The sequence below is a fragment of the Megalopta genalis genome, unplaced genomic scaffold (genome assembly GCF_051020955.1).
Source record: "Megalopta genalis isolate 19385.01 unplaced genomic scaffold, iyMegGena1_principal scaffold0185, whole genome shotgun sequence".
Taxonomy (NCBI): Eukaryota; Metazoa; Arthropoda; class Insecta; order Hymenoptera; family Halictidae; genus Megalopta; species Megalopta genalis.
The window spans coordinates 87,340-156,144 of record NW_027476254.1 but is presented as its reverse complement, the minus strand read 5'-3'; the positions used below and the strand labels follow the sequence as shown (position 1 = coordinate 156,144).

General features: G+C 37.9%; 2 protein-coding genes across 2 annotated transcripts; both read right to left on the bottom strand.

Moving 5' to 3' along the window:
• Positions 1-13,635: 13,635 nt before the first annotated feature.
• Positions 13,636-48,884, bottom strand: LOC143262692 (uncharacterized). Its single transcript, XM_076528243.1, has 3 exons — positions 48,804-48,884; positions 47,614-47,872; positions 13,636-13,821 (listed from the first exon to the last, which is right to left on the bottom strand). The coding sequence occupies exons 1-3, from the start codon at positions 48,809-48,811 to the stop codon at positions 13,636-13,638; spliced, it is 453 nt and encodes a 150-aa protein (XP_076384358.1). The 5' UTR covers positions 48,812-48,884.
• Positions 48,885-61,894: 13,010 nt separating this feature from the next.
• On the bottom strand, positions 61,895-63,643 carry LOC117228205 (uncharacterized). The gene is made up of 2 exons (XM_076528242.1): positions 63,317-63,643; positions 61,895-62,504 (listed from the first exon to the last, which is right to left on the bottom strand). Exons 1-2 carry the CDS (start codon positions 63,626-63,628, stop codon positions 61,950-61,952), a joined length of 867 nt encoding a protein of 288 aa, XP_076384357.1. The 5' UTR covers positions 63,629-63,643; the 3' UTR covers positions 61,895-61,949.
• Positions 63,644-68,805: the final 5,162 nt, after the last annotated feature.

The window sequence follows — 68,805 nt, the reverse complement described above, 5'->3', positions numbered from 1 at the left end:
AATTGGGCTAGTTTCGAGTCATTCGTCGACGCGGAAACATTAGTAACATCGAGTTTCAATTCTTCTTCCGCGAAAACTTACTTACAGTTGTAAAACCCAACGCGTAATAATTTAGTTTTTACCAGTTTTCTTTGGTTTCAAGTTTAATCATTTCCACCTCCTGTTTCAAACCAGTAGTTGGTATAACCCACCAAGATATATCTTAACCGCTCGAGGTATATCTTTATTTCTTTTCTAACCCTAATATCAATTTCTCCAAACACCTTATCCTAATTTTAAAGGTAGCTACCCGTGTCGAAATAAACATCGGCTGGTCTACGCACCTCATCCAAAAATTCCAATTACATGCAACCTCCGGCCACCCAAACTGCCTGGCCCTCGGCTCGTAACAAGAGCATGATAAGACGAGTAGTATTGTGGTCATTTAATCCTGAGATAGTAGCGTCTGAAAGCAGAGGAACTTAAATATTTTTGATAAATTATTTTCGTTTAATTTTAAATAGAATCGTACGTGTTTTGATGAAGGGCGAAGAAACGAATCCAACAAGTATAATGATTGAATACTTTCGATTGTTTAACCTCGATATGTTTGCGTTTGAAAGTTGATTACTTAATGTTTCGGACACGATATTGTTACAAGAATTATATCTCTTTTTTAATGTTTATGATAATATTGTTACGGCGACTTGTCCAAATCAAGTGGCTGTAATGTGAAACAGCCCTGTTGTGAACACCTCCTTAAAGAATAATAGAAGAGAGGGGTTGCCACGGAGGTGTGTTATCAACGGACAATCGAAGAGTCGGGATCGGACCGTCGAGCGGTCCAAAGATCTCAAACATAATTGAATTGAGTTGTATTATAGTTTATGTACTTTATTGTAAATAAAATGCCGCGACGCGAAAGAAATGCAGTAATTCGCAACAATATTATTGAATCAATTGTTTTCTCATATAATAAAGCACTCCTTAAAGTAAGTAGAAACATAAATTTTGTTTATTTATTGCACATGTCCTTTTGTATAATAAGCGATAAACAAGATAGTGACGAAATTTAACGTCACAAAAATAATCGGACAGTCCGTAGGTATAGGTGAACTAGTTTTTATCGATGGTATTATGGATAAAATGAAATATTTGGACATTTTTTAAAGAAAATTTAATTACAAGTGTTATAAATATGGGTGTACGTACAGTTTTAAGTTTTATTAGGACAGTGATCCTAAACACAAGGTCAGAATTGTACAGGAATATTTGTTAAACAATTGTCCAAAAGTACTGCATCCTTCTCCTCAATCGCCTGATTTAAATCCAATTAAAAATTTATGGGATCAACTGGACCACAAAATTCGTACAATACTTACAAAGACAACAACAAAGATAAAACAACGTTTGTTAGACGAATGGAAACGAATTTCGTCGGATTATTTAAATAAAGTCATCTGTAACATGACCAAGCGATTACATGAAGTAATAAAACAAAAGGGTCAACCGACAAAATATTAATATTATGATAACGTGATTAAAAAGATTTTCATTTTATATAAAATTAATGTAATTCATTCACTGTCCGAATATTTTTGTGACGTTAAATTTCCTCACAATCTTGTTCATCGCTTATTATACAAAAGAACATGTGCAATAAATAAACAAAATTTATGTTTCTACTTACTTTGTATGAGAAAACAATTGATTCAATAATACTATCATAAACAATAAAAAGGAGCAATTGTTCTTGTATCAATATCGTGTCCGAATATTAATGCGAGTCACTGTATATATTCATTATACTCGTTGCATTTGTCTTTCGATACTCTACAAGAATATCGGTAACAATATACAGAGTGTTGTATAAAAGTGTGCTGGAAACAGGAGTAGTCCTCAGGAGTAGTATCTTTTTTTCAGATACAAATATCAAGCGGATTACGAAAAAAAACCGAAAAAATGGACGTCGGATCTGTTGTACATACGAAAACCACACAATGGAGCGATAGAAAAAGACATATCCCTAGTTAACAATACATATGTAACAATAATTTAAACAATATTTATAATTGATTATGTTTTTCTTATTACATTGTCTATAATCATATTGTTCATAACTGATAATATTCTTTATTACTACTTTAGACAATATATTTGTACTACGTGACCTATAATATTATTTTAAAAAAATTGGTTAAGTAAACATTTTTATCACAATTAAATACAAAAATTACTTAACACGAAGATCGTCGTATGAAATTTTATATTCCAATCATATAATTGTAGTCAAAAATCGTAGGCAAATATTGTAGCTAAAATAGAAAAATATTGACATCCACAAAAAATAAGTACTTGGTCAATGAAAATATATAAAGTAAAATGTACAACTAAAATGTTTAGAATAAAATGTTCAAACAAACTGTTCGATAAACATGCTTAAAATAAAATGTTCAACTAAAATGTGTAAAATAAAGTATTCACAACCAATATGTTTAAAATGAAGTGTTCAAAATAAAATGTTCAACTAAAATTAACATCTACGAAAAATAAGTTCGAAACAATGCTTGTGTACGTCGATAGCGTCTGGTGTCGCATTTCGTATCGACAGCGCATTCAAATTCAGGAAACCTCGAAAACATGAAAACACCGATTTTCATAAAAGTCGCACGAAGTTGTGGATTGTGGCCAACTCTTTGAGCGAAAAGTGCGACGTGTGGCGTCGGGTGTCATCTGTCGAAGGAACGTGCAAACGTCGGAATACAAAAATTCTCCCCTCCACACTCTCGCCGATCCCATCGCACACTCTAACCGCCATTTCTGGCGCGGCTCCTATCGGGTCCCTTATTTCGTCGACGAAAAAATGGGGAGGTGGGTGAACTGGAAGAATGCAGTCTCAAGCCTCCGCGACCTAACCCAGTGAAATGAATTGGAGGATCGTGCCCCGACCGTGAAAATCGACGCCAGAAAAATATTTTCCTGGCCTTCGTGCTCCGGGCAACGAACGATGCCGATCTTTTGCGTAAGCCGCTTCCAGATATCTCGCAGAGTCGCTGAGATCGCTCGGTCCCCGAAAAATTCCGTTGGAAAAGTCGTTCGCCCATCAATAGCAAAGATTTCTCGCAGACGGAAGTGGTCACGATTTTTTTTCTTGCGGATTTTAGGGTCGAAGGTTTAGGTTAGGTGGACGGGTTTTTATGGAGCTTGGTGGATGGCGTATGAAATGGAGGGTTCGGGGTGTAGTGAAAAAAAAAGATTGCAAATTGAATTGATATTTTATATTGCTAGTAATAATAAAATTTTTTATTTCATTAAAAAATCATTCAAATAATTCGACAAATTATTTATTTATTATTGCAAATGATAAAAAAAATATTTATTATGCAAATAAAATGTTATTTTTCATTTGGGTTTTAGAGAGGGACGAAAAGATTTAGAATACTATTTGCGCTGATATACATAAGTATACTTAGTGAATAAATTTAGGATAATGTAAATTAAAGGGTTGGAACTTGAGTTCCAATATATCAATTACTAAAGAATTGAATTTGTATTACAAAGTTTCAATTATTTAAATCTCAAAATTTTAATTGTTTAAATTTTAATTTAAATATTAAGTTACACTTCTGCTTATGTCTACATGCTCCTATGTATTCAATAAATAGATTTTGTCTAGATTTTCTTTCTAATGTAAATTAAGGGTTGTTGACCAAGGTGATAATTACTGAAGGGGTGAATTCGGAGTGCATAGTTAATATTTAAAATAATTTCGAAATATTGATGAGTATTGATTTATTTTTGTCAATAGATTTAAGCTAGAACTCCATTTCCTTATAAATTTAAAGGTCCAGGGTTAATGACTGACGTGTATTAGTTACTGCTGAAGTAAATTTGGGGTGTAAGGTGAGTATTTTAAATTACTGTGAAATATTCACGAATGCTGATTTCAGTCAATAAAGGTCCGGCTTCCCTTTTCGATGTGAATGGAATGGTCGAGGGTTAATGACCGATTGATCGTGGGCAAAGTGAACATTTACAATCATTCCGGAATATTTCTGCATGCCGACGTATTTTTATAAAATCGACTTAGACCAGGTTTGCTAATACATTTCTATTAAATACGTTAAATAAATTTAAGTTAGCTTTCCTTTATTTTCTGAATCAGGGCGCCGAGGCTTGATGATAAAGATATCAACTATTGAAAGGGTGATTTTGAGGTGCAAAATTGACAGTTAAGATTATTCTAAGACACTCCCTGCGCTCTGATAATATTTTCTTGTCTACACGTATTCTGTAAGCAAGGGTTCGAGGTTCCCCTCTTGTACACAAGTTACCCAAAGGGGTGAGTTTGGGGTGCAAAGTTGGCAGTTTGTATTATTTTGGAAAGTTTGTTGATACTAATATTATTTATGTCATGTAAATTTCGGCTGGGTTCTCCTCTTTTTAATGTAAATCAGCTGGTTGCGGGGCGGTGTTGTACATCTAATTTACAGTAGGGACGAATTTTGGGGTGGAAAATTCACATAATTTTCGGAAGCTCGCAGATACTTACATATCTTTATTATGTAAGTTCATGTTGTACTTCCCTTTTAATATAAATCGGGGGATTGAGGGTTGAAGCTTCAAATGTTGATTGCCGAAAGGGTGAATTAGGGGTAGAAAGACTACGGTCTAAACTATTCCAAGATATTTCTTCGTTCTTAGAAAAATTAATTGACTAAATGTGTCGTAAATTAGCTTCCCAATATGCGTGCAAGGGTTGAGTGCGGTATGTTTAAGGCATCAGTTACTAGAAGGGTGAATTTAGGGTGCGAGGGTTTACGTAGTTTCCGAGGAGGTCGTAGACTCTATTTTTATGCGGGTACGTTTATGTGGTAGCCAGTAATTTTCATGACGTTGTAATGACCAGAACTATAATTCTAGGCAATCATAGGTCTGTTGAAGCTGGTGATACTTCTGATTCTAACCGCATTCCTGTTCTCTCTCGCTGCCGTAACACGGTTGATGGAGCTGACTGTCATCGTAATGTATCCGGTGCCCATTTTCGTGCTCAGACTATTTTCGAGAGTAGTCGTGAGTACATGTATAAAGGCAAATCTTACTTTCTGAAACATTCGCTCTTCCCATAAATCATCTTAATATTATGCTAATTTCTTAACATAACATTGGCTATTAACTTTTTAGTTTATCTAACAAGTAACTTACGTGGTCAGCATTAGTAAAATTAAGAAATTATTAATCACTGTCTCGAAACCATTTTTATGCAAAATAATCGAATATTCTTGGTAGTTGATTGTGATAATTTTTCAGCATTTTGCTAGTGGTTTTTCGGTTGATTTAGTAACTTCTGCGGTCGTCGTTAAAAAATTTAATATAAATTATATTATTCATAATCACTAAACCATTTTTATGCAAACTTCTGGTCAAAATATTTTAAAAGTTGATGGACAATTTTGTCGTGCCTCGCTAGTGACTTTTCAGTTTACCTAGTAACTTCTGTGATCGACGTTAATAAAGTAAATAATAAAATGAATTGCACACTACGAACGTGGTCCAAAAGTATCAATAACGTCGGGGTAATTATACATACTCGATCAGCAACAAGCGGTCCGAAAGCGTTCGTTGCTCGCTTTTTATTTAAACATTCGCGCTGGTGTCGACCCCGTGTATTTTCTCGCGGCATAAGCGCCCAGGAAAATGGAAAACTGTCATCGTGACTGAGGGAAGTCTGGTGAAATATTAGGTTATTACGCGATTTGGTAATCCCATATCGTCCCAGAATCCGTCGCGCGAGTAATTCGGTGAAATTAGATCAGCCATTATGCCGATCCGCAAAATTCCATCTTAAGAGAGATATTTCGGGCATTCGAAGGGATCATTAAACTCTCTAATTGTAAGTCGGCTTCATCAAAAACATCACTGACTTCTAATTTTTCTGAAATTTTAATTTCTATAATATTTTCAGACGCGTTTATAAATTCATTTCAAAAGGACATTCTATTTAAGCGTTTCAAATAAAATGTTTCACTAAAATGTTTAACTAAAATGATCATCTAAAATAATCACACACACACACACAACTAAAATGTTTACAATTAAATGTTTGAAATGAATCATTCGTCTAAAATGTTTGAAAAAAGATTATCAATGAAAATGTTGAACTGAAATGTTTAAAATTAAATGTTGAACTAAAATGTTTGAAATAAAACATTCAACTGAAACGTTAAAAATAAAATTATCAATTGAAATGTACAACTAAAATGTTTAAAACAAGATACCAAAGAAAATGTACAACTGAAATGTTTAAAATTAAATGTTCAACAAAAATGTTTATGTAAAATGTTTAAAAGAAAATGTTAAACTAAACTGTTTAGAATAAAGTTGTCAATTGAAACGTTTAAGATAAAATTTTCAATTAAAATGTTTAGGATAGAATTGTCAATTGAAACGTTTGAAATAAAATGTTCAACGAAAACACGTTTACAAAAAAATGTTCAACTAAACCGTTTAAAATAAAATGTTTAATTAAATCCTTGATACCATAACGTTATCAGAAATATCAGTAAAGAAGATTTCTGTAATCTCTAGCAAGATGATGATTAATTAAAGGCATTTACTCTTGAAATAGTATCCGCCATCGAAGTATTTCACAGGGAACGTTCTTTTCCGTTTAAAGGAATGAATGTATTTATTTAAAGAGTCGGCCACTTTCCGGTTCCGTTAAATAAGCTTCCGCTGGCACGAATATTTAAGTGCTTTCTCTTGCAGCTTATCAAAGAAAACCTGGGGTATGTCGAGTCCGTCCGGCACCTCTCTTCCCCCCACCCTCTCTCTCTTGTTGTAAGAATACCTCGAACAACTCGGCAATGCTGCTACTTATTTCTTAATTGTTCGCCGGTCGATTCACTGGTACGAAATAATTACACGCCACCATATTGTAATCCTCGTGCAACGCTCGACTCTAATTTTCATTGGGTAAGAAATTCAAATTTGGACAATTGGATGCAAAATGATACTTCAGTAGCGCGAATTAATGTTATATTCATAAGAAAAAATTTAAATTCAGTAACATTGAATAACCTGAAATTCAAATAATACGAAATAATTATTCTACGTCACTGTATTAGATATTTAATCATTATTTGTTGTTTTTTTAATGATATAAATATAAAAACAATATAATATAAATGTAATATAAATATAATAATATATAAATACAGCAGTATAAATATAATAATATATAAATACAGTAATATAAATTTAACATATGTATAGTATACATAAATATGATTCGAATATTTTGTATAGGTAGGAACAAAAATATTAGTAAGCTTCAAATACTAAAATTTTTATTTTTACTTGGATATTATATTTTTTATTTCTATTTTTATTATTGTTGTTGTTATTATTATTATTGTCATATAAAAATATGTCTTAAATACTTTGTGTAGAAAACGACAAAAATATTTGCAAGCAACAAATACACAAATTTTTCTTTTTTAACAATTTTATATTATTATTATTATTATTATTATTATTATTATTATTATCACTATCATTATCATTATCATTATCATTATCATTATCATTAAACATTAATCATTAATCGTTAATCGTTAATCGTTAATCGTTAATCGTTAATCGTTAATCGTTAATCGTTAATCGTTAATCGTTAATCGTTAATCGTTAATCGTTAATCGTTAATCGTTAATCGTTAATCGTTAATCGTTAATCGTTAATCGTTAATCGTTAATCGTTAATCGTTAATCGTTAATCGTTAATCGTTAATCGTTAATCGTTAATCGTTAATCGTTAATCGTTAATCGTTAATCGTTAATCGTTAATCGTTAATCGTTAATCGTTAATCGTTAATCGTTAATCGTTAATCGTTAATCGTTAATCGTTAATCGTTAATCGTTAATCGTTAATCGTTAATCGTTAATCGTTAATCGTTAATCTTTAATCGTTAATCGTTAATCGTTAATCGTTAATCGTTAATCGTTAATCGTTAATCGTTAATCGTTAATCGTTAATCGTTAATCGTTAATCGTTAATCGTTAATCGTTAATCGTTAATCGTTAATCGTTAATCGTTAATCGTTAATCGTTAATCGTTAATCGTTAATCGTTAATCGTTAATCGTTAATCGTTAATCGTTAATCGTTAATCGTTAATCGTTAATCGTTAATCGTTAATCGTTCATCGTTCATCGTTCATCGTTAATCGTTAATCGTTCATCGTTCATCGTTCATCGTTCATCGTTCATCGTTCATCGTTCATCGTTCATCGTTCATCGTTCATCGTTCATCGTTCATCGTTCATCGTTCATCGTTCATCGTTCATCGTTCATCGTTCATCGTTCATCGTTAATCGTTAATCGTTAATCGTTAATCGTTAATCGTTAATCGTTAATCGTTAATCGTTAATCGTTAATCGTTAATCGTTAATCGTTAATCGTTAATCGTTAATCGTTAATCGTTAATCGTTAATCGTTAATCATTAATCATTAATCATTAATCATTAATCATTATCATTAATCATTAATCATTAATCATTATCATTATCATTATCATTATCATTATCATTATCATTATCATTATCATTATCATTATCATTATCATTATCATTATCATTATCATTATCATTATCATTATCCCCCGCGTCGGTCGGCACCTTGTCGTGGTGCGGGGGCTCAAGTAGCCGCAATGATGCCTGGAGCAATGCCGACGGGAACTTCGGTTCCTGGCAGGGGCTCCCTAGTCGGTAAGGTTCAGGTGGAGTAGTGAACAACCAAGTACGACCTAGTACGACTAGTCGGGAAGGTACCCCGAATAATAAACCAAAAATGGAGAGAAAACTGAGAGAGAGAGGAACTAGGGTGCAGGGGGTCGGATCCCCAGTACCGGCGTCTGGTGAGGGTGTCAAAGCGGGCCCCCAGACGTCGTTATCCAACGACCGCAATGCTGCAGGAGTGGTCCGCTCGGCTCCCGTCGAACTGACGAGGATAGCGGCGGAACTGCAATATCTTGATGTCTTGCGGAGCTCGCTACGCGATTTGCTTGGCAAATGCCGCGACATCATGGTCGAGATGGAAACGGCGACCACAAAACAGAGAAATGTGGCCATGCCGATTAAGAGCGGGCTACCGAGGTGCGTCGAGCTGCTCGACGCCATGGAGGCTGCGCTTCTAGCTCAGCCTGCGCGGGAGCAAGACAAGGAGTCGGGGAAGCGCCCCCGTAAGATCCGGGAAAGTCCTTCTTCTCAGTCATCGCCGCCAGAGAAGAAGAGCAAAGGAGAAGAAGATGGGCCATGGAGCGTCGTCTAAAAAAAAACGGAGGGAAAAAGAGCTGAAGTCTCACCCCGTCTCTGCCGGGCCGAAATTGCCCTCGGTCACGGTGTGTGCCTCCTGCAGGAAGCATGAGGAGGGGGCGATAACAGCAAGGAGGGAAAGGAAGAAGAAGAAGAGGAAGAAACGGCCCCGGCGGCTGAGAACGGCCGCAGTGATAGTACGACCGGCAGAAGGGAAGACCTATGCCGAAGTACTTGGAAGACTCCGGTCCCTGGTCGCCCCAGAACTGACCGGGGTGCAAGTAAAGAGTGTTCGGCAGGCCCGCACAGGAGATATGATCCTCGAGCTCGACGCGAAGACGAAGCAGGAGGAGAAAGTCGCCTTCAGTGAGGCGATCAAAAGCGCAATCGGGCAGGAGGGCTCCGTGAGGAGGATCGAGCCCCGGACTACGGTGGAAATTAGGGATCTAGACTGCCTCACAACTAGCGAAGAGGTTACTAATGCCCTAAGAGAGGTCCTGGGAGAGGCCAGTGGTGACGCCAAGGTGATCGTCACTAAGGCCAATACAAGGGGCCAGAGACTTGCCATCGTCGAGCTGGGCGAGGGGGCAGCGAGCAAATTGCTCAGCAGTGGCCCCGTCCGGATCGGCATGGTAAGATGCCACCCCCGGCGAAGAGCTGCAGTCGCCAAGTGCTTTAGGTGCCTGGCGTTCGGGCACCTTGCGCGGTGATGCAAAGGAGTCGACAGGAGGGACGCGTGCTTCCGCTGTGGCACCACGGGCCATCAAGCAACGTCGTGCAAGGCGACCCCCAAGTGCGTTATCTGCGCGGAACGCGGGGTGGACATTGCCAGGCTGGGGCATGTGACAGGATCCAGCGCCTGTAAGACGTACCGCGACGCCCTGACGGCGGCGAAGGCGAGACTCTCCGGGAATGGCTAGAGTTCTCCAAGCCAACTTGCACCGGAGTAGAGTCGCGAATGCCCTCCTTGAGCAAATGCGGCTCGAGCGGAAGATCGATATTCTTCTGCTCAGCGAGCCGTACAGATCTCAAGAGGGCCCTGCGTGGTTTTCCGATGTGACAGGAACTGCTGCCATCTGGATTCCGGACCCGTCCAGATTCCGGGTGCAGACGTGCGGTGCAGGGGCGGGATACGTCTGGGTGAAGGGCGAGGGCCTGACGCTGATTAGCGTATATCTTTCCCCCAATGATCGCATCGCGGAATTTCGCGATAAGGTCGGGGCCCTGGAGGACGCCATCCGCGAGCTGGATGGGGGATGCGTCGTCGGGGGGGGGGGGACCTCAACGTGAAAGCGGTGGAGTGGGGTATGCCCAGACCGGACACCAGAGGCAGGCACCTGATGGAGATGGCGGCCCGACTTGGACTGGTGGTGCTAAATCGGGGGACCTCTACGACCTTCCGGAGGTTTGGCTACAACGAGACCATCGTTGATGTAACCATGGCTTCCGAGGATGTCGCCCCCCGTATAGATGACTGGAGGGTCATCGAGGACTACACGGGGAGCGACCACCAATACGTGGCTCTCCGTATAACGAAGAAGCAAAGATGGAGCCGGGCTCCGCTCTCCTTCCGAGGGTGGAACATCAAATCGTTAAACCAAGAGATGTTCCGAAACGATTAACGATTAACGATTAACGATTAACGATTAGCGATTAACGATTAACGATTAACGATTAACGATTAACGATTAACGATTAACGATTAACGATTAACGATTAACGATTAACGATTAACGATTAACGATTAACGATTAACGATTAACGATTAACGATTAACGATTAACGATTAACGATTAACGATTAACGATTAACGATTAACGATTAACGATTAACGATTAATGATAATGATAATGATAATGATAATGATAATGATAATGATAATGATAATGATAATGATAATGATAATGATAATAATAATAATAATAATAATAATAATAATAATAATATAAAATTGTTAAAAAAGAAAAATTTGTGTATTTGTTGCTTGCAAATATTTTTGTCGTTTTCTACACAAAGTATTTAAGACATATTTTTATATGACAATAATAATAATAACAACAACAATAATAAAAATAGAAATAAAAAATATAATAGCCAAGTAAAAATAAAAATTTTAGTATTTGAAGCTTACTAATATTTTTGTTCCTACCTATACAAAATATTCGAATCATATTTATGTATACTATACATATGTTAAATTTATATTACTGTATTTATATATTATTATATTTATACTGCTGTATTTATATATTATTATATTTATATTACATTTATATTATATTGTTTTTATATTTATATCATTAAAAAAACAACAAATAATGATTAAATATCTAATACAGTGACGTAGAATAATTATTTCGTATTATTTGAATTTCAGGTTATTCAATGTTACTGAATTTAAATTTTTTCTTATGAATATAACATTAATTCGCGCTACTGAAGTATCATTTTGCATCCAATTGTCCAAATTTGAATTTCTTACCCAATGAAAATTAGAGTCGAGCGTTGCACGAGGATTACAATATGGTGGCGTGTAATTATTTCGTACCAGTGAATCGACCGGCGAACAATTAAGAAATAAGTAGCAGCATTGCCGAGTTGTTCGAGGTATTCTTACAACAAGAGAGAGAGGGTGGGGGGAAGAGAGGTGCCGGACGGACTCGACATACCCCAGGTTTTCTTTGATAAGCTGCAAGAGAAAGCACTTAAATATTCGTGCCAGCGGAAGCTTATTTAACGGAACCGGAAAGTGGCCGACTCTTTAAATAAATACATTCATTCCTTTAAACGGAAAAGAACGTTCCCTGTGAAATACTTCGATGGCGGATACTATTTCAAGAGTAAATGCCTTTAATTAATCATCATCTTGCTAGAGATTACAGAAATCTTCTTTACTGATATTTCTGATAACGTTATGGTATCAAGGATTTAATTAAACATTTTATTTTAAACGGTTTAGTTGAACATTTTTTTGTAAACGTGTTTTCGTTGAACATTTTATTTCAAACGTTTCAATTGACAATTCTATCCTAAACATTTTAATTGAAAATTTTATCTTAAACGTTTCAATTGACAACTTTATTCTAAACAGTTTAGTTTAACATTTTCTTTTAAACATTTTACATAAACATTTTTGTTGAACATTTAATTTTAAACATTTCAGTTGTACATTTTCTTTGGTATCTTGTTTTAAACATTTTAGTTGTACATTTCAATTGATAATTTTATTTTTAACGTTTCAGTTGAATGTTTTATTTCAAACATTTTAGTTCAACATTTAATTTTAAACATTTCAGTTCAACATTTTCATTGATAATCTTTTTTCAAACATTTTAGACGAATGATTCATTTCAAACATTTAATTGTAAACATTTTAGTTGTGTGTGTGTGTGTGATTATTTTAGATGATCATTTTAGTTAAACATTTTAGTGAAACATTTTATTTGAAACGCTTAAATAGAATGTCCTTTTGAAATGAATTTATAAACGCGTCTGAAAATATTATAGAAATTAAAATTTCAGAAAAATTAGAAGTCAGTGATGTTTTTGATGAAGCCGACTTACAATTAGAGAGTTTAATGATCCCTTCGAATGCCCGAAATATCTCTCTTAAGATGGAATTTTGCGGATCGGCATAATGGCTGATCTAATTTCACCGAATTACTCGCGCGACGGATTCTGGGACGATATGGGATTACCAAATCGCGTAATAACCTAATATTTCACCAGACTTCCCTCAGTCACGATGACAGTTTTCCATTTTCCTGGGCGCTTATGCCGCGAGAAAATACACGGGGTCGACACCAGCGCGAATGTTTAAATAAAAAGCGAGCAACGAACGCTTTCGGACCGCTTGTTGCTGATCGAGTATGTATAATTACCCCGACGTTATTGATACTTTTGGACCACGTTCGTAGTGTGCAATTCATTTTATTATTTACTTTATTAACGTCGATCACAGAAGTTACTAGGTAAACTGAAAAGTCACTAGCGAGGCACGACAAAATTGTCCATCAACTTTTAAAATATTTTGACCAGAAGTTTGCATAAAAATGGTTTAGTGATTATGAATAATATAATTTATATTAAATTTTTTAACGACGACCGCAGAAGTTACTAAATCAACCGAAAAACCACTAGCAAAATGCTGAAAAATTATCACAATCAACTACCAAGAATATTCGATTATTTTGCATAAAAATGGTTTCGAGACAGTGATTAATAATTTCTTAATTTTACTAATGCTGACCACGTAAGTTACTTGTTAGATAAACTAAAAAGTTAATAGCCAATGTTATGTTAAGAAATTAGCATAATATTAAGATGATTTATGGGAAGAGCGAATGTTTCAGAAAGTAAGATTTGCCTTTATACATGTACTCACGACTACTCTCGAAAATAGTCTGAGCACGAAAATGGGCACCGGATACATTACGATGACAGTCAGCTCCATCAACCGTGTTACGGCAGCGAGAGAGAACAGGAATGCGGTTAGAATCAGAAGTATCACCAGCTTCAACAGACCTATGATTGCCTAGAATTATAGTTCTGGTCATTACAACGTCATGAAAATTACTGGCTACCACATAAACGTACCCGCATAAAAATAGAGTCTACGACCTCCTCGGAAACTACGTAAACCCTCGCACCCTAAATTCACCCTTCTAGTAACTGATGCCTTAAACATACCGCACTCAACCCTTGCACGCATATTGGGAAGCTAATTTACGACACATTTAGTCAATTAATTTTTCTAAGAACGAAGAAATATCTTGGAATAGTTTAGACCGTAGTCTTTCTACCCCTAATTCACCCTTTCGGCAATCAACATTTGAAGCTTCAACCCTCAATCCCCCGATTTATATTAAAAGGGAAGTACAACATGAACTTACATAATAAAGATATGTAAGTATCTGCGAGCTTCCGAAAATTATGTGAATTTTCCACCCCAAAATTCGTCCCTACTGTAAATTAGATGTACAACACCGCCCCGCAACCAGCTGATTTACATTAAAAAGAGGAGAACCCAGCCGAAATTTACATGACATAAATAATATTAGTATCAACAAACTTTCCAAAATAATACAAACTGCCAACTTTGCACCCCAAACTCACCCCTTTGGGTAACTTGTGTACAAGAGGGGAACCTCGAACCCTTGCTTACAGAATACGTGTAGACAAGAAAATATTATCAGAGCGCAGGGAGTGTCTTAGAATAATCTTAACTGTCAATTTTGCACCTCAAAATCACCCTTTCAATAGTTGATATCTTTATCATCAAGCCTCGGCGCCCTGATTCAGAAAATAAAGGAAAGCTAACTTAAATTTATTTAACGTATTTAATAGAAATGTATTAGCAAACCTGGTCTAAGTCGATTTTATAAAAATACGTCGGCATGCAGAAATATTCCGGAATGATTGTAAATGTTCACTTTGCCCACGATCAATCGGTCATTAACCCTCGACCATTCCATTCACATCGAAAAGGGAAGCCGGACCTTTATTGACTGAAATCAGCATTCGTGAATATTTCACAGTAATTTAAAATACTCACCTTACACCCCAAATTTACTTCAGCAGTAACTAATACACGTCAGTCATTAACCCTGGACCTTTAAATTTATAAGGAAATGGAGTTCTAGCTTAAATCTATTGACAAAAATAAATCAATACTCATCAATATTTCGAAATTATTTTAAATATTAACTATGCACTCCGAATTCACCCCTTCAGTAATTATCACCTTGGTCAACAACCCTTAATTTACATTAGAAAGAAAATCTAGACAAAATCTATTTATTGAATACATAGGAGCATGTAGACATAAGCAGAAGTGTAACTTAATATTTAAATTAAAATTTAAACAATTAAAATTTTGAGATTTAAATAATTGAAACTTTGTAATACAAATTCAATTCTTTAGTAATTGATATATTGGAACTCAAGTTCCAACCCTTTAATTTACATTATCCTAAATTTATTCACTAAGTATACTTATGTATATCAGCGCAAATAGTATTCTAAATCTTTTCGTCCCTCTCTAAAACCCAAATGAAAAATAACATTTTATTTGCATAATAAATATTTTTTTTATCATTTGCAATAATAAATAAATAATTTGTCGAATTATTTGAATGATTTTTTAATGAAATAAAAAATTTTATTATTACTAGCAATATAAAATATCAATTCAATTTGCAATCTTTTTTTTTCACTACACCCCGAACCCTCCATTTCATACGCCATCCACCAAGCTCCATAAAAACCCGTCCACCTAACCTAAACCTTCGACCCTAAAATCCGCAAGAAAAAAAATCGTGACCACTTCCGTCTGCGAGAAATCTTTGCTATTGATGGGCGAACGACTTTTCCAACGGAATTTTTCGGGGACCGAGCGATCTCAGCGACTCTGCGAGATATCTGGAAGCGGCTTACGCAAAAGATCGGCATCGTTCGTTGCCCGGAGCACGAAGGCCAGGAAAATATTTTTCTGGCGTCGATTTTCACGGTCGGGGCACGATCCTCCAATTCATTTCACTGGGTTAGGTCGCGGAGGCTTGAGACTGCATTCTTCCAGTTCACCCACCTCCCCATTTTTTCGTCGACGAAATAAGGGACCCGATAGGAGCCGCGCCAGAAATGGCGGTTAGAGTGTGCGATGGGATCGGCGAGAGTGTGGAGGGGAGAATTTTTGTATTCCGACGTTTGCACGTTCCTTCGACAGATGACACCCGACGCCACACGTCGCACTTTTCGCTCAAAGAGTTGGCCACAATCCACAACTTCGTGCGACTTTTATGAAAATCGGTGTTTTCATGTTTTCGAGGTTTCCTGAATTTGAATGCGCTGTCGATACGAAATGCGACACCAGACGCTATCGACGTACACAAGCATTGTTTCGAACTTATTTTTCGTAGATGTTAATTTTAGTTGAACATTTTATTTTGAACACTTCATTTTAAACATATTGGTTGTGAATACTTTATTTTACACATTTTAGTTGAACATTTTATTTTAAGCATGTTTATCGAACAGTTTGTTTGAACATTTTATTCTAAACATTTTAGTTGTACATTTTACTTTATATATTTTCATTGACCAAGTACTTATTTTTTGTGGATGTCAATATTTTTCTATTTTAGCTACAATATTTGCCTACGATTTTTGACTACAATTATATGATTGGAATATAAAATTTCATACGACGATCTTCGTGTTAAGTAATTTTTGTATTTAATTGTGATAAAAATGTTTACTTAACCAATTTTTTTAAAATAATATTATAGGTCACGTAGTACAAATATATTGTCTAAAGTAGTAATAAAGAATATTATCAGTTATGAACAATATGATTATAGACAATGTAATAAGAAAAACATAATCAATTATAAATATTGTTTAAATTATTGTTACATATGTATTGTTAACTAGGGATATGTCTTTTTCTATCGCTCCATTGTGTGGTTTTCGTATGTACAACAGATCCGACGTCCATTTTTTCGGTTTTTTTTCGTAATCCGCTTGATATTTGTATCTGAAAAAAAGATACTACTCCTGAGGACTACTCCTGTTTCCAGCACACTTTTATACAACACTCTGTATATTGTTACCGATATTCTTGTAGAGTATCGAAAGACAAATGCAACGAGTATAATGAATATATACAGTGACTCGCATTAATATTCGGACACGATATTGATACAAGAACAATTGCTCCTTTTTATTGTTTATGATAGTATTATTGAATCAATTGTTTTCTCATACAAAGTAAGTAGAAACATAAATTTTGTTTATTTATTGCACATGTTCTTTTGTATAATAAGCGATGAACAAGATTGTGAGGAAATTTAACGTCACAAAAATATTCGGACAGTGAATGAATTACATTAATTTTATATAAAATGAAAATCTTTTTAATCACGTTATCATAATATTAATATTTTGTCGGTTGACCCTTTTGTTTTATTACTTCATGTAATCGCTTGGTCATGTTACAGATGACTTTATTTAAATAATCCGACGAAATTCGTTTCCATTCGTCTAACAAACGTTGTTTTATCTTTGTTGTTGTCTTTGTAAGTATTGTACGAATTTTGTGGTCCAGTTGATCCCATAAATTTTTAATTGGATTTAAATCAGGCGATTGAGGAGAAGGATGCAGTACTTTTGGACAATTGTTTAACAAATATTCCTGTACAATTCTGACCTTGTGTTTAGGATCACTGTCCTAATAAAACTTAAAACTGTACGTACACCCATATTTATAACACTTGTAATTAAATTTTCTTTAAAAAATGTCCAAATATTTCATTTTATCCATAATACCATCGATAAAAACTAGTTCACCTATACCTACGGACTGTCCGATTATTTTTGTGACGTTAAATTTCGTCACTATCTTGTTTATCGCTTATTATACAAAAGGACATGTGCAATAAATAAACAAAATTTATGTTTCTACTTACTTTAAGGAGTGCTTTATTATATGAGAAAACAATTGATTCAATAATATTGTTGCGAATTACTGCATTTCTTTCGCGTCGCGGCATTTTATTTACAATAAAGTACATAAACTATAATACAACTCAATTCAATTATGTTTGAGATCTTTGGACCGCTCGACGGTCCGATCCCGACTCTTCGATTGTCCGTTGATAACACACCTCCGTGGCAACCCCTCTCTTCTATTATTCTTTAAGGAGGTGTTCACAACAGGGCTGTTTCACATTACAGCCACTTGATTTGGACAAGTCGCCGTAACAATATTATCATAAACATTAAAAAAGAGATATAATTCTTGTAACAATATCGTGTCCGAAACATTAAGTAATCAACTTTCAAACGCAAACATATCGAGGTTAAACAATCGAAAGTATTCAATCATTATACTTGTTGGATTCGTTTCTTCGCCCTTCATCAAAACACGTACGATTCTATTTAAAATTAAACGAAAATAATTTATCAAAAATATTTAAGTTCCTCTGCTTTCAGACGCTACTATCTCAGGATTAAATGACCACAATACTACTCGTCTTATCATGCTCTTGTTACGAGCCGAGGGCCAGGCAGTTTGGGTGGCCGGAGGTTGCATGTAATTGGAATTTTTGGATGAGGTGCGTAGACCAGCCGATGTTTATTTCGACACGGGTAGCTACCTTTAAAATTAGGATAAGGTGTTTGGAGAAATTGATATTAGGGTTAGAAAAGAAATAAAGATATACCTCGAGCGGTTAAGATATATCTTGGTGGGTTATACCAACTACTGGTTTGAAACAGGAGGTGGAAATGATTAAACTTGAAACCAAAGAAAACTGGTAAAAACTAAATTATTACGCGTTGGGTTTTACAACTGTAAGTAAGTTTTCGCGGAAGAAGAATTGAAACTCGATGTTACTAATGTTTCCGCGTCGACGAATGACTCGAAACTAGCCCAATTCCCGGTCGCGTTTGGGCCCTTTATATAGTCAGTTTTTCTGTGGAAAAATGGTAGTGGGGATGATCCTATGTGGTCCGACTCCAGAAATGTTCGTCGTCGTACTCTCTCGGAGGTACTCGACTCGCGATATACAAATGAATCCCCGGCTGGCTGGCGCCAGCCTGGCGTATGCCTTCAGGAGGGAATATAAAAAATTCGTGGGAAGATTCTCCGTACGTTACACTCTAAAAGGCTCTTGAAAGCAAGCTACAAAATTCTTTTATTTCCGAATACCATAATCTGCGAAGCTTCAGAAAATCGGGTCTGCTTTATTCTACGTCCACCGAGATGGATATCCGGCGATCGTAATCCGCCGTTCGCAGAAGTCAGGAGACCAGAAACATAAAAACAACCGTGTCGCTGAAATTTCGCAACTCCATGTATCGGATTAACCGTCGGAAGACGGTTTCGATGGTCGCGGGCAACGTCTTACGACCGTTAGTCTATACGTACTCCGAATATCGCTTTCCGGCAAATTTTTTTTTTTTGGGGGGGGGGATAGTACTGCTATGCTCCATAAGGTACGGAAGAAAGCGGTGGAGGGGGACGGAACTAAAGGAAACCAGAAATCCTGCTGGATGATTGGCTTCTATCTTCAGTACGATCGGGTCGCGCCGTTTATTTACAACACAGAGGCAACCTTTAGCGAACACCAACGACGACCCCCCACCCCACCCCGATCCAGCACCTAAAGGTGTCGGTGATGCAGCCACGTAGTGTTTGCACTCGTGGTTGGAGTGGCGAAAGCGACGATTCGTTACCGGGAAACACGCGAGTGTCGATCGAGTTTTCCATCTTCGGTTTCGGCGGCGCTGTTGGTGCGGCGAGTTTATTGGAAATTTGTGGCGACGGCGGGGAATATCAATTTTGGTGGGACGTGACTGGGAACAGGTTTTTGGCAGCGTTAAAAGGAACGCATTGAAATTGCGTATCGCTTCTAACGGTTAAGATTCGAATTAAAAAATGCGATCAATTACGAAGAATATTATTTTTGGTTTATGGACCGTCGAGGTCATTTCAACCCGTGGCGTTTGGATCATTGCTTAACACGTTCGCCCGCAGCATAAAGAACGTCATATTAATGTTCTGAATATAATTATTTAAAATTATAGCACATAGCATGATATTTAGAGAATTGATGCCTTCACTTTGGCGGCATTTTCATCATGTCGCGTAAGATGATACAATGTATTTAATGCAATAAATACAATAAATATAACTATGCTGATAGCGAACGTAACATAATTTAATTACTCAGCTTTTGGCAATTATGTAAAATACTAGAAATAGTATTTAATGTATTACATTATATTATATATAATGTACAGTTTTTAGTATGATATACAGTATAAATGTATTTAATTATACTATATAATACACGATATAATAATTTAGTATAATATACAGTATAATATATATATATATATATTTATATACCATATATATATTATACTGTATATTATACTAAATTATTATATTGTATATTATATAGTATAATTATATATATATATATATATATATATATACATAATTATAATTATATATTATAAAATATAAAAAATGTTAATTTAATAATATTTTATTAATTATATATATATATTTATATATAAAATATATATAATTAATAATATTATCAAATTTACATTTTTTATATTTTTTTATTGCTGCAGCATTTAATACATTATTACCGTATTAAATTATGCATTAACCTAATAAGAATGGTTTAGTACGATTACATTGTGTATAATGTTATTGATCCTGGAATTCCTAATAAATTAAACATTATTTAAAATCATGGAAATTTGAGTTCCTCGTTGTATTATTCAAATATTTTAATGATGCAACAATCTAGTTATCGTTATTTATGCGATAGTAATTATTGATATCTAAATTCCTCATAAATGTGATATCAATAAATAATCATTGTACGTCATATAACAAACATTGTTAAAAAGAACAACATGAGACAATTTTAAACAATATCATATGAAAATATAACATTGAGCATCATATATCCCATAAATTTAATATAAAATTCGTATCGATGTTATTATAATTCCGTTCAATATTATTGGAGCTTTAATACCTTTTTTTTTTTTTTTTTTTTCTTTTTTTTTTTTAACGTGGGGGAAATCTGCAGGTCAGACAATCCGAAGGGCGGGGCGGGGGTAGTGCGGGTTTCGACCCGCTAAAACCCCCACGGCGGCCTAGGGCGCTGGCGATTAACGGGGGAGCCACGGGAACTCTTCAAGAACACGACCGCAGCTCCCCCTCGCCTGGCCGGCCACCAGGATGGAGCGGTGGCCGGCCGCGTCCCGGGGGGAGATTAATCCTCCCCCCCATGAATCATCTTGATTCGGCGGTGCGGGGGACCGCACCCCACACCGCCTCTTCACGACGGCCGCACCAGCGGCCGTCGGGGGCGACGGTTGTGTCGCCCCCACTTTAAAATAGGGCATCCTCGGTTGGCGGGCGGCGGGCAATTAAACCGGCATAGTCCGGTACACCCGCCGCCCACCTAGTATCAGCTACTCGGGGGGGGGGGCTCTAGGCGTGGGCGCACACGCCGCACCCCCCGCTCACGGCGACCCCGCTCGGCAGCCTCCTTCTGCAACATTACCTGTTCGCAGAAGGCTATGGCTGCCGCCCATTTTGTCGGGCTCTCCAGCATGGCCCCAACTAAGCTGGAGAGAGCGAGGTCGCCACCAACTTCCCTAGTTAGGACTCGGCGCAGCACTGAAAAGGCGGGGCACACCTCCAGTGTATGCTGCGCCGAGTCCTCCTCCGCGCCACAGTGATGGCACACCGTCGTCGCTTCCCGACCGATGCGACACAGGTAGACACCGAAGCAGCCATGCCCGGTGAATACCTGCGTCGCACGGTAGGAGAGCCTGCCAAACCGCCTCTCCCGCCACGTGGTGAAGTGCGGCAGGAGAGCCCCGGGGACGCGCTCGGCGGCATGGGAACAAAGCTCCGCATGCCACCTGGCGAGCGCTAGTCCCCGGGCCTGGAGCTCGAAGCCCTCGACCGCCTCCTGCTCCGGCGGGTCCCCCCGAGCCCGGCCAGCGATGCATATGCGCCTATAGACATAGGCGCGCATCGCCGCCTGCAGCTCGAAGGGAATTTCTCCCGCCAGAGCAAGCGCCGCCACGGTAGACGTGGTGCGGTACCCCCGTATGAGGCGAAGGGCCATTTGCCTCTGAAGCCGGCGCAACAACAATGTGCTGCGCCGGCTTGCCCTCACGGACGGCGCCCAAATCGGGGCGCCGTATAATACCATTGACCGCACCACGCCTAGGTATAGGCGGCGCACCATATCGCCCGGTCCCCCGATATTGGGCAACAGGCGGCCTAACGCGGCCGCCGCCCTCTCAACTCGGGGGACGAGGCGGCCGAAATGTGCTCCGAACCTCCAGTGGCTGTCGAGGATCAGTCCGAGATACTTGATCTCGGACTTCACCTCGACGCAGGCTCCTCCAACCCAGATCCACGATCTGGCCCGTGGCCGAGACCAAGGCCGTCCAAACCAGACGGCCTCGGCCTTCTCCGGGGCCACCTTCAGCCCCAGACCGTGGATCCTAGCGACGACGGCTGCCACCGCAACTTCCGCTCGTCGGATGGTCCTCTCGAAGGTGTCCCCGACGGCGACCACCAATGTGTCATCTGCATAGCAGATGAGGGTGCCACCGTCGGGTAGGGAGGCCTTCAGGACTGCGTTATATCCCAGGTCCCACAGGAGTGGTCCTAACACGGACCCCTGTGGGACCCCGCAGTCCACTTCCCTCCGTATCGTCCCGTACCGGCCCGGGTATTCCACCCACCTGCCCCGCAGGTAGGCCCCGATTACCCGCCTCAGATAGGGAGGCACCTGGTGTTCAGCCAGGGCCTCCCTAATGGCGGACCAGGGCAGGGTGTTAAACGCATTGACGATGTCTATCGACACCGCCAAGCACACCCCGCCCCGTGCCACGGCATTGTCCGAGAGGGACTTTAGACGGTCGATTGCATCGACCGTCGATCGCCCCTCCCGGAAGCCGAACTGGCAGTCCGCCAGATCGGGGCCAACGCGGGACAGGTGCCTGGCGAGGCGGGCAGCAATGATCTTTTCAAAGATCTTGCCCACCTCGTCCAGGAGGCAAATGGGCCGGTACGCGGAGGGAGAATCCGCAGGCCTCCCATCCTTCCTTAAGAGGACCATCCGACTTCTCCTCCAGAGGTCCGGGAACACCCCGGACCTCAGGAGCCCGGAGTAGAGGCCTCTAAGCCTCTCGCCCAGGACGCCCATGGCAAGCAGCCAGACCCGGCCGGGGATACCGTCCGGCCCCGGGGCAGTATTCTTGCCCCGGAGCCATTTGACTACCCCGGCCATTTCCTCCGGCGCGACCTCCAGATCCGGGGACCACTCGTGTCCCTCTAGCTGAGGGACGGGCCGGGACGCCTCCCCGCTGACGGGGAATAGCGCGTCCACGACCCGTCCGAGCATCCCCGGATCCAGGCTCTCCGTCAGAGGGGGCGCCCAGGGACGTAATCGTCCCATCGCCATTTTATATGGGCGCCCCCATGGATCTCGGTTGATAGTGCCGAGAAGGTCGCGCCAGGCCTGGCTCTTTGCTTGCCTGATGGCCAGCTGCAGGGCGACCACCTTCTCCCTGTATCGCCCATACAGCTGGATAGCCAGATCCACGTCGGAACGCCGTCGTCGACGGGCGCGGGCGTACTGGCGTCGCGCGCGAACGGACTCTGTGCGCAAATCCGCTATCGCGCGCGACCACCAGTACACCGCCTTCCTCGGGAAAACCCTGGCCCGGGGCATGGCGACGTCGCAAATGGACGTCATTGCGCCCCGGAACCATTGGGCCTCCCTTGTCCCGTCGACTGGCCCGGCCGGTGTTGCTGGCCAGGCCACGACGTGGGCTGCCGCCATCAGGGCGTCCTGGTCGAGGCGCTTTAGCGCCCACCGCGGCTGAGGCGATCCCTCATCAGCGGGACGACGTCGGGGCGTCGATGGGGCGGCGGAGAGGCCGAGAACAACGTACCTGTGGTCAGACAGTGTCTCGACCTCCTCCGCCACCCTCCACCCCGTAATACGGCGCGCGGCGGGGGGCGTTGCCCATGAAAGGTCAACGATGGACCCCCCATTATGCCGCACGCACGTATGGACCGAGCCCGTGTTTAAAAGACGGAGCTCGAGTCCCGCCGCCCAGTCAAGCACCTCCCGGCCCCTCGGGTTCGTCCTGGGGGAACCCCAAGCCGGCGACTTGGCGTTGAAGTCCCCCAGGACCAGCACCGGACGGGGCTGGCAGCGGGAGACGCATCTCCCCACCCCGTCCAGATACTGCACAAACTCCTCGAGGGACCACCTTGGAGGTGCATAGATCGCCACAACCGCGGTGCCGCCCCAGTCAACGGCCAGGTATCCCCGACCGCGCTCGATAACGGAGCACGCCGGGGACCCCGGCCGGCCTACCCATATTATAACGGCGGAGCCGCCCAGGTCCCCCATCCAATGTGGATGATCGGGAATCCTGTACGGCTCCGCCGCTACGGCCAACCCGGCACCCCGCTCGGCCAGGAATTGCACCAGGAGGTCCTGTGCCCTGGCCGAGCGGTTCAGGTTGGCCTGTATTATAGGGCCCTTGGGCCCCATTACGGGCAGGCCTCCACCTCCATCGCCGCCGCGGGAGCGGTGGCGTCTGGGGCCTCTTTGGCCCCATCCGCCCCCGCGGGCGCGACGGTGGCACCTTTGTGTGCCACCTTTGGCTTGGTAGCCACGGTGGCCGTCGCCTTGACCACCGCGGATTTTCTCCCCCTGCTGCCCCTGCCGCGTTTCGCGCTGGCGGGGCACGCCCGGCTACCGAGGCGGTGGCCGGCCGGCTTGCCCGCTCCCGCACAGAGCGGGCAGTTGGGCTTCGCCGTACAGCCGGCCACCTTGTGGTCCCGACTGCCGCACCCAAAGCAGCAGTCGGAACGATCCTCGGCCGCAGTGCATCGCTGAGTTGTGTGGCCTAGGCCAAGGCAGCGATAGCACTGCAGGGGCCGGGCGCTGAGGGCCTCCACCGTCGCCCGGGTCCAGCCGACCGTGAGCTTGCCCGCGACCGCAACTTTACGCGCGGCCGCAGCAGGGCACTGGACCCAGAGGGTGCCCAAACCGGAGGGGGAAGACCGGATTTCGCCGGTCTTAACCTCCCCCCGGTCGCACCCTCCCACATGGGCGACGGCCACGGCAACCTCCTCCGGCGTGGTCGAGTCGACCAGGCCGCGCACCCTTAGATCGGCCTTCTTAATTGGGCGCGCGACCTTCACGCCGGTTCCCGCCAGCGCGTCCGCCATCTTCGCAGCTAGGGCAGTGGCCTTAGCTGCCCCATCAGCCCCGGGGACCTCCAAAATGATTCCCCCCGTCACCGCTCTCCTGGGCTTTAACGAGGCGATGCCAATCTCTGCCAGGTCAACCTTCGACCTGGCAGTGGCCATCGCCTCGGCGTACGTCATCGCCCCGCCGGCCGGCACCGTTATCGTAACGGCAGCCGTGCGGGGCGGACGCGGCGGCAGGGGAGCCCTCTTCGGGGCAGCCGGTGCCACCCGTTTCGCCGCCCTCCCGGCCGAAGAGGCCTTGGCAGCCGCCGCAGGTTTAGCTGCGGCAGCCGCCTTTTTGGCCCTTCGGCCAACTACCCTCGACCACAGCTCAGTAGGAGGTGTGGTGGAGGGCGGCACAACAGCAGAGGCAGCCCTCTGCTGTGGGGGCTGCATCTGCGCCGCCTTAGCGGACGCAGCCCCTCCTCCACTGCCACCCTTTCTCCCCCCTTTCTTGTCTATCGACGGGCTGGAGGCGGGCGGCACGGGCGGCACCGACCGCGGATCCTGCATCCGCGGGATCAGCTCCCTCCTGAACGATGCCAGCTTGGCATCGATCAGGGAGCCGATCTGTTGCAGCAAGTTTGCCGGCGCCGCTGCGGACGCCGGCAAGGGCTTCCCTCGCCCAGGGCGTTGGGGCCCTCGGGCGCCGGCGCCAACCAGCGGCCCCGTGCCCCCCTCAGGAGCCGGCGGCGGAGGCATCTCGGCTGCTGCCGGCTTCGCCTCCACCGCCTGACGGAGTCGGGCCACCTCGGTCCGCAACTCCGCCATCTGCTCTCTGAGGAGAGCGTTCTCTGCTTCCAACAGCCGGGTGGCGTCGGAAGCTGACCTCATGGTCAGCTCCGCAACGCCCGCCCGGCTGTTCAGGGCCGCCGCCTGCAGGACCCGCACCGTGGCCGGCCGCAACTCCCTTGTTGCGCTGGAGATCCTGGCCACTTCGGCCAGGCTCTCCATTATTGACGCCGCAACGTCTCGCGTCGGACGACTGCGAAGATTCGCGGCGACCTCCACCTCGTCCGGAAGTGGGTCGACCGATCTCCCGGGCTGCGGCCCCGGGGCCACCGGGTCGAAGATCGCCGCGATGAGGCCCTTGTTGGCCTCCGTCAACTTACGTTTGGCCTCATAGAGGCCAACGTACTGTCCAGTAGTTGGCGGCCTTCCCCGCTTCCTCCCTGTTGAGGAGCCAGGGGCGCTCTGCGAAGAGCGGTGAGAGGAGACCGAGTGGTCGGACTCCTCTCCCGCATCGCATTCGCCAAGGTCCAAAGCGGACCTCTCTCTGCCGCGTGTTGCGGGAAGTTCCCGCAACACCGACCCATCCATGCGCTCGAGGCGCACGCTAGCTACGCGCGCCTCCTCCTCCCTCTCGTTTCCCCCCTCCCCGGTTTTTTTATTTTGTGAACTATCCATGATAAATCCCACGAGTGTGGTCGGAAAGGAGGTCGCCCCGGGTAGAGCCGCCATACCCGGGGAAGGCTAATACGCCCGGGGGATCGCCAGGTACCCCGGGGTTGTCCGCTAACGATTGGTGCACCCACCAACCATAGCTGGCGCTGACTCCAGCTACGCCCTCTTCACCGCGCAACGCTGCTTGGGGCTAGGGATTTTTTAGAGAGGTTGTCATCCTCGCGGTCCAGCCGGCTAAGGCAAGACCCCCGTTCCTGTAAAACATGACCACAGGTTTACGGTATGTGTCCGACTTTAGTTGGCCCCTCACCTCAAGCCACTCCGGCTAGGTAGGACCTGCCAGGGAATAAAATCCCCGCCGGCACAGCCTTGAGGATCATTGGGGCACGAAGCCCCCCCACCACGACAAGGTAGCGGACACGGGGGGGGGGAGCTTTAATACCTGAACAAAAAATATTATTTAATATCATGAGAGTTGAAGTTCTCTACAAAAAATATTATTAAATTATTATTATATATGTTATTATATATATTAAAATATTATATTCTCGAACTTAAAATTCATATTATCCTAACATTAATTAGTGTCGTTAAAATTCAAATTGCTGTTAAATTGACATAAACTAATATGATGAGAGGTATTATTGTTTCCTGTTGTCGAAATATAAATTTCTTATAAGCTAATATTGATTTCGTGAGAGACTGGATGTGGTTTGTGGTGAGTGGACGGTGACAAGGTGACTATGTACATATAATATTATACGATATTGGCTGTAATGTAATTAGAACTCGCCATTTGTGATTGTGATTGGAGTATGATGAATATTGTAATGCGACTGTAATTACATGCTATTAGGAGAAGATGATTGATTAAAACCATCAACCCAATTATATGTATATTAAATATAGAAAATAGTATAATACACACACAATAATTTTTTTTTTTGTTAAGTTACACAATTTTGCTTCGTGTAATGTTTAAAAGTGTAAAATGATGATAACGATAATTTTATCATTTATAATATTGTTTGTTATATTCCCCGCCTATTTTATATCTTCTACACTTTCTAAAATTTTTGGTATTTCTATATTTGATCATTGGTAATTAGTTATTAATTTTATTTGTCATTTATATTAGTACTACCACGATTTACAGCGGGTATTTTTTATAGTTTTCCCCCAGTTTACATATCTTACAATTTTTAAATTTCTAGTACTTGTATATTTGACTATTGCATTTTCTGTAGACCCTATATTTTTCGTAATCACAACTTACACCGGTCTTTTTTATAGTTTTCCCCTATTTTGCATCTTTCATAATTTTTAAATTTTTAGTTCTTGTGTATTTGACTATTCCATTTACGTAGTTTCTATATTTTAGTATTTCTATATTCGCCAGTTGCATTTTAGTGGTTTCTATGGCTTTAGTATTTCTATATTTGATTATTACATTCGTGCAGTTTTTATATTTTTAATATTTCTTTATTTATTACGTATACTCTATTTATATTGTTTATACATATAGCCAAATATAAAAATACTAAAATGTAGAAGCTACATGAATTCAAAAATTCAGTAAATTTTATATTTGTTGTATATTAATAATCTATATTATAATATAATAATATAATAAATATAATATATATAGTAATATATAATAAATAGTATCCATATTTGAATATATCTACATTTGATTACTGAATTTATATAGTTTCTACATTTTACTATCTTTATATTTGATTATTGTATTTCGTCAAGTTTCTAATATTTCTATCATTTTCTTCTTAATTGTATTTTGCATGTATCGGAATTCTGCCATGTATTACAACGATTCTTACAATCATTGAGCTTCTGCTGTGATTTTTTAATGTATAGTATTTCTACAGTCGACGACATTTATCATTTGATGGATCGTGCGAAATCATTCGGCTCGAATTCACATTTAACTAAACTCGAATAGCGGAATTATGTTTGATGCGAGATTTTCGCGGAAAATTTTGCGAAACTCTCAACGGTATTGATCGACGAGAAAGAGAATGATCGACTTTCGAGTTCACGTCGTATTTGTTGCATAGGGGATTATGGATTTGATGGATTGATAATGAGCCAGCTATCAGCGCAAGGATTATTTCGTACTGGTTTCGTGAATGTTTGATAAGCTTCGATTAGGCCACTGATTTTACATGTCTATATAAAATATACATTTGTTGTTGTAATAATCTCTGTGCAATTCGTCAGGAGAAATTCATTATCGAACGTATTCTCCTTTTAATAATTGGGAACCATTTTAATGAAATTTGTTCATAATAATAATAATTATTATTATTATTTCCTCTGCAGTTCGATGAAAATTAACGAGAGAAAATCACCTTCTATAAACAAATACAACCGCGTATTATTCTTACGATTATTTCAACATTCATTTAAATTGAATTTATGTGTAATGATAATTAAATATTACATTGGTTGAAGTTACGTGAAAATCAAGAACAGAAAACATTTTCCATAAATAAATATATTTATTTTAATTATAATATTTATTTTAGTTACGAACTTATATGAAATAATTATTAAAACCTATTTTCAAAGAAGTTTCATGAAGATCGTGGAGAATAAAATCATTAGTAATAAATGGATATGTACACGTACATTTTTGTTAAAGATTGTCTCAATGTTTATTTAATTTTCAAATCATTCATAATTGATAATTATTTCATTGGTAATTAAGTAGAAATCTTCAGAATTAAAGTTTTCTTGTACATATATACATAAATATAAAGTTAAAAAAATTGGGTCTAAAAATATAGCAGTAATTTTCTTTCGAAAAGAAAACTTTCGAAATTATAATTAATATTGCTTGGTCATCTCTCGGCTCGCTAATGTGCTTCAATAATCAAACACAGCTATAATTCCCAAGAGTTCCATGCCATAATTATCACGTTCGAAAATTCAATTATTGTATAATATGAGAATCAATTCTATTTAGTATTTCACGAAACCGAAATATGGATGTATATAAATTCCATAATTGATATACAAGGAAATTCATTTATTTAATAACGAGAAAGCTACGTATTTAGTGTATCACGAATGAAAACAATAATTGAAACAATTTTTAATTAGTTATATAATATTTTCGGGATTATTTTTATTAAAATTGTATAATTGATATAACTGCGGAATCGAATGATGCGAGAGAAGTGAAAATCAATGTATTCAATGATCGGCTGATGATTGTGAAGTGAGAGGCGATTGAGATTGTTATTTACATATGTCGAGAATATAGTGCGTGAAATTAGCGTAAATATTCGCGTGTATATTTTAATTTTTTGTACAATCAATTGACAATATAAATTGATGAAATTTGATTATCAACAGTATACAACTCTGAAAATTCTTCGACATTTTGCTTTTATTGAAATTCCTTAATAACATATCATTTAATATCATCGAAATTCAAATTGCTGTAAATTTTCGCATTAGCATTGCTGAAATTAAAATTCGTATTAATCTAACATTAACTGGTGTCGTTCAAATTGTAATTGCTATAAAATTAACATAAGCTATGTGGTCTGGCTAGAACTTACTATTGTTATAATTTATATTATTTACCATTATAAATTGATAAAATATGATTATCAACAATGTTGAACAATATAAAATTCTTATGATATTTCAATTTTTATTTTAAATTTCGTTCGAAGAATCGCTGTTCCTGTCAACAACCAAACTTCGTCTGAGGAATAATTACCCTTCCACAAAATTCAACTATTCCGATCCCTTCATTATAAAGTTTTTAATATTCGTATAGCCTCGGGCTATTTATAAATTCCTCGGAGAAAAAATTTTACAGATTCTCCGACGTAATTAACCCCTTGAAATACGATTTCTTTCATTGTCATGTTGATTAGCATACTCTGTCGTTAATAAATTCTACACGAGACAGAAAATTTATATTTGTTACATTATATGACTGCATTGTTTTAAATGACAACATATTCAATTTTTATTGTAACATATTTTTGAACATTTAGTACATATCGAATATATATCATTCGAGCAAGGAGGGGATAGTTTTACCCTTAAAAATATAAACGAAGGAAAGAAATTCAATTTTTTAATATCTTTAAATTTTTATCTTAAATTTTTTTAATATCTGGTGCAATTTTAAAAATATGGAAGTTCTATCTCAAAGAAAATAAAAAGGGGTGCAAAATCTAATTTTCGCTGGAAGTAATTTCTTAATATCCAATAAAATTGTAGAAATAATTATGCAGAGAGGGAAACATCTACAAGATACCACATTCATTCAGGGGGTAGTTTCGTACTACGAAAAATAAAAAGGGATGAAACATTTAATTTTCACTGCAAATATTTTATTAATATACGGTAAAATTTTAGAAATAAACATGGAGATAGGTAATATCTAGACATCGTTATTAAGGCGGTAGTTTCACCCTGAAGAAAGTAAGGAAGGCATGAAAAATTTAATTTATGTTATAAACAGCTTTTTAATGTCATGAGAATTTTGATAACATATACAAAAATAGGGTAACATCTACATATCGCAATTAAAAAGGGGCTGTTCCGCTCTAAAAAAAAATAGGTAAAGGGGATAAAAAGTTCAAATTTTATTATACGCATTATTTTAATACCTGATAAATTTGCAAAATATACAAGAAAATGGGATAACATCAGGATGTCGTTGTTAAAGGGGCAGTTTCACCGTGCAGAAAATAAAAAGGGGATGAAAATTTTTTGTTCAGGAGCAATTAAAATTATGAAATAAAATTGTCCGACATTCATAATTTCGACATAAAAATCATCGAAAAATCGTAAATTATCCGTCGCGACGCGTGCTCACGAGCCAGAATCAGCGTAATCGTTTAACTCCTGCGAAATTTGCCCTAATCGCGATCATCTGAAGCTGTAGTGACTCCGTGTCATTGTTACAAGTGCGCCAACGATATTTCACCAAATTCTGATTCGCTGGATCAACCGAAACTTGCTGGACCAATTGAATTTCGGCGGCCGGGGGTGGCCAGCCGCCTTCGTAAAGGTCGCGCGAACGTGATAATCACATTTCCGACTCAACGCGAATATTTTTGGCTCTACGCACGGCCGGCACTACACCATAAATCGCACGAAACGAAAAATGGTTCGATGGAACTCGAGCGATAAGCGAAAATGGAACATTGTTGGTCGTTTTTCAAATTCGCGTGCTTCTAATATGTTCGAAACGTTTCTCCGGCGTACGAAATCACCGTGATTCTGTGGAACGAAGTATTCCCTTTCCAACGAGTCCAAGAACATTGATCTGCGATATTTTGTTGCCAATTCATGGCAGTTTTGAAAAAAAGTGTCCAAGGTTAGTGTGATTTCTGAGGTCGTGGAATTCTAGGCGAACATTTTTTAGGGTGGTGTTCTTCGACTCATTTTAAAAGTCCAAGTTTCCAGTTTCGTAGCATCTTAATTCTTCTGTTTAATAAATTTTATTTCGTTAATACCCTGCACTGTAAATACAAATGTTTCCGTCTTGTCGATTTCTCATATTCGCATACGTCTGAGTGGTTCAAAAAATTGTTTAGTTCACAATTATTTTAACGAACGAAGTCTCCCCTTTCGAATGAGCCCGAAAATATTGATCGATGATTTTTGTTTGCCATCGTATAGCACCTTGGATTCTCTTCCGAATGAAATCCTGAAATTCAAAATATCGTAACTTTGTTAACAAAAAAAACTATAAAATGTTGTCCTTAGATACATTTCAAAGGGTGAAATCTTAGCTTTCGCGCCGTTTGGATTATTCAGTATTAGTGCCTTTGTATCTTTAAGACCCCCCATTCTAAGTAGAGATGGTAATTTTTTGGTTATTTTCAAATTCACATTTCTCTCATAATTTAAACTTTTCATAGCGATTGAAATGACTATGATCTGATAGAATGAAGTCTCCTCTTTCCATTGGGACCAAAAACAGTGATCTACTAGCTTTCCTTGCCATTTTCTGCCATTTTACACCATTTTATGCTACTTTATCCCGTTTTATGCAATTTTAGGCAATTTTATGCTATTTTATACCATTTGATGCCATTTTCTGTGTACGGAAATTATTCAAAATTCAAGCAATGGATTTTCAAAAACATGTAATTCGCTATCCTCTCTACAATGATTGCAACTCTGTTACATAACGAATGTATTAGAGGCTGAGCAAAGCCGCTAATAGGATTCACGTCTGCATGCAATTCTGTTAAAGGGGTTTAATTGATTATTTTAGTTGCAGTCTGTTAATATCCGTTTTAACACGAGACCGCAAGCTTCTGTTAATCCATTAGATCGCGACGCGGATCGGAAATTACAGTGAGAACGCAGCAGTCAATCGGATGTGTGCACCACTTTGATTATTCCTCTATTGTAACTACATATCCGTATTTACAAACTTCCCTTTTTATTTATCATCGTATTATATTCATAAAATTCTGAACATTTCTTTATCGTTGCGTCAATATTTATTTTTAAAGAAATTGAAAACATACTGCAAAATTTGTTATCAATGAAGCAGACTGAGAATTTATTAATTGCTCAAGAATTTGTATACATTTGTCTACGACAAATGATACAAATTATTAACATTATATTTACAATGAATTATGAACAATTTTATTACAGCAACAATTGTTGACAATATATTTACAATGAATTACGAACAATTTTATCACAACAACAATTGTTAACAAGCCACAATTATTAATAGCGAGAACTTTGTATAATTATGATATTTGCATATTTTGAAAGCGTACGTTGCTAAACAGTAATTGTCGATTTTGGGTTAGCTTTCGTCACAGAGCATTTATTAGGCGATAAAGTCGTTCCAAATCCTGTTCTTTTAATAATAATCAACGAAAAGTAAGATCAATTGTTAATAATGGCAATAGAATTTTATAAATTTATGACGAAACATCATTATTCAAATGCAAAATGGTGGAATCATCGGAAGCCAAATTCGGTCATATTATAGAGTATTGTATTTGTATGTCGCGATCGACGTAGACAATTTGTATTTAACACAACCAAGCTGTGGATAATAACACAAGATAATAACAATAGCTAATAACGAAAAGAAAAGTGCTAATCGTGCGAACCGTTCGGTTTCCCTTTGGAGCGGCTTCGCGGATTGAATCCATTGAATCTAAATCGTCTAAACAAACTGCAGTCAACCGAATTGTTACTGCTAATCAAATCGGACGCACCAAAACCGCCGTCGCGCCGGTGTAAATGAAATTCAACGTGGCAGGCGAATTGGATCGGAATTATACGATTCTAATTCCGCGTGTACGCGGGACATTACCAAGGTTCGATTAACCGCTGGCTAGTTCGAACGTGAAAACGACAAATCTCCGGACAGTGTTAATAACGGCGTCGTTTAAACCACTCTACAATAATCCATAGATCGCCGATTGGAATACAAATCGTTCCGAAATAACAGTCAAGATACCGCATTTCAAAAATCGAAGAATTTAGAAATCGGAATCATAAAAATTAAAACATTTAGGAATCGGATGACTCAAAAATTCTAAATTTAGAAATCAAATGACATAAAAATTGTGAATTTGAAAATCAAAGCATTTCTAAATTGAAATCTTAAAAATCAAATAACATAAAAATCGTGAATTTAAAAATCGAAGAATTTATAAATTGAAATCTTAAAAATCAGGAAATTTAGAAACCAAATGATTTCAAAGTTGTTAATTTAGATATCGGAAGACTTAAAAATCGTGAGTTTGTAAATCGGACAGTTCAGAAATTGAAATCTTAAAAATCGGAAACTACAGAAACCAGATAATTTCGAAATTGTGAATTTAGAAGTATGCGCATTGAAACATCGTACCTTTCAAAACGGCTGGATCGAGAAACTGCAAGTTTCTCGGAAAGGAAGAATGTGTTTAATCCCGGCGTATAAATATTTCCAATTTGTTTCTACGGCGGCATCGTTCCGCTGATATTTCACAGAAAAAGATGTTGGTCCCCAAAGGAACGGACGCGACTTATTCATCACGACCATGAATAATAATCAGAAAAGAATAACTGCGATTCCGTGCGAACTTTATGAATTCCGGAATTCTCGGCGATTTGCTTTATTTATTTTACGTCGGCGTTGCGCCGCAACAATGCAAATGTTGATGCAAATGCGCGAGTGCCTGATCTCCGTTCCTTCATGAAGTGGCTTAAACGACGAGTAACCAGGCAGAAAAGTATAAATTTCATTGTTTTATTTCTACACTTTTCATTGATAAGTCGATTGATAAATCGACGAGATTCCAATAGCAATGCATAGCGAATATATTTTGGTCAATTGGTGTTATTTTAATCATTTCGATGATAATTCTAAAGATAATAATTTGAAGGATAATAATTTCAAGGATAATAATTTCAAGGATAATAATTTCAAGGATAACAATTTCGAGATCTATATTTCCAAAGATAACAATTTCGGAGATAACACTTTATAGAATAACAATTTCAAAGATAATAATTTCTAGGATAACAATTTCAAAGATAATTATTTCTAGGATCACTTCGAAGATAATAATTTCGAAGATAATAATTTCGAAGATGATCACAATGTCGAAGATAACAATTTCGAAGATGATAAGTTCAAAATTAATAATTCCAAAGATAATTTCGAGGATAATAATTGACAACTTCGGTCAAAATTATATTATCGTAATCGTGCTAAACACACGTAAATACTAAATAAAATATAATTTTCTTGATATCGCGATATCTTCTTTAAGAATCGTACAAGTTCTTTATTTTCTTGACTACTACAGTGAAGTCACGATGCTCATCCCCGATTCTCTCGCGGAACGGTACGTTATCCCAGCCAAAGTTCCTGTAATTGATCCTTTTAAAGACCTTAAAGCGGCACCTCCTCGCGATGATCTGCGCGTAATTGCAAGTCATGACGGCAGTCACTAACTTCGGTACGCCCAGGTAATGACGGATTATACTATCACCTCCAGTATCGGCTAATGGTACTTTCACATCTTCTCCACTACCCAGCGCATTGGCAACATCCACGGACAAGCACACTAAGCTCTCGCCAATATTTTGCTGCTGCATCTCCGGCAGCGTAGCCAAGAACATACACTCCATAATACAATCAACATCATAATATTCGAATAAATTTATCTGGTCGTTTATAGCAATCATCAAATCTAGGTAGGCATTGGCCGTGTGATGTTCACAATCTTCTCTGAAGCTCTCAAGCCAAGTCATTTCAGGAGGATGCCTGATGATCGGGGGAAGTCGATCGTACGGTGGTTGCCCTCACAACCACCGCGGGTCAATTTCATCTCTTTTTATTTTCTTAATTTTATTGAGAACGACACCAACAACTTTCTGAGTCTTGATTTCGATTGCGACAAGGCTGACACCGTCTCTAGTAACTGCCAAACACACCTCCTCGAGCGCTTTGACGCTACAAGGATCCGATAACAGATTTATGCCTTTGCAGATGCTCTCGTTGGGGAAAAAGCTTTTCCTTATTACTTCTAATGCTCCCTCCAAAGTATTCTCCGTCAGAGACTCGAACTCGATTTCTCCACCATTTATGGAGCCCCACTGAATGCAGGATTCAGTTGTAGTTCTGGAACTGAACGAAAAGAAACAATTAATTAGTATGCACGTATCTTGCAGCTTCTGATGGCGTGTGGTATAGTAATATTAAACGGTATATTAAACGACGGAAGCTTTAATCGAATCAAGTTTGCAGAAACGTTTGGAGATACAGTAATGTCTCCCTAACTGACGCTCGGATTACGCACAGAAATGGACAATCTGGGAAGAGGAGACACGATTACTCGAGCCTCGCGGCTCGTTTTTATAGTTATCGGTGAATCGACAACTTTGTAGACGACTCGTTTTTATAAGCGAATAAATTGGAAATATTTATACGCCAGGATTAAACACATTTTTCCGTTCCGAGAAACTTGCAATTTCTCGATCCAACCGTTTCGAATGGCACGATGTTTCAATGCGCATACTTCTAAATTCATAATTTCGAAATTATCTGGTTTCTGTACTTTCTGATTTTTAAGATTCCAATGTCTGAATCGTCCGATTTTCAAATTGACGGTTTTTAAATTCTCTGATTTATAAATTTACAATTTCGAAGTTAGCTGATTTCTATATGATCTAATTTTTAAGATTTCAATCTCTAAATTCTTTGATTTACAAATTCACGATTTTTAAGTTCTCCGATTTCTAAATGTACATTTTTTAAATTATCTAGTATTTAAATGTTATAATTTTCAAGATTTCAATTTACAAAAATTTGAATAATCGTATCTCCTCTTCCCGACTTGTCCATCTTCGTGCACTATCCGAGCATCAATTAGGGAGAATTCTCCGTATCCGGCCAAACTAGAGGTTGATTCGTGTCTCGATGAAAAATATATTTTATTTATAAATATTTAAATTCGTAAAAATAAATTGTTCTTTCTTATACCCGACACACGGAAAACATTAGTCAAAACAAGTGACTGAAGAATGTTCCCGGAAAAATATAGCAAAAATGTACGTACCATGCCATTTTAGTTCACTAAGAAATTGTCACTATACTTTACTGGGAAAATTAACTGAGAAAATTCGCCGAAGTCTTCGCACTGATCACTGCTGTTTGCTGATTGCTGGTTGTTGCTGCACTGATCACAGAATGAGTGTTTCCGTTGACATCGGCAGGCTATTTATACTGTCCTTGCTAAAGGACAGAACGTCCTAATCAGCAAGGACGAACAATGACAAAAGGATACTACCGGAAAAGATGCGCCAGGTATGAAAACGTCTCCTGTGGAAAACCATTAGCCACCGCTGCCGGCTATCAGGTAAGCACATGTACCTGCGATGACCGGTCGTGTCATACGGATTTTGCAAGGATTGGCTCGTTCGGTTAAATTAAAAAAAAAAAGAGAAGCGGCGGATTAGGCCGAGCCAGTGCAAATGAGTCAATGAAGGAACCATTGTAAACAGGCTCGCACCGAGCCTTGATGAAAATTATGATTTGCAAGGGAAAGCAGAACCTACCGGGAGTAAACAGGGTCTGGTTATTTACGGTAAATAAATAATAACAATATCTTATTTTAAGTTTAACAATGTATAAATATGTTTGACGTTCAAAATAAGAAACGAGACTCCTATTTTATTTATTGTTATTATTAATAAACAAAATTATATGGATTAATAGAAAATATATTTCAAATGATATTTAAAATTTCATAACTGAAATTAAATGATTATTACAATTGACTAATTATGAAAATGATGTAAGTCCATTTAAAGCCAGCAAACATGTATTATTTTGATTAAATTACATATTGATAAATTAGTAGTATTTTGTTTTTTTTGTACATAATATAACAGCTGTCTGTTGAAACGAACGACGTGATATTATTTCATGTGGTAAAATGATATAAATGCAATGCATATGCGACAAATGAACGCAAGTCGCTAGCTGAAATCTACACATGCATTCGACTGTGCACTAGCAAAAGTCCCGAAAAGCTGTTATTGAAATTAATTTCTCAATGCCATAAATAAAGTTTTTATTTTCAAATAAAACTTTTTTTAATAATCGCTCTATTTGTCATAGCGTGTCATAGCGTATTGGGGATCTCAATTTTGTATCGCGCCTCGGGCACCAGTACGCATTAATCCGCCAATGTTTCGGAGGACTGTTCATTTCGCCCTTGCTGAAGAACAGAGAAACTCGTATTCGTCAAGGACGAACAATGCCGGCGAAAAAGATGCCGGGCATGAAAATGCCTCGCGAATACAACCCTTGGTCGCCGAGGCCGGCCATCAGCTATATGTATACAGTGACTCCCACTGATATTCGAACACTTTTCAAGGTGCTATTTTAACTTTTTTAAAATTAGAGTAGACGATTTGAATTTTTTTTTAGATCATAGAGGGACCTGTATAATAGATAATGTTACAATTTTGCTATTACATACTTGGAATGACAAAACGAAGTAAAAAACTTTCGTTGTTTAACTTTCTTATCTGAGGAAGCTACTTTTGATCACTTTTGGGCTAATTTTGCCGATTTTTCGAACTTCGAGATATTTAACTAATAAATGTTCAATAAAATATATATAAATGATTTAAATATACAGGGTGTTCCACAAATTATTCTAACAGCCGAAAATGAGGGGTAGCTGAGGTCATTTGAAGTAACATTTTCCTTTGCGAAAATGCAATCTGCGTCTTTGTTTACGATTTATTAACGGAAATCACTGACCAATGGGAGGTGACGGCGCGAAGTTCGAGAGCCCGCAGAAAGAGGCTTTGACAGATGGTCGGGACGGACTCGAGCCGCGTTCGAAGTATTGAACAAATCACGAAGCGAGAACTTTCCGGATTTTTTTTTACAGTGATATTTTTAAGAAAAACGCTGTTCACCTTTACTTTAGAACGTCTGAAGAATATTTACTAATTTTTCGGACCCGAAATAGTAAGTAATTTAACCGTGACGGCCGTTTTAATTTTCTAGTGTGCATGACACCTTGTCTGTAACGTATGAAATTTTTAAACATGTGGTGTACAGTGAAGATTAACAAAGTACGTAAATGTGGTCAATGCACTATCCCCCACACATTTCCGTGCATAAAGTGGATTTTACAACTAAATGGGTGAGTATCTTATTGATAATATTCTTCATATTTCTCTAACAAACATATCCCTCACGTCCTTTAACACGATTATTATTTATTAAATTAGCTTTGAGAATCATTCGAGCCATTGCTGCATCAAATAACCGTACTAAAAACCATACAACATAAAAACAACGTTAAATACATAAATAACAATCGACGAATAAAACCTGGTAAATAGAAAAGAACGGACTAAAAATTCTACGAAAACGTTAAAATTTTCCAAAAGAAAGATACGTGGCGATCATATTTCACGGCATATTCTGGCCGCATGACGTACCGCCAAATTTCCAGAAGAATTCATGTTCGTCCCGGTGCGCGCATCAACCAAAAAACTAATCTCGTTTCGAATGGAATCGAGCGAATTGTTTCACGTCGGGGAGAATGATTCTCGGCTGGCAGGGCGCGACGAATTTAAAGTTGATTTCGCATAAAATGCGTACAGGGTATCGCGAGAGCCGCCCGTATCTCGGCTACAGTCCCATTATTTCGCGGCAGCCATATTGGTTTCATGGGGGTCCACGGGGGTCCACGGGAGCTAGCGGGAAATCGAAAAATCGGTGACGATCGGCCGGCCGCGGCCGGTTCGGTATCGGTGTTTCTATTACGCTCCTGTCCCGGTGCCGTTCGCGGAATCACGTTATTTTAATAGCGACAGTGGAACAAAAGACTGTATCGAACGGTCCTCTCGATTTGTACACGCGTGCGTGCTGCGCATCGTGGGAAATCTGGTCGTTAAGCGGATAGGTTCGCGTCGATGACGGAAATATAGTCGCGATCCGCGTCGTAACCTACCGTTATCTCGATGGACCCTTAAATTATTCGGTTGATTGCTGTTGCCGCACCGCGGACGCACTGGAACCCCGTTCGAATTTCCCGCCAATCGGCCGTGATCGCCGCGATGGGCGCGCAGAGCTCCAAAAGGTGAGCGAAACCACCCGCTCGAGGACACTTATTAGGCCGCGGTCACGCTTCCGGCCGTGATGATAACCGACGATGAATTTTATCTCGTAAATTCCGATCTCATTTACACATCGCGAGACGATCTTTTCTCGATCTCTTTGTCGGTTCTTCGAAGATTTCAGTTTGAAACTCGAATTGGTGGGAGATGAGTTTCTTTCTCAGCAGACAAATTATCGCGTTTGAGAATTTTTCCCGGTGTAACTTGTGACGAATTTTTCGCACGAATTTTTCGTAGAACGATTCTGTAGACTCTCGCGATCGTAACCGTATATTTTTTTACTATATCATGGAGCAATAAACATTTTTAAATGACGCTCGAAAAATGCCAGACACCGCTGACGTACCATTTTAATGGGGACCGCCGTCCGATTGATTTTAAAAGCTAACCCTTTGCACTCTAATGGCGACTCTGAGGTGCCAACAAAATTTACCGCACTATAATTTCAAGTAATTTTTACGTTACTGAAGCTGCTTTTTTTAAAATGCAAATAAATAAAAATTATGGCTAATATTAGGAAATATATTTTGCTACCAATATTTTAGGGCATCGTTGGTCAGAATTAAAAATTTTCGTTGAAGATGGTCTCAAATTTTATTTCATTTTCAATTTATTAATAATTGATGATTATTTCAATGGAAATTCCATAGAAATCTTTGGAATACCAATTTTATTTTACATATAAATAAATATAAATTTGAAATGATTATGTCTAAAAATATAGCAGCAATTTCCTATCAAAAAGAATGCTTTCTTGGCCTTGCGGCTCGTTTTTGTAGTTGTTGACGATCGTTAACTATAAAAACGAGCCGCAAAGCTCGAATAATTGTATCTCCTCTTCCCAAATTGTCCATTTTTGTTTCTAAGCTGAGCATCAATTAGGGAAAATTTACTGTACACATAACAATTCCATACTTGATATATAAGGAAATTCATTTATTTAATAATAAGAAAGTTATGTATTTAATGTATCAAGAATGAAAAAAGTAATTGAAATAATTTTTAATTAGTTATTTAATATTTTCGGGGTTATTTTTATTAAAATTGTATAATTGGTATAACTGCGGAATCGAATGATGCGTGAGCAGTGAAAATCAATGTATTCAATGATCGGATGCTGCATGAGAAGTGAGAGGCGATTGAAATTGTTATTTACATATGTCGAGAATTTTGTGCGTGAAATTAGCGTAAATATTCGCGTGTATATTTTAATTTTTTGTAGAATCAATTGACAATATAAATTGATGAAATTTGATTATCAACAGTACACAACAATTCTGAAATTTCTTCGACATTTTGCATTTTTTGAAAATTCCTTAGTAACATATTATTTAATATCACCGAAATTCAAATTGCTGTAAATTTTCGCATTAGCATTGCTGAAATCAAAATTCGTATTAATCTAACATTAACTGGTGGCATTCAAATTGTAATTGCTATAAAATTAACATATGTTATGTAGTCTGGCTAGAATTTACTACTGCTATAATTTATATTATTTACTATTATAAATCGATAAAATATGATTATCAACAATATTGAACAATATAATTAACAACTCTAAAAATGCTTATGATATTTCAATTCTTATTTTAAATATCACGAATTTCACTGGAAAATCGATATATGTATCTATGTAAACACTGTGATTCTAATGGTTGTTGCACATTAGAAAACATACAGGATATTCAAAAGTTCGTGAAGAATTGAAATTTCGTTCGAAGAATCACTGTTCCTGTCAACAACCAAACTTCGACTGAGGAATAATTACCCTTCCACAAAATTTAACTATTTCGATCCCTTCATTATAAAGTTTTTAATTTTCCTATAGCCTCGGGCTATTTATAAATTTCTCGGAGAAAAAATTTTACAGATTCTCCGACGTAATTAACCCCTTACAATACGATTTCTTTCATTGTCATGTTGATTAGCATACTCTACACGAGACAGAAAATTTATATTTGTTACATTATATGACTGCATTGTTTTAAATGACAACATATTCAATTTTTATTGTAACATATTTTTGAACATTTAGTACATATCGAATATATATCATTCGAGCAAGGAGGGGATAGTTTCACCCTTAAAAATATAAACGAAGGAAAGAAATTTAATTTTTTAATATCTTTAAATTTTTATCTTAAATTTTTTTAATATCTGGTGCAATTTTAAAAATATGGAAGTTCTATCTCAAAGAAAATAAAAAGGGGTGCAAAATCTAATTTTCGCTGGAAGTAATTTCTTAATATCCAATAAAATTGTAGAAATATTTATGCAGAGAGGGAAACACCTACAAGATACCTTATTTATTCAGGAGGTAGTTTCGTACTACGAAAAATAAAAACATTTAATTTTCACTGCAAATATTTTGTTAATATACGGTTAAATTTCAGAAATAAACATGGAGATATGGTAATGTCTAGACATCGTTATTAAGGGGGTAGTTTCACCCTGAAAAAGGTAAGAATGGCGTGAAAAATTTAATTTTTGTTATAAACATTTTTTTAATGTCAAAACAATTTTGAAAACACATAAAGAAATAGAGTAAAATATACATATCGCAATTAAAAACGGGCTATTCCGCTCTAAAAAAAAATAGGAAAAGGGGATAAAAAGTACAAATTTTATTATACACATTATTTTAATATTTGATAAATTTGCTGAATATACAAGAAAATGGAATAACATCAGGATGTCGTTGTTAAAGGGGCAGTTTCACTGTGCAGAAAATAAAAAGGAGATGAAAATTTTGTTCAGGAGCAATTAAAAGTATGAAATAAAATTGTCCGACATTCGTACCGGCGATTCTCGTCAACCACCGCTAAAAATCATCGAAAAATCGTAAATTATCCGTCGCGAAGCGTGCTCTTATTATCCGTCTTATTATCCGTCGACGACGAGCCAGAACTAGCGTAATCGTCTAACTCCCGCGAAATTTGCCCTAATCGCGATCATCTGAAGCTCTAGTGACTCCGTGTCATTGTTACAAGTGCGCCAACGATATTTCACCAAGTTCTAATTTGCTGGATCAACCGAAACTTGCTGGACCAATTGAATTTCGGCGGCTGGGGGTCGCGCGAACATGATAATCACATTTCCGATTCGGCGCGAATATTTTTGGCTCTGTGCACTGCCGGCACTACACCATAAATCGCACGAAACGAAAAATGGTTCGATGGAACTCGAGCGATAAGCGAAAATGGAACATTGTTAGTCGTTTTTCAAATTCGCGTGCTTCTAATAAGTTCGAAACGTTTCTCCGGTGTACGAAATCACCGTGATTCTGTGGAACGAAGTATTCCCTTTCCAACGAGTCCAAGAACGTTGGTCTGCGATGTTTTGTTGCAAATTTATAGCAGTTTTGAAAAAAAGTGTCCAAGATTAGTGTGATTTCTGAGGTCGTGGAATTCTAGGCGAACATTTTTTAGGGTGGTGTTCTTCGACTCATTTTAAAAGTCCAATTTTCCAGTTTCGTAGCATCTTAATTCTTCTGTTTTATAAATTTTATTTCGTTAATACCCTGCACTGTAAATACAAATGTTTCCGTCTTGTCGATTTCTCATATTCGCATACGTCTGAGTGGTTCAAAAAATTGTTTGGTTCACAATTATTTTAACGAACGAAGTCTCCCCTTTCGAATGAGCCCGAAAATATTGATCTATGATTTTTGTTTGCCATCGTATAGCACCTTGGATTCTCTTCCGAATGAAATCCTGAAATTCAAAATATCGTAACTTTGTTAACAAAAAAAACTATAAAATGGTGTCCTTAGATACATTACAAAGGGTGAAATCTTAGCTTTCGCGCCGTTTGGATTATTCAGTATTAGTGCCTTTGTATCTTTAAGACCCCCCATTCTAAGTAGAGATGGTAATTTTTTGGTTATTTTCAAATTCACATTTCTCTCATAATTTAAACTTTTCATAGCGATTGAAATGACTATGATCTGATAGAATGAAGTCTCCTCTTTCCATTGGGACCAAAAACAGTGATCTACGAGCTTTCCTTGCCATTTTCTGCCATTTTACACCATTTTATGCTACTTTATGCCATTTTATGCTATTTTATATCATTTTATGCCATTTTCTGTCTACGGAAATTATTCAAAATTCAAGCAATGGATTTTCAAAAACATGTAATTCGCTATCCTCTCTACAATGATTGCAACTCTGTTACATAACGAATGTATTAGAGGCTGAGCAAAGCCGCTAATAGGATTCACGTCTGCATGCAATTCTGTTAAAGGGGTTTAATTGATTATTTTAGTTGCAGTCTGTTAATATCCGTTTTAACACGAGACCGCAAGCTTCTGTTAATCCATTAGATCGCGACGCGGATCGGAAATTACAGTGAGAACGCAGCAGTCAATCGGATGTGTGAACCACTTTGATTATTCCTCTATTGTAACTACATATCCGTATTTACAAACTTCCCTTTTCATTTATCATCGTATTATATTCATAAAATTCTGAACATTTCTTTATCGTTGCGTCAATATTTATTTTCAAAGAAATTGAAAACATACTGCAATCATATTTTCGAACCTCGAATGTCATATTTCGTTACATAAAATCAGTTACGATCTTCGGATTACGGCGGAACATTTTATTTAAAAAATCGACGTGATTGAAACAGCGCAGTTGCAAAATTTGTTATCAATGAAGCAGACTGAGAAATTATTAATTGCTCAAGAATTTGTATACATTTGTCTACGACAAATGATATAAATTATTAACATTATATTTACAATGAATTATGAACAATTTTATTACAGCAACAATTGTTGACAATATATTTACAATGAATTACGAACAATTTTATCACAACAACAGTTTTTAACAAGCCACAATTATTAACAGCGAGAACTTTGTATAATTATGATATTTGCAAATTTTGAAAGCGTACGTTGCTAAACAGTAATTGTCGATTTTGGGTTAGGTTTCGTCATAGAGCATTTTTTAGGCGATAAATTCGTTCCCAATCCTGTTCTTTTAATAATAATCTACGGAAAGTAAGATCAATTGTTAATAATGGCAATCCAAATTCGGTCATATTATAGAATATTGTATTGTATGTCGCGATCGACGTAGACAATTTGTATTTAACACGACCAAGCTGTGGATAATAACACTAGCTAATAACGAAAAGAAAAGTGCTAATCGTGCGAACCGTTCGGTTTCCCTTTGGAGCGGCTTCGCGGATTGAATCCATTGAATCTAAATCGTCTAAACAAACTGCAGTCAACCGAATTGTTACTGCTAATCAAATCGGACGCACCAAAACCGCCGTCGCGCCGGTGTAAATGAAATTCAACGTGGCAGGCGAATTGGATCAGAATTATACGATTCTAATTCCGCGTGTACGCGGGACATTACCAAGGTTCGATTAACCGCTGGCTAGTTCGAACGTGAAAACGACAAATCTCCGGACAGTGTTAATAACGGCGTCGTTTAAACCACTCTACAATAATCCATAGATCGCCGATTGGAATACAAATCGTTCCGAAATAACAGTCAAGATACCGCATTTCAAAAATCGAAGAATTTAGAAATCGGAATCATAAAAATTAAAACATTTAGGAATCGGATGACTCAAAAATTCTAAATTTAGAAATCAAATGACATAAAAATTGTGAATTTGAAAATCAAAGCATTTCTAAATTGAAATCTTAAAAATCAAATAACATAAAAATCGTGAATTTAAAAATCGAAGAATTTATAAATTGAAATCTTAAAAATCAGGAAATTTAGAAACCAAATGATTTCAAAGTTGTTAATTTAGATATCGGAAGACTTAAAAATCGTGAGTTTGTAAATCGGACAGTTTAGAAATTGAAATCTTAAAAATCGGAAACTACAGAAACCAGATAATTTCGAAATTGTGAATTTAGAAGTATGCGCATTGAAACATCGTACCTTTCAAAACGGCTGGATCGAGAAACTGCAAGTTTCTCGGAAAGGAAGAATGTGTTTAATCCCGGCGTATAAATATTTCCAATTTGTTTCTACGGCGGCATCGTTCCGCTGATATTTCACAGAAAAAGATGTTGGTCCCCAAAGGAACGGACGCGACTTATTCATCACGACCATGAATAATAATCAGAAAAGAATAACTGCGATTCCGTGCGAACTTTATGAATTCCGGAATTCTCGGCGATTTGCTTTATTTATTTTACGTCGGCGTTGCGCCGCAACAATGCAAATGTTGATGCAAATGCGCGAGTGCCTGATCTCCGTTCCTTCATGAAGTGGCTTAAACGACGAGTAACCAGGCAGAAAAGTATAAATTTCATTGTTTTATTTCTACACTTTTCATTGATAAGTCGATTGATAAATCGACGAGATTCCAATAGCAATGCATAGCGAATATATTTTGGTCAATTGGTGTTATTTTAATCATTTCGATGATAATTCTAAAGATAATAATTTGAAGGTAATAATTTCAAGGATAATAATTTCAAGGATAATAATTTCAAGGATAATAATTTCGAGATCTATATTTCCAAAGATAACAATTTCGGAGATAACACTTTATAGAATAACAATTTCAAAGATAATAATTTCTAGGATAACAATTTCAAAGATAATTATTTCTAGGATCACTTCGAAGATAATAATTTCGAAGATAATAATTTCGAAGATGATCACAATGTCGAAGATAACAATTTCGAAGATGATAAGTTCAAAATTAATAATTCCAAAGATAATTTCGAGAATAATAATTGACAACTTCGGTCAAAATTATATTATCGCAATCGTGCTAAACACACGTAAATACTAAATAAAATATAATTTTCTTGATATCGCGATATCTTCTTTAAGAATCGTACAAGTTCTTTATTTTCTTGACTACTACAGTGAAGTCACGATGCTCATCCCCGATTCTCTCGCGGAACGGTACGTTATCCCAGCCAAAGTTCCTGTAATTGATCCTTTTAAAGACCTTAAAGCGGCACCTCCTCGCGATGATCTGCGCGTAATTGCAAGTCATGACGGCAGTCACTAACTTCGGTACGCCCAGGTAATGACGGATTATACTATCACCTCCAGTATCAGCTAATGGTACTTTCACATCTTCTCCACTACCCAGCGCATTGGCAACATCCACGGACAAGCACACTAAGCTCTCGCCAATATTTTGCTGCTGCATCTCCGGCAGCGTAGCCAGGAACATACACTCCATAATACAATCAACATCATAATATTCGAATAAATTTATCTGGTCGTTTATAGCAATCATCAAATCTAGGTAGGCATTGGCCGTGTGATGTTCACAGTCTTCTCTGAAGCTCTCAAGCCAAGTCATTTCAGGAGGATGCCTGATGATCGGGGGAAGTCGATCGTACGGTGGTTGCCCCCACAACCACCGCGGGTCAATTTCATCTCTTTTTATTTTCTTAATTTTATTGAGAAAGACACCAACAACTTTCTGAGTCTTGACTTCGATTGCGACAAGGCTGACACCGTCTCTAGTAACTGCCAAACACACCTCCTCGAGCGCTTTGACGCTACAAGGATCCGATAACAGATTTATGCCTTTGCAGATGCTCTCGTTGGGGAAAAAGCTTTTCCTTATTACTTCTAATGCTCCCTCCAAAGTATTCTCCGTCAGAGACTCGAACTCGATTTCTCCACCATTTATGGAGCCCCACTGAATGCAGGATTCAGTTGTAGTTCTGGAACTGAACGAAAAGAAACAATTAATTAGTATGCACGTATCTTGCAGCTTCTGATGGCGTGTGGTATAGTAATATTAAACGGTATATTAAACGACGTAAGCTTTAATCGAATCAAGTTTGCAGAAACGTTTGGAGATACAGTAATGTCTCCCTAACTGACGCTCGGATTACGCACAGAAATGGACAATCTGGGAAGAGGAGACACGATTACTCGAGCCTCGCGGCTCGTTTTTATAGTTATCGGTGAATCGACAACTTTGTAGACGACTCGTTTTTATAAGCGAATAAATTGGAAATATTTATACGCCAGGATTAAACACATTTTTCCGTTCCGAGAAACTTGCAATTTCTCGATCCAACCGTTTCGAATGGCACGATGTTTCAATGCGCATACTTCTAAATTCATAACTTCGAAATTATCTGGTTTCTGTAGTTTCTGATTTTTAAGATTCCAATGTCTTGATCGTCCGATTTTCAAATTGACGGTTTTTAAATTCTCTGATTTATAAATTTACAATTTCGAAGTTAGCTGATTTCTATATGATCTAATTTTTAAGATTTCAATCTCTAAATTCTTTGATTTACAAATTCACGATTTTTAAGTTCTCCGATTTCTAAATGTACATTTTTTAAATTATCTAGTATTTAAATGTTATAATTTTCAAGATTTCAATTTACAAAAATTTGAATAATCGTATCTCCTCTTCCCGACTTGTCCATCTTCGTGCACTATCCGAGCGTCAATTAGGGAGAATTCTCCGTATCCGGCCAAACTAGAGGTTGATTCATGTCTCGATGAAAAAAAATTTTTATTTATAAATACTTAAATTCGTAAAAATAAATTGTTCTTTCTTATACCCGACACACGGAAAACATTAGTCAAAACAAGTGACTGAAGAATGTTCGCGGAAAAATATAGCAAAAATGTACGTACCATGCCATTTTAGTTCACTAAGAAATTGTCACTATGCTTCACTGGGAAAATTAACTGAGAAAATTCGCCGAAGTCTTCGCATTGATCACTGCTGTTTGCTGATTGCTGATTGTTGCTGCACTGATCACAGAATTAGTGTTTCCGTTGACATCGGCAGGCTATTTATACTGTCCTTGCTAAAGGACAGAACGTCCTAATCAGCAAGGACGAACAATGACAAAAGGATACTACCGGAAAAGATGCGCCAGGTATGAAAACGTCTCCCGTGGAAAACCATTAGCCACCGCTGCCGGCTATCAGGTAAGCACATGTACCTGCGATGACCGGTCGTGTCATACGGATTTTGCAAGGATTGGCTCGTTCGGTTAAATTAAAAAAAAAAAGAGAAGCGGCGGATTAGGCCGAGCCAGTGCAAATGAGTCAATGAAGGAACCATTGTAAACAGGCTCGCACCGAGCCTTGATGAAAATTATGATTTGCAAGGGAAAGCAGAACCTACCGGGACTAAACAGGGTCTGGTTATTTACGGTAAATAAATAATAACAATATCTTATTTTGAGTTTAACAATGTATAAATATGTTTGACGTTCAAAATAAGAAACGAGACTCCTATTTTATTTATTGTTATTATTAATAAACAAAATTATATGGATTAATAGAAAATATATTTCAAATGATATTTAAAATTTCATAACTGAAATTAAATGATTATTACAATTGACTAATTATGAAAATGATGTAAGTCCATTTAAAGCCAGCAAACATGTATTATTTTGATTAAATTACATATTGATAAATTAGTAGTATTTTGTTTTTTTTGTACATAATATAACAGCTGTCTGTTGAAACGAACGACGTGATATTATTTCATGTGGTAAAATGATATAAATGCAATGCATATGCGACAAATGAACGCAAGTCGCTAGCTGAAATCTACACATGCATTCGACTGTGCACTAGCAAAAGTCCCGAAAAGCTGTTATTGAAATTAATTTCTCTATGCCATAAATAAAGTTTTTATTTTCAAATAAAACTTTTTTTTAATAATCGCTCTATTTGTCATAGCGTGTCATAGCGTATTGGGGATCTCAATTTTGTATCGCGCCTCGGGCACCAGTACGCATTAATCCGCCAATGCTTCGGAGGACTGTTCATTTCGCCCTTGCTGAAGAACAGAGAACCTCGTATTCGTCAAGGACGAACAATGCCGGCGAAAAAGATGCCGGGCATGAAAATGCCTCGCGAATACAACCCTTGGTCGCCGAGGCCGGCCATCAGCTATATGTATACAGTGACTCCCACTGATATTCGAACACTTTTCAAGGTGCTATTTTAACTTTTTTAAAATTAGAGTAGACGATTTGAATTTTTTTTTAGATCATAGAGGGACCTGTATAATAGATAATGTTACAATTTTGCTATTACATACTTGGAATGACAAAACGAAGTAAAAAACTCTCGTTGTTTAACTTTCTTATCTGAGCAAGCTATTTTTGATCACTTTTGGGCTAATTTTGCCGATTTTTCGAACTTCGAGATATTTAATTAATGAATGTTTAATAAAATATTTATTAATAATTTCAATATATATCATTAGTTAATTATATTTATTAATAATGACAAAATCTATAAATTTCGAATACTTCTTTTGAAATATGAAAGTTAATTATTTAATAATAAAAAAGGATGTTTATATTATGAAATCTAACGAAAATGTAAAAAATGCGTCTTGTAGATCTCGGTAAGTTATACGCATGCTGAAAATTTCATTGAAATCGTTTAACGCAATGGTAAGTTACAAGCGTTAAAAGATTGTAAAAATTGCAAATTTCTCATACTTATTGATCAAAAGTGTAAAAGGTCGGAACAAAACTGCGATTTTTGCGATCATTAATTATTTACAGCTCGTACGAAGGTCAACCGATTTCAGTGAAATTTTTAACATGTACATAACTTATCATTATCTAAATAATAAATGTATAATTATAATTATTAATGTTATATAAATAATAAATTAAATTTTTCAAAATAAAAAAAACACTATTTTCAAAATTAACCATTGAGAAACGATTAAGATTTCCGAATGATTCAATTTGTATTGCGCTTGTCCTCCCGATGATGAATTGTAGACAATATCGATCTATCCGTGGGAAGCAGTATTTTCGTGAAAACGTTATTCTCCCTTATACATTTTAGTATTTTACAGTATTATATATCGCCCGCAGTCGTTTGCCAAAAGTAGAGTCGGTGGCGAGTTTTCGTCGAGTCCCTCATTTCTTTCTGCTTCCTACGAGACAAAACGCTTTTCTGATTTATTACCTGCTACGGTTAATCCTTGGCATCCGCAGATATTTTCGATGTAACGATCAGACGCAACCATAAATTCGGGTCTACTCACGCGAAAACGGACACCGTTCGGAGTACTGTTTCGGATTTTGTTTAAATGTGACTACGTTGTAGCTTCTAGCGACTACGAACATATTTCACAAAATCTTAAAAATTTTCTAAATTTCCCCTTTGACAGGCCCGTGAAACAAAGTCGGACGTTAAGTTAATTATAATAATAAAATGGAATTTATAATAAAATGAAATATAATAATATAATAATTTTACCGAAAACGATTTCTAAAATGCCATTTTTTAAATAATTTATTAACACTTATTGGACAAAATTAAATTGTATTTAACAAAATTATTGAATTAAATTAACGAAAATTGTTTATAGTTATATAATTATTATTATTATTGAAAATTAAATCATTTAATTAATGAAAATTATTCGAATGCTTTAGTTGCTAATTTAAAAAATCGTCAACTTCTCATGTTGTTTCGAAAATCTTTAAAAAATTAGTGTTTTCCTCAAGGTTGTTATTATCATTAAATATATTTTGCTACGTATTTTCCTAGAATTAAACAGTTTAAACAAACATCAGATATTAATGATTATAAAATTGAATACCCGGAACAATTTTTAGTAAGTTACTCCAACTCGAAAAATTTTTCTATAAAAAAAGGTCAGAGTCTCGTGTTTTTTTCCAAAAAATTCTTAAAAATTGCTTAAAAATTAGTATTAAGCTCAATGTTGTCGTGGACAAGAAATATTAATATTTTCTTGCAAACGTAAAAATACGCTCGCTCCAGATAAAAAATTGTTTAAACAATCACTTCATACAATTATAAAATTGATCACCCGTGATGCTCGTCGAGCCATTGCTGCATCAAAAAACCGTACTAAAAACCATACAACATAAAAACAACATTAAATACATAAACAACAATCGACGAATAAAACCTGGGAAATCGAAGAACGGACTAAAAATTCTACGAAAACGTTAAAATTTTCTAAAAGAAAGATACGTGGCGATCATATTTCACGGCATATTCTGGCCGCATGACGTACCGCCAAATTTCCAGAAGAATTCATGTTCGTCCCGGTGCGCGCATCAACCAAAAAACTAATCTCGTTTCGAATGGAATCGAGCGAATTGTTTCACGTCGGGGAGAATGATTCTCGGCTGGCGGGGCGCGATGAATTTAAAGTTGATTTCGCATAAAATGCGCACAGGGTATCGCGAGAGAGCTGCCCTACTGTCCCATTATTTCCCGGCGGCCATATTGGTTTCATGGGGGTCCACGGGGGTCCATGGGAGCTAGCGGAAAATCGTAAAATCGGTGACGATCGGCCGGCCGCGGCCGGTTCGGTATCAGTGTTTCTATTACGCTCCTGTCCCGGTGTCTTTCGCGGAATCACGTTATTTTAACAGCGACAGTGGGACAAAAGACTGTATCGAACGGTCCTCTCGATTTGTGCACGCGTGCGTGCTGCGCATCGTGGGAAATCTCGTCGTTAATCGAATAGGTTCGCATCGATGCCGGAAATACAGATGCGACCCGCGTCGTAACCTACCGTTATCTCGATGGACCCTTAAATTATTCGGTTGATTGCTGTTGCCGCACCGCGGACGCGCTGGAACCCCGTTCGAATTTCCCGCCAATCGGCCGTGATCGCCGCGATGGGCGCGCAGAGCTCCAAGAGGTGAGCGAAACCACCCGCTCGAGGACACTTATTAGGCCGCGGTCACGCTTCCGGCCGTGATGATAACCGACGATGAATTTTATCTCGTAGATTCCGATTTCATTTACACGTCGCGAGACGATCTTTTCTCGATCTCGTTGTCGGTTCTTCGAAGATTTCAGTTTGAAACTCGAATTGCTGGGAGATGAGTTTCTTTTTCAGCAGACAAATTATCGCGTTTGAGAATTTTTCCCGGTGTAACTTGTGACGCTGGAGGCACGAATTTTTCGTAGAACGATTCTGTAGACTCTCGCGATCGTAACCGTATATTTTTTTACTATATCATGGAGCAATAAACATTTTTAAATGACGCTCGAAGAATGCCAGACACCGCTGACGTACGATTGATTTTAAAAACTAACCCTTTGCACTCGAATGGCGACTCCGAGGCGCCAACAAAATTTACCGTACCGCTACCAATATTTTAGGGCATCGTTGGTCAGAATTAAAATTTTTCGTTGAAGATGGTCTCAATTTTTATTTCATTTTCAATTCATTAATAATTGATGATTATTTCATTGAAAATTCCATAGAAATCTTTAGAATACAAATTTTATTTTACATATAAATAAATATAAATTTGAAATGATTATGTCTAAAAATATAGCAGCAATTTTCTTCCAAAAAGAATGCTTTCGTGTCCTTGCGGCTCGCTTTTATAGCTGGTGACGATCGTTAACTATAAAAACGAGCCGCAAAGCTCGAATAATTGTATCTCTTCTTCCCAAATTGTCCATTTTTGTTTCTAAGCTGAGCATCAATTAAGGAGAATTTACTGTACCTATCGTACGGAACGCTTTTCAGAGGGTATAATATTATCATCGATTTTACGACGATTAAAAATGTTATTGTTGAATATTTATACTACTGTTCGATGAATTGATGTTTGTAGATAAGATTATACATTTTGGAATATTTATTTAATACTAGATTTTTAGACAAAAAACAGCTGTTTTAAATGAGTTTATAAAAGTAACAATAAGACGTTTATTCTGATTCTCAACAAGTGTTATTGCAACATTTGCCGTAATCGTAAATTAAAAAATTGGTGACACGCCATTTTAACGGGTTCCGTAAATCTAATGTTAATATGAATAAAAAATAGTCGGAATAATGCGGTATAAAAAGTTTCAGAAATAAGTGTTTTATTCCAAAAAATTAAGGTCACCTTCATTTTCTTAAATTGCATCTTATATCTTTTACTTCATATCATTGTAGCTTGTGCCAAGACGAATCCAACGATATGTTACATCATGTCCTACGGACAACCTTGACGCACAAAAAATGCGATCAACGAAGTGATATGTTGTCATTGAAAACTGTGTTACGTCAAGGTCATCCGAAGGTCGTGGTATAACAGGTCATCGAATTCGTCTTGTGCAACTTAAAAAAAAATGAAAGTGACCTTGATTTCTTTACGTAAAATATTTCTTTCCGAAGCTTTTTATATCGCAATCCGTAGCCGGCTAAAAACCGAGTAACATTTGTTCGAAACGTTTATTTGTTAGACCGCCGGAGATGCTGGAAAAAATCGTGGCAACGGTTACGTGGAACACCCTGTACACGCTGAAAATTTCATTGAAATCGGTCGATTGAAATTGGCTATAAAACGGTTCCAAGTGGGAAGACAGCCTAAGTCCTCCCCCAGCATCGCCGCGAATCCCGTGGACGTCGCGTCATAAAATAATTAACGGGCGCACCCGGTTCGGATGGCTCGTCAACTTGCAAAAAGTCCTCTATTAGTGCCCGGTACGCGGCTGAATTTTTCAAATCGGCGCGCCGCTCGGAAACGGTTCCTCACAGGAGAATCCATCCGATAAAGCCGCGCCGGTGTGCATAAGCGATCAATGATTCAGCGACGCTTTAACCCTGATAGATTTTTCATACGGCCCCCGTAAAAAGCTAAGCTGACCGACCATCAGGAGATTAGAACCTCGAGAATCCTCTTCCTATAACCCCCGGGATTCTTCTCGTCTCTTATGGAGAGGGGGGGGGGAGGAACGGCTGCCGAGTCAAACGGGGGGTTGAACGTAGCCAGATACTAATTCTAGGTGGAAAAACCGATATCGCGCTCGCGCGTGGATGGGCCATCGATCGCAAATGGCCGGCCGTCATTCGAAACTCTTTAGCAATCGTTCCCGGGAGAGGATCGCGGATGATAGATCGCCGGGTGCTCGGTCTTTGCCGGCTGACAGCGGTCCTACGGTGCTATCTGCTCGATTCCGAAGAGCCTCTCCGTCGCTTTCCGAGGCCAGACAGCCGTGACGCGTTATGAGCCAGACTGGTGACACCGCGGTTTTATGGATTGAGATCGAACATCTCGATCTAGGGACCGCGCTCTTATTGAGAGATTGTGTCGCGTGGGCGTTACGTCCTTAGACCGTATATACATGTATAGTAGTGTCTCTCTTCCTGGCGCGACTTAAGTATGCCACTTCTGACACCGAGATATTGCGCGACCCTGTAATTTATCGATTTTCTCGCTATGCGAGTCGGTGAACACGTGTGCTGCGGCACGCGCCCCGGCTCCTTTGACTCGAATTCCCGGAAGACAGCTCATAATACAATGACATAGATTTTTTTTAATTTTAACATTTTAATACTGATTTTTTTTTAATATATTGCTGATGGATTTCTGATTCAAATGAGACCAAACGTGATATAGTTTGGACAGATATTTCTGTTGCCAATAGAATCAAAGACGATAGACGTTGCGCGTAATGCGCTGCCAAGATGCACGTGGTGTGCGATGGTGAAAAGTTTAGGCAATGATGTTTATTTGATTCTCCCAAAAAATTCAAATTTGTCGCTTTAAATGCTATTTTCCGATGGTTTGGTACAATCGATCAGATGCAAATTGGTGCGCTGCTGTCACAGTTTTCGCAGGTACGAAGGGTGGTCAGAGAGTTCGCGATCGCTGGTACCACCCTGGCTATGGCAATCGGGATGCGTCGCGTAGTCACCGGGTACACCTAAAATACTAAAACTTTCACCTTTTCACAATAAAATAATTTCGTTCTTTCGGATCTTCTTCCTGAATACGGAAGGAAACCGAAACAGATTTCCAGCCTTGCAATGAGACTGAACAACATTTATTTACTTGATACTTAATCTGTAATTCATTTTATTTTAGTAAATTACGTAATAAATAAAATACGTCGTTATAACAAGGTGGTGTTTTTCCTCTATTTTCTAATAACAAATAATGTAAAAAAAAAACATTAATTTGTAAATAATTCATATTCAAATTGGCTGCAAATTTTTACCATTGTAAATGAATACGTATGTACTTACTTATTTAATTTATCCTTGCTCAAAAGATATAATTTTAATGCCTCCATAAGGTGTTGTATGTAAGGTGGTTCTCTTTTACTGTAAGATGTCAATAACTTGAGGGCCGCATGTAATTTATTGTGGTTGTTTGGTTCATTTTGCAGTTCTGTTTTTTCGTTTTCGTTCCTTCTTTCTTCCTCCTCACAGTCTAATAAAAATTGTGTGGCATGTATCAGGGTGCATTGCTCTCCTGTAATTGCACTCATTATCTCTGGCCAATCAGGTTCAAACTCTCCCATGTGTGATTGAATTGAAGGGCCAGCAGGATTATTATTATGTAGCAGTTTATTCCATGCATTTTTTATGTTCTTTGTTGTAACTTTGAACCACGAATTCGATAAAATGTCAATACAGGTTTTTAATGTGTAATCGTCATAAAATTCATTTATTCCTTGATCATATGTTAAAACAAGTCGCAAAAGCTTGTGCCGGAAAATTCTTTTTATTTTTCCTATGATCCCTTGATCCATTGGTTCCAGGACAAATGCTGTATTAGATGGTAAATATATAATTTTAAAATCTTCCTCTTCTTGTAGCGAAATTTTGTAGGCTTCGCAATCATTTAACATCATTTTACTTTCTCCGATATTTGTTTTTCCTCCTGATATTGTTTTACTGATGGTTTGAAATGGTTTTCAAATCAATCTGAAAATAACGTTCTACCCATCCGTGCATTTGACTGCGATTTAAAAATTACAGGTAATGAAAGTACATGTTTCAAAGCTCTTAGCTTTTTATATTTATAAATTACAATAGGCATAATGCTATGTGTGCCTAACGCATTTGCACATACGCCAATTGTAATTCTATCTTTCTTCGCCCCATGTCCACTAAGACTTTTTGTTGAATGACACAATGACACAAGAAACGAAGAATAGAAATTGATTGACCAGTGACGCGATGAAAGGGGATGTAAAAGTGACGTAGCACGCAGTGCCGCAGGTAGCAAGAAAGCCTGGACGGGCGACCGAAGCGGTGCGTGCTAATGACCCTATTATAAAAAATGCTGCCGATGAGGCGTGCATTACTCGAAAATGCAGAAATGACTTTATTGCCGGAAAGAAGACGGCTCGAAAAAATCATCAACTTAGAAACTACAATTGTTCCGCGTTAAAAGTATTGCAGAAGCTATCTATATTAATAAAGCATACGCGACTCGACCGATCGACCCAACACCGTCGGGACATAAGCATACAAAAGATTCCGAAAATTACCAAACGACACCATCTGTACTGCAAGCGTCTTTCCACACACAAAAGATAGTATCTAATAATAACGATAGTATCTAATTATCCGAAAAGCCGTTATTTCCTGCCTGTAATATTTCCTTCAACGCTGCCTACATCTGGTCGCCAAAATTCTCTCACCGTCACGTATTCCCCTTACCTTCTGCACAACACCAATTACCCAATTACCCACTTTTTCCCCAGTCTTATTACCTGCGCCACGGTCAACCTTCGAGACGCGCGGATTCTTCGTGAGATTCACTCGCAGGTACGATTCATACCTGCAAGTGACTGTTACTTCGGGGCGGTCACCTTTTTGTTTTTCCTATGATCCCTTGATCCATTGGTTCCAGATCAGATACTGTATTAGGTGATAAATATATAAATATATAATATAAATATATCAAAACGACTGCCTCTCTTTCTAGATCCGGAAAACTTGAAAAAACATTGAATCCGAGTGTCTCATTGAAAACTTCACGCCCCTAACGAATCTTCTTAAAAAACAAAACAGACAACGAACGGATAGATACTAACCAGAAATCAACGCGTAAAAAATTTGGTTAAGACTCCGTCGATAGTCTCACCATCAACTCAATTCATTCTAAGCCAAGTACAGTTAGTCACCCTAGCGTTAAAAATTGTTATGTTATGTTAAAATATAGTGTTATTGATATCAGCCAATGTTAAAACCATTCTTTATCAACTTACCATCCGTATCACTCGAAAGAGTCATAGGAAATCGCGCAGACTCGGTGTCATACACGATTTAATCGGAGACTTACGACCTCCGTAGATCTAACAGTTCACTGTTCGACCTCGCCGGGAACGTTCTTCTCTAGCCAGTATTCTTGTTGGAAGTGCTTTCCATACAAGTCCACCTTCGTCCATATTGTAAACATTTTCCAAACTTATATTTTCTTCCTCTACCATCTTTTCAAAATCGATTATAAAAGCATTTGATGCATCCTGATCAACACTAGCTTTCTCCCTGTCTATGTTTGATAAGCGTATGCCATGTTGTCTCTTAATCTTGTTAACCACCCATGACTCGCTTTAAATCCCGAATATGACGGAAAATTTTCTCTTAATTCCGCCACCTTGTCTAATATAAGAGCATCGGTTATACGGTCTCCTAGTATCCCTCTTTGTACGAACCATGATAATAATTTTTTATTTAGTATATCGTAATAATGTAGCTTTACTATTTTTCTTCGCTGAAGTTCGCGTTTATTTTTGTTTCCAAGCGCATTCATTTTTGTAGCATCATGTGAATGCGTTGAATTGTTCTAATGCCAATGCCATAATTTTTTCCAATATTTTTAATTGACAGACCTGTTTCTCGAAGATCTTTCAAAGCGTAAAAGCGTTGCTGCACGTTTAATGACGTATATTTTTATGTCGATGCCATAATATTAATAGTAAAGCTATGTGTATGTAATTTAGAGTGTAAAACGATTTTAAAAAACGATATTAATTGTCACAATTTATATATCACTAATTACACTGTCCGACAAGATTGTGACACTCCCTGAACAAGAATCCGAAAACCGAATTGCTCCATCACCCTCAGTTTTTTAAATAAACGAACTTTTGTAAGAACCCAAAATTTTCGACGAAAATGAGGTATTGCATGAAAAGTAAAAACGTTAGAAAGTTCTAATTAGTGTTAAAAGATAGAGGAGAGTTTCCCGAATATAATGGCATGCAATTTATTAATTGTTTTTGGTCCTAAATAACAATAAATTAATGTGAAAATTTAAAAAAGTGTCGACGTGAGCAGTTTCTGCGCAATATTTTTGTATTTTTACGAAAAGTTTTTTGTTCGGCACGAAAACTCTACCCATGATCGGATTCTGTAGACATTTCTGAAGAAGAAACGGCCCGGTAAAAGCGTCGGAACGATATACATTTCGAGTAGATCGAGAAAATGTTCGACGGCAACATGTACACGACGTTTTGCCGCCATGAGCTTCGCTGCTCGCTTCTCTCTGTCTGACAGGGCCGAAACTACGCGTAATCGACACCGATGGAGAGATCCAATGGGGCATCCACTTTTCGTAAATAATATTTGAATTTTGTTTAGTACTTCAATGTTCTGTTTTTTTTTACATACTTCTGTGGATAATAATCACCAAACTGTGTTATATTTCACACAAAAAATCACACCAGAGTATTTGGAGTTGGTAACTCCTCTATCTTTCAACACCAATTAGAACTTTCTAACGTTTTTACTTTTCTCTTGCAATACCTCATTTTTGTCGAAAATTTTGGGTTTTTACAAAAGTTCGTTTATTTAAAAAACTGAGGGTGATGGAGTAATTCGGTTTACGGATTCTTGTTCAGGGAGTGAAGCTCTACAAGAATTTCATAGTGGCTATAGGAACCCAAAAATCGTGTCGGACAGTGTAAAAGTATGCCAAGTCTGCCCAAAGTATGCCAAATTTATAAAATTATATGCTTATCCATCGCTCGAAATTAATTTATATAAAAGTCACAAAATATATAGGAGCCTACTACCTTTTTTAGCTTAATTTTGCGAAATTGTTTAAATATTTCGTAATAGCGATACCTTCCATTTAATAAATTATTTAAACAACGATGAGAATAGAAACTGAAAAGAATTAATGGCCGGGATGTGTGTTAAAATCGTATCAAATGTTCGAGTCATTATTAAAAGTACGGCTGTTCGTTGTTTAATCAATGACGTAATTGTAGCAAGTATGAACGTAATGAGATAAATTAAACGGCGTGTAATTATTTCACGTGAAAAGCCGCCGAACCGAAAAGCGTAATTTAAAATAAATAGAGGGACCGAAGATTTAAATATTGGTGAGGAAAATTCCGCTGGGGAATTAAATTAGCTCGTAGGAAATTTATTACAGGGAGTTGTTGGCTAATTAGCCGGCTGAACAACGTGATTGTATCATCAAATTTTTCATTTTATTTGATCTCGCAGAGCGTACAGAAGCATTACATCGGAATCTACTTTTAGAGTCCTACAGATCGTTCGTCATCGCGTTCGCTGTAGAGTCATCAGAAAATCCAACGTGTATTGCTCATCTGCGATACAGAGAATGAGCCGAAATTAAATTTCGCAGTTTCACCAGGCTGGCTGAAATAAATCTACACATTGTTGGAATTATTATTCTCGCATCGGATAACGAATTTTTGCAATGTTAATTTAATTCCCTCTTTTAATGTCCCCGTCTATTTAATATCCTTAATAATTATTATTTAATAATCCCAGAAACTTCAATAAAAATCACTCAGGATTAATGAAATAAAGTTTTGAATTATTTTGTTTCACATGAATTGCTAAAAGTCCACATTTTGAATCCCCTAGGCGCTGTTGCCAGCACATAAACCAATAATTCCCTAGCCTTAAACTGCCACGGATTCGTGAAAGGTCGTTTAATATTTTTTGATTTTGCCCGAGCCCCATGAATCATGCGTTTAATTAAACATCTTATAGAAGAAGAGAAGAAATTTTAATTTTGTAGTGTAAGAAATACGTCGTGCTGCAAAAGTATCCAAACGTAACCTCACATTTACTAGATTCAGAGCTAAAAAATCAACTTTTCGTTTGAATAAAGATTAAAATAGATATTTACTGTATAGATGGACTTATAAAAATAACATTTTCACTAGACCACCACTCTGTCCCCAAACATTCTATTTATAAATCAAATCTATAGCTTGCCACACACTGAATATCCAGAGACAAGCCAGCAATTTATGAAACACAAAATTTCCTGGACTGAAAAACTGAAAAATCTCAAGCTGAAAAACCATTAATTTACTTAAGCTTCTGTCACGAAGGAATCCCAATATTATAATGTCTGAAACTGTTAAACATAACCTCACATTTTTTACACCTGAAGCTAAAAAGGAAATCAACTTTTCATTTGAATATGGGTCCAAACAATTCTGCTCTACATAGTAAAAAATCCCCTAGAATTTAATATCGTAAGTAACCTGCACTGTTATGAATTTATAATCCAATAATTCTCTAGTTTGCCACTTTGCGAATCCCTGTGGATAGCCACCAATTCATAAAACAAGAATTCCCCAAACTGCTAGGCTCAGAATTGAAAATTTTTCCTTCTCAACCCTACGAACTATCAATTTACTCAAGCATCTAACTTGAAGGAATCTCGATGCAGAGTGCCGGAAACTGACAAACATAACCACACATTTCCTGAACTTGGATCTAAAAAAGTCAACCCGTCCATTTGAATTAAGTTCCAAATAATTCTGTTCTGCATTGATGCAATTATAAAACAGAATTTCCCCCAGAATTCAACATTGTGAATCTCGTAAAACCAGGTTAACAAATAAACAAAAACTTCCCTAACCTGTTTTACTGTGAATCCCCGAAAGATAGCCACCGATTCATGAAACCGAAATTCCCTAGATTCATAAAATTGCCTGAATTCATATTTCAATAGCGTTGGTTAACACTCCGAAGTCCCTAAATAATGCTCATTTAACACATTTCCTCACCTACCTCTAAGCTTTTGGGTCCTTGAGGAAACGAAAGTCAGTCATCATCTTGCCAAGGTGCATGGGATGAGTATGAGCCCTCATGTGCATGTGATGCATGTGATCAACAGGTCCTACGGCGGCAGCCCTTATCGCCTGTTGATTGCAGTTGCAGGTCATCCCTTCGCTTTGATGAGTGCAATGAGGCACCTTGACGATAGTTGGCTCAGGAACGACCACCATGGGCTTGGAGGGCACGACAACCAGTTTATCCTTGCAAACTGGGGGCACTGGGACCAGCTTAATGGTCTCGATCACCTGAGTCTGCGGTTCCACGATCCTCTCGGGCTGGGGCTGGGGCTTTACAGTGACCACTTCGGGGACTGGAGTCGGTGCTGGGACCTCGACTCTCCTTTCTACGATCTGCACCTTCGACTCCTGAGGGCAAGGTTGAGATGGCTGGATGATCTGCAGAGTCTGCACCGAAGGGACCACCTGCTGGTGCATCATCTGCTGGGGAACCACCTGTTGGGGCACCACCTGCTGGGGAACCACGAACGACTGCTGGGGCACCACGTATGCCTGAGGATGGAAAACTATTTCATAACACACACAAGCTCCGTCGGTACGAATTTTTAAGAACTATCAATTAGCGTTGAAGTTTGGAGATCGGTACTACGCCAACAGAATTCACAGTGGCGATGAAATCAACGATATGGCGGAATAGCAGAGTTGGACATTATACAAGTAGAATTTCATTTGAACAATTCGAATAAATTTTATGAATATTTTTTCGTACAGTTTGAAAATAAATTTTACGGATAAAATTTTATTCGACTAATCTTTCGAATAAATTATTCAAATATAACTTTATTCAAATAACGAATTCAAATAATGATTTGAATAAAGTTTTATTCAAATAATGATTCGCGAATAAAGTTTCTTTCAAATAATGATTCGAGTAAAGTTTTATTCGAATTATGTTACATTCAAATAATGATTCGAATAAATTCTCGAATAACGTTTCGAAGGCATCCTTTGAATCAATTTTTCGAATAAATTCTTCGAATCACCGAGAAATTAAGTGTTACTGTAACCATAAGCGATAAAAAAAACTTCGAACGCATAAGTTCTCCCTTTAAATTATACAAATAATTACAAAGACTTATGACACAAAATGGAGAATTACGTGTACATTTTCATCGATCGAAATTAACAATCGATGAATTATTTACTAAATGAGAGCTCTTACGAAAAACGAACAACTTTTGTCGAAAACTTTAAATCTCTCACGATTCTCAAGAAATAACACAAAATCAAGATACATGCAGATCATAGTGAATTTATGCGTCGAGAGAAGCATGGTAAATTAGAAAGCACGACGCAATTGCTACCTGAGGAGCCTGGAAGACTCCCAGAGACTGCACAGGCTGCGGGGCCTGCTGGAAGCTGTAACTCTGCATCTTTGGCGCCACCTGCGATTGTTGCACCACGCTCAGGCCCTGCATTTTCATCTGCGACCCATCCTGAGACACCTGCTGTCCATTTTGAGCACCTGGACGGATCTCCACGCAGAAGGACGCCTGCTTCTTCAGCCTGTCCTTCTCAGCACCCGCATCCTCCAAATGGAAATCCTTGGGACTGATCGCCGAGGATTCGGCCATCTTGGTCTCCAGTTTGCCAGCTGGCATTGCTTGCACTGCCATCGCAGCTACCAACAAACCGCACAGACATGCTGTTAACGAATTCATCGATGTAGAATCGGTTGAACAATCGTAGCGAACTGAATGCTTGGACGATTTGGCTGGCTTTTAAACCGATTTTTCGGTGTGACGACACCGCTCACGCACTTTTTTCCGGAACGCAATAGTGCTGAGCGTGCCGAATTCCGACGTAGAGCAGCACGGGCGGGGACTGGCTTCGGGAAATGAGGATGAGGGCGAGAATAAGAATAAGAATGAATCTGAGAATGAGACTGAAAATGGGACTGAGAATGGGGCTGAAAATGAGGCTGAGAATGGGATTGAGAATAGGTCTGAGAATGGGTCTGAGAATGGGTCTGAAACCGAGAATGGGACTCAGATTAGGACTGAGTGTAAGACTGTGAATGGGAGTGAGTCTGAGAATGGGGCTAAGAATGAGACTGAGACTTAGACTGAGACTTAGACTGAGGCTGAGAATGAAATTGTATGTACAATAGTCGGAACGATGGTATTTCGAGAGAGCCGCTGTTTCTGTAGTAAATAGGAGAAAGTTGAACAAGGTAATTTTACATTGCGTGTCAAGCTTAAACGTCGGGGAGTGTGATCTTTTTTCCAAGGAGTACGTCCCTGCACTTGCAAAGTACACTTTTCTGTCGAATGAACGCTGCGGTTTTATTTACTTATTGTTAGCTTGCTTCTTTACGACGGCCTGAGGAGGGTTTGTTCAGAAAGTTGAACATGTTAATGTTTACGGTGATATTTTGGAAATGTCAACGCTAGTTATACAGGGTGTTCTATTTAAGACAAGCCTCTTAAATTATCTTGTCAAGGAGTTATTATAATTTTTATCGAGTTTTCATATAATTGTAATTACTAAACTGCGGATCTTTATGCAAAATATCAATTTTCCAACACGGTTGTAAGAAATATCTACATTGTGTAAAAATAAATTGTTTCTTGGAATAGTTTTGATAAGTCGAAAACAGTGTGACACATTTTTGCCATAAATGCATAAAAGTCTTCAGTCTGATAATTACAGTATATTCAGTATATTCGACACGGTATATTCGAATTACAGTATATTCGAATGTATTGGATACTTGTATTTATTGTAAATCATAATTAAATTACAATTTTTGTTCTGAAGATAATGGTAGTAAATTATAAGAGATACAATTAAATGTGCTATTAAAAGTTGCAACATCAAATGAAGGAAAAGAATTAAGATCATTCAAATACAGTTCCTACACAATTTTTATTGAAATCGTGCCCAAAGTAACTTGAAAATTACAGTAATAATAACATTGAGGTTACCGCAAATTTTTAATAAATATCGATAATTGAAATCAAAGTTCTGATTGAAATTAATTGATTGAAATATCAATGATATTAAATCACAATTAACTTACAATGAAAGTTGCTGTTAAAAGTTATAATATTAAAGAAGCCAAAAAGAAAAGTCATAGTCTTTTATATGATTTTCATTGTAAGTGTGCCCAAGTTAGTAAGATTGAATATTACAATCGTACTTATATATAAAGTGAAATAATATCGAATTTTCAATTAACATTTATAATCACAATTGAGTTACAATTCCAAAAATAAGAAACAAGTATAATAAATCAGATACTGACAAAATTTATCAACGAATCCATTGTCAAAAATTTGCCAATAAAGGCCGGTATAAACAATGTTTAAAAAAACATCCGTCCAATGAAAGCTTCCACAATTTCCACAAAGTCTTCGTTCAAAATACGTCCGAATTCATGAAAGAAACCAATTTAAATAATAAAAATAATAATAATTGCTTATAACGTTGCTAATAATATTTTCTCAACAATTAAATACGGAATCACGGGAATTGGCATGGAATCGCGGTAAAGGTCGCCCGCGTCGCGTTTCAAGGCCCGTATTTAACAAACAACGTTGCAAATAACGATTGCAAAGCCATATTTCGGCAGGCGGTGGTTTCTGCTGGCACAAGTTATTTGCAGCTTCATCGTATTTCGACATCGCGGCGAGCCGAATTTAGGGCACTTGTGACCGTTCTTGCCGGCAACACACTTTCATTATCGTCAGCATATTATGGTTGCGTTCCCTTTATCCCGGCGCGGCGCGGCGCCGTTCGCGCTTGTTTTCATACACCGACAATACGTAACGCACAATACATTACGGTAGACGCCGGCGATTTAATAATGCCGGCAGAGGAGGTGGCATTCATGGAGTTCTTTCGCAAGTGCAAAATATTCATGGAATATTGACCACGGAGCCGCTTCTGCTCCAATTTCAATTAAAGCGTTCCGCACGTCGAGCACGTTTCACCGCCAACAACCCAATAAACTAATTATTAATTGCTGGACCAAATCGTAAACGAGCGCTTTTTCTCCAAGAACGTTGATTCTCGTTCGATTTTTAAAGAGATCGCAGTCGCTCGGTGTCCGGGTGCTTCGTACACCCCCCTACAAAAGTATCAGAAGGCTTGCAGAAAATTCGATAGGAAATTGCCTGAATTATTTTAACTTATTCTTAAATTTACTTCTTCTTTATTTCTTCTTTATTTTCCATGTTTGTTTATTTTTAATATTATAATTTATGCTAAATAAATATAGTTCCAATACTTTTGGACGAGGATGTACATTATTTTGTAACGCTCAATGTGCTCTAGAAGAATGCACTGTAACGTGCACTGTAGGGTAAGGGTCCCAATTACCGACACATTAAGCATGATTTTTTGTTCATCTGTTGCATATATATATATAAATACTTGTAGAAAGCATAAATTTGATGTGAAATTAATGAAGAATAAAAATAATGCAGATGTCCCAATTACCGACACTTGAAAAAGCTACTTGTACCAATTATTTTGACCCAAACACCGATAAGATATTCATTTTCGAAATTATTTATACAAAAATTAACTGTTAATTCTAACGTATCCAACTTAAGTGAAACTATTAAATTATATTAATTGCATCATTAACACTTTGACTACGTCACCTGTATGCGAGTGACAAAATTATTTAAAATCTAATTTCTATGCTCATTCATAAAAGTTTCTTAATTCTATTAAGATTTGCAATAGATAAGAATGTTGAAATAGTAATCGATGTCATATTACTTTGCTTTGCAAGTTTAATTTAATTGATTAATCAATTAAATGATTAATCAAATATATGAAATTTTGAAATGTTTTAGTATTAATAATAAAATTGTTAATATATGAATAATATTAATATTAATAATATTATTAATGAATAACTTTTAAATGATCTAAAAGTATCCCATTCTCGCTGTTTATTTAGGAAAAATTATACGAACGTACGAATATTCTTTTATATAGAAGTGTTTTTCTAAAAATCGGAACAACCAAAACAGAAATTGATCTTCGGTCATTTTTCGAAACGAGAGTAATAAGATCATGGACTTAAAACTTTGTGGACAGATTAGCTGAAGCCGGAATAGTCTGTAAAATTCTTTCCACGCCAGAGGAATGGTTCTGTCGGAAATTATACTGCTTCTTGCAACGCGCTCTCGAAAGATTGCATGGCGGCCATAAAATCAACCTGCTTTGTTCTCCGAACGAGAGGAGAAACAAAAAGATTGTTAATCTGCTGGAGTGTAGCGGTTCCCCGGCGTGGAATATACGAAAAATTCTAAAACAGTACGGTAAGAGAAATGGATAAAGCTGGAAAGGGAAATTTGATTTTTATCAAGAAATGGAGCCGTTGTTTTGTTACTCGAAGTTCTAAGTTTGCGGATGTCAATTCAGTGTTCCGCTCAAATGTTTGTATGCAAAATGGCTGATTGCATTTCGAGGCGAGCAAGTATTTGATTTATTAAAATAGAAATACTTTCAAGAATCGTTTACGCGAATGTCAATTTTATTTTTGGAATGTTTGTTGCGTTAATATATCTTGTCGAAAAATTTAAGTCAAATTTGAATAGTTACGCATAAAATCAATTTTAAAGTATAACAATTAAGACAGCATTTAATTAAAGCATATGTAATGATGCGTATATAGAACAAATAAATAAAGCATAAACAATTATGTTTATACAAAATGAATTTGAAATAAGGCGTCACTAAAATTACATGTAGATATGTATATTTTCGAGAAGACATTAATAATTATGTACATATAGAGTAAATTAGAAATAAAATATGAATAATTGTATAAAATATATCGTATAAAATATACCCTGAATAAAATATAAATAATTACGTATGTGTATATAGAATAAATCGTATAAAAGATATAAATAATTGTGTACATGTAAAAAGAGTTCTAAATGAACTATAAATAATTATGTATATAAACTATAAATATTGAATAAACTCAAAATAAAACTAGATTATTATACACAAAATAAATGAATTGAATGCAACAAATTTAAATTTTGTAATTTTTAATCTAATATTACTGCACATTAAATCTCGTTGAAATACTCATGTTAGATTTCGATGGTAATATATGAGAAAATTTGCGCGATTAAAATCAATGCAGTCTGCAGCAACAACAGTTAGTATGATATGCATGCCAATGTATTCACGCAGAGCGAAGAGAATCTCAATCCACAGGAAATAAAAACCAAACTCACTTTTGTATTCGAAAAAAGCATTCGATTATCGGCTCTAGCTGAATCATTTATATCCGATAACGAAACGAAAATATGACAACGCAGGAGCGAAGGATTAATATTTTTCCAGAACTTCTGGATAACCCTAATCTCACGGAAAGCTTGCAAATTTTGTATCAAACTTCTCATCATTCATTTTATAAAAGTTATTTAAACATTTTCTAAGAATTATAGAAACATTTTCTAAGAATTATAACTACATTTTGTAAGAATTACAACTACATTTTGTAAGAATTATAACTACATTTTATTAATCGAGGAAACATTTTCTAAAAATGATAGAAACATGATAAGAGGTATGGAAGTGAGAGACACAGGTTAATTACTTAACACAACGTGGTTTAATAAACATTAGTACAAAACGTGGCTAGCGTGCACATGGGTCCCACAGACTGTGACCATAAGAAACAAGCAGAGTGGTACGCGGTGGACGCGCCGGTGACGCGTCGGCGACGACCTCGGGGCGGCCAGGATGAGGCACTAAGTGATACGAAGATATCCCTAACAAAACATTTAATAAAGATTATAAAAACATCTTACCA

What these genes read in the sequence shown, in the direction of transcription:
- LOC143262692 (XM_076528243.1), bottom strand. An exon ending in AAGTCAAGACTCAGAAAGTT is followed by an intron (nt 13,822 to 47,613) that starts GTTGGTGTCTTT and finishes CTATAATTCTAG; the next exon opens with GCAATCATAGGTCTGTTGAA.
- LOC117228205 (XM_076528242.1), bottom strand. Translation starts at nt 63,628, where the DNA reads ATGGCAGTGCAAGCAATGCCAGCTGGCAAACTGGAGACCAAGATGGCC. An exon ending in GAGTCTTCCAGGCTCCTCAG is followed by an intron (nt 62,505 to 63,316) that starts GTAGCAATTGCG and finishes TTCCATCCTCAG; the next exon opens with GCATACGTGGTGCCCCAGCA.